This window comes from Mauremys mutica, chromosome 2, assembly GCF_020497125.1.
Source record: "Mauremys mutica isolate MM-2020 ecotype Southern chromosome 2, ASM2049712v1, whole genome shotgun sequence".
Lineage (NCBI taxonomy): Eukaryota > Metazoa > Chordata > Testudines > Geoemydidae > Mauremys > Mauremys mutica.
Genome location: NC_059073.1, coordinates 104,519,414 through 104,591,502, shown reverse-complemented (window position 1 = coordinate 104,591,502; position 72,089 = coordinate 104,519,414). Strand labels below are relative to the sequence as shown.

Genomic DNA, 72,089 nt, shown 5'->3' with positions numbered 1-72,089 from the left:
CCAATCACTTTTTTTTTAATGAATTTTCTGATTATCCAAAAAATTCAGACATAACCTAATAAGGTGAGTGTTTATGTCATTCCAGCAATTTTTTCTTAAACAAATAGGTCTATTGTGGCTTTTCCAAATTACCCCTATTAATTTACTTTACGGCAATTTTCCATGTCTTGTCCGCAACTCAGCAGCAATTATTTGAAGAACATCCCACGATTCAGGTAGGGTCTTACTTATAATATGGGATACAGGTATTATCAGTGAGATTAATGCATGCAGCAATTTACAAGCATTCCATAAAATCTAAACACTAAACACATTCTTATAAACTAAATACCTATTTTAACAATACTAACATACAGGTGAGTCACACTAATATCAGCTCTATATTTGTCAGTACTCAACTGAGGCATGGGGACCTTGGCTTGAGCTGGCACCCGGTCTGTCAGCATCCCAAAAACTACTCCGGCATAATGACTGACGTGTGTGTATGTGTGTATATATATATATATATATATATATATATAACATGGAATAAGGAAGTTGCAGCCTGCTGGCTGGAGATGGGATCCAGGCCTTTCCATCAAACCTGTAAGGCGATATACACAGATTTTGATGGAAAGGCCTGGATCCCACCTCCAGCTCAGCAGGCTGTAACTTCCTTATTTTCTGCCCAGATAAATTTACTTATTGGTGACTCCACCCACCTCGCTCCCTCCTGGCAGGATCACCAGTGGTTGCCAGGTGTCCAGTTTTCAACCAGAAAGTCCAGTTGACAAGGGAATCTGGCAGTGTCTGGTTACCCACAGTAACCCACCTCCGCCACCGTGGGCGGGAAGTGCAACAGCTGTGGGTGAAGCCTGGAGGAGCTGCTCTCTGCTCAGCTGCTCATAGAGAGAAGTGGCTGGCTGGCTCTCAGCCAGCTCCAGCTTCTCTGTCAAAGAGATTGGTTTGTGTGTGGTGGGAGGGGAAATCCCCATAGTGCCCTGATTTCCCGACCCCAGCCCCTTGCTTCAGGGACCAACTGCCCCCCGATTTGCCCATCCCAGCCCAGCTCTGCAGATGGCAGATGAGTGCCAGGTCAGGGGGAGTGAGCAACAAGGGGGGAGGAGCAAGTGGGGTGGGGCCTGAGGAAGAGGCAGGATCAGAGGTGGAGCCTCGAAGGAAGGGGCAGGGCAGAGGGTGGGGTAGGGTGTCCGGTTTTCAGCAATTATAAAGTTGGCAACCCTAATCACCGCAGGGTGGCTCAAGTTAATTGCCATATAATTGGAGGCTCCCAAGGAATAACAAAAACAAACACAATATATTCAGTAGAGTAACTGTATTAACAGGAAATAAATATGACACAACAGGGTAAAACAAACTCCTGGTCACTCATGCTCTCTGCGTGCTGATAATACCCATAAATTTCTCCAAAAATACCAATCACATGAACTGATGTAATAGGAATAAAACGTAGTGTCCTGTTGGTACATGTACTTCATGTGGGAACTTACTGACCAAGGAAAACAATATCTTCTAAAGTAGCAAGAAGCAGTTTGTCTGACTTGATGCAATACAGCCCAAAAGAGTCTCACTTGGGAGAAGATAGTAAGGGCCTCCACAGGTTTAATAGACAGTAGGTAATAAAATCCCCAAACCTTACCTCATGGTTTGAGGACACAGTCTGGGGAACAGGGGGTCTCCCAAGCAATTTCCCTGGCTATCTAACTAAATGATGGTGTACTCACAACTGTACAAATGATCCTCAGGTTCACATCTGAATCGGACTCTTCAGCAACTGCAGAGTGGCTGATAATTGCAGTTGGCAGCATCCCCTTCATACAGGGCTCAGGCTGCTTCTGTTCCCAATATTACCCCTCAGGATAAAGGGTTGCAGGGATTTTAATAACTATCCTAAAAAAACCTGACTCTTAGGCCTTGTCTACACTACAAGACTATTTTGAATCAACTTAGTTCGAATTTGTGGATTCGACCTTATGAAGTCGAATTTGTGTATCCATACTAAATACACTAATTCGAATTTCTGAGTCCACATTCATGGGGCCAGCGTCGACTTTGGAAGCGGTGCACTGTGGGAAGCTATCCCACAGTTCCCGCAGTCCCCGCTGCCCATTGGAATGCTGGGTAGAGCCCCCAGTGCCTGCTGGGGGGAGAAATGTGTCGAGGGTGGTTTTGGGTAAGTGTCGTCATTGAACCGTCAATCACAACCTCCCTCCCTCCCTCCTTGAAAGCGCCTGCGGGCAATCTGTTCGTGCACTTTTCTGGTCAGTGACAGCGCGGACGCCACAGCACTGCAAGCATGGAGCCCACTGCGATCATCGCCGTTTTCTCCTCCTCGCACTTTATCGTCCACCTCTTCCACAGTCAGCTGATGAGAAATTGGGCTACTTTTCAATGGTGCTGCAAGCACTGGGGGACCATAGGGGACGTTTTGCAAACATCAACGTCGGGTGGCCGGGCAAGGTTCATGATGCGTGTGTTTTCAGGAACTGTGGGCTGCTCAGACGCCTGCAGGAAGGTAGTTTCTTCCCGGACCACGAAATAACTGTTGTGGATGTGCAGATGCCTATAGTCATCCTCGGGGACCCAGCCTGCCCGCTAATGCACTTGCTCATGAAGCCCTATACAGGCGCCTGGGACAGCGACAAGGAACTCTTCAAATACCAGCGAGCAGCGAGCAGCGAGCAGCGTGACCTGTGACTGTTCAGTTTCTTTACGGAGAAGCTGAACCTGCCCCTGTTTCTTTACCCAGTTACTGTTGACTCTCCTCTTCGGTTACATACCCCGTTCACCCCGTTTCCCCCACTTCCAACACACGTGTAAAAATAAAATACATGTCCCATTGTTACTTAAGAAAGGTTTCTTTATTCATGACTTTGCGTTAAAGGGTTGAAACTGGGAGGCAGACTGTGCTGGGTAGGGTGTGCGGTGATGTAAAGACCGCCTCTAAACTCAAGGAATGACAGGCTCCTGCTCCTAGAGCGGTCCGCAGTGCCGGAATGCTTCTTTCAACGGAGCCTGCCATCCCTCTTTATGGAATTCTGTGTGCGGGCGGATATGTGACCTTGTGGTGGAGGAGGACGGATACAGATTCCTCTGCTGCGTGACTCAGCGGTCCAGGACAAGGACCGCTGTATAAGATCTGTAACCGCCCTCCCCCGCTGCAAAGTCACATCTCCCCCGCCCACACAGATCCTGGAAACCACCTCCCATACCGACCAGGGTGCCTACTGACTGCACCGTGTGTGTGACCCGCTGCTGATCCTGCCCCCGTGTCTGTACCCTGGGAAAGGTGACTGTCCTATGCAATTAACCACCCCCTTCCCCACGCCCCCCATTCAAACACAGTCTTCTTTGAAAAAACATAACGGAAACAGTAATTAACAGCAAAGCATTTTTATTAATTAAGTAGACAGTTAGGGGATGGGACTGGGATTGGGACTACTGTGAGTCTGGAAGTGAAGGACTTCGGCAAATGTAGGGTATGAGAGCTTTTGGGTACTTGAGCACTGTGCTGTGGTGCAGTGACAGTATTCACATCCCTGGCCGCCCCTCCTCCTGATTATTTTCGGTGAGGGGGGTATGGGACTTTGTGGCGGGGGAGTGCGGTTGCAGATACACTGCAGGGTGTCTCTGTCCTCCTGCGGTCCTGCAGAACATCCACAAGGTGCCTGAGCATGTCCGTTTGCTCCCTCACTAGTCCAAGCATTGTTTCAGTTGCCTGCTTGTCTTCCTCACGCCACCTCTCCTCCCGTTCGCTGTGTGAGCGCTGGCACAGAGAGACGGTCTCCCTCCACTGGCTCTGCTGGTCCGCCTCTGCTAGGTAGCAGCCCATATGTTCCTCGAACATCTTGTCCCTTGTCTTTTTCTTTCGCCGCCTAATCTTTGCAAGCCTCTGCGAGGGGGGTGCTGTGTCAGGTCTGGGGACAGTGGAAGCTGTGAGATGGGAAACAGGGAGTGAATTCCTTGCAAATATTCTTTTTTGCGAACAATTAACTGAGTCTAGGCTGTCTATGTGAATTCTGGGTTGAGACCCCTGTGCCTGCTAGGGCACAAATCATTTTCGTGGTGGATTCTGGGTAAATGTCGCCAGTCATTCCTTCCTCCGGGAAAGCAACAGCAGACAATCATTTTGAGCACGTTTTCCATGAATTGCCCTGGCATATGCCATAGTGTGGCAACCATGGAGCCTGTTTTGGATTTTGTGTATGTCACCGTATGTGTACTAGATGCCGCTAACAGAGGCGGGCCAGCAGCGCTGCACAGCAGCATGCTTTTGCTTTTGCATGACAGCAGCGATGGTTACCAGGCATACTGCACCGTCTACCATACCATGAATTGGTAAGAAGACGGTAATAAGATGGTCATGGTTACCTGTCCTTTTGCACTGCACCATTTGGTGCTGTCATAAGTGCCCCTGGCCGATCAGCCAGGGGCGCAAAAGCCAAAATTGGGAATGACTCCCTGAGTCAATCCCTCCTTTTTGGTATCTAAAAATAGAATCAGTCCTGCCTAGAATATGGGCAAGTGTACTAGAGAACCACTGTATCATAGAACCAGAGAGCACAGCTGCTCTGTGTCCAATCCTGCATAAATTATGAGCTGTATGCTATTCACAGGGGGTGCTCCTGCAATAACACCACCTGTTCATTCCGTTCTTACCCCAGCCTTCCTGGGCTACCATACCATTGTCCCCCCACTTGTGTGATGAAGTAATAAAGAATGCAGGAATAAGACACAGTGACTTGTTTGTGAGAAATGAGTGGAAGGAAGCCTCCAACTGCAATGATAGTCCAGGCAGGACATTAAAGAGTGTGGATGAAGGAGCCCATCATCCCTCTGCTAGTCCAGGGGCAATTGAATCTTTTATTTACAATGAAGGGTGGGGGCTGATGGAGCTCAGCCCCCTGTTGCAATGATGAGGACGGTTACCAGCCATATTGCACCATCTGCCATGAAAAATTAGGGACAGGCGCCCTTGATTGACCTTACTGATGCTAGTCGGCATGGTTACCAGCCCTTTTGCACTGCCCCATGTGCCAATAGGCTGACGATGACGACGGGTATCAATCGTATTGTACCGTCAGCCACCCATGGCGGGCGGGGGGGAGCAAGGATATTGGTGTTGAGTGCTGCAGCATCGCATCTATCTGCAGCATTCAGTAAAGATACGGTGACATGTAAACGAGTCAACAGAGGATTGATTTCCCTTTAACTTCTCGGGTTCGGGGGGGGGGGTGCGTAAATTGCAGAGCTGTGCCCTGAACCAACGCGGACACGGTGTTTTACCATAGAAGCATTTGGAGCTCATCCAAGAATGCAAATGATTTTCGGAGACAGCAAGAACTGTGGGATACCTTGCATCCTCATTCCCCCCTCCCTCCATGAGCGTCCATTTGATTCTTTGGCTTTCCGTTACGCTCGTCACGCAGCTGCGTGCTGAGTCTGTGTTATGCCATCTGTCCGTGGATTTATTAAAAATACTTTGGACCAGGTGCACCATAACAGTAATTCCACTACTTAGATGCATGAGTCTCCTAGCGAGATCACCGTGAGGACGGGCACTGAAGGAGATAGAGAGCGCATGCTGCGTGAAATATATCACGAACCACGGACCTATGCAGCCGTGCTCGGGGAGGCAATGCTCCCTGAATACCGCATGAAAGCCTCGCGCGGAAAAGGGTGCTATCACGGAGCACCCAATAAGGCAGCTCTCCCCAGGAACCTCCTGCTGATGCTTATCGATTAACGGAAGGAGAGCTTCGTGGAGATCTCCCAGGAGGATTTCTGTTCTATCACCATATATAGAGAGACCTCCTTCTCACACACTTCAGATTCCTGTTATATTAAGAATAAAAGTTAACATGGTTAAAGCACTTACCGACTGCTCCTTCCCCTGATTCAGGATCCGGGTTCATGGCCGGGGAGGGTTGGTAGGGGATCTCCGTGACGGTGATGAATAGATCCTGGCTGTCGGGGAAACCAGCGTTATAAGCGCTCTCGCCTGCCTCGTCCTCCACAAACACTTCCTCATCTTCCCCGTCCGTGAACATCGTCGAGGAACTGTCCGTCGACACTGTCCCATCATCAGAGTCCATGGTCACTGGTGGGGCAGTGGTGGCAGGCTCTGTAGCGTCCGTTTGCTGCTTTGATTTTTTGGTAGCCTTGTCTGGGGTCCTTGGTTTTCACGCAGCGATGCGTTGCATGACGGCTGTATCCTCTGTCTGGATCATGGCTTTGGAGACCTTCTCGTAGGTCTTTGCATTCTGTTTGTTGGAGCGCAGCTCCGAAAGCACAGACTCCTCGCCCCACACACCGATCAGATCCAAGAGTTCCCGGTCAGTCTATGCCGGGTCCCTCTTTCTATTCAGAGATTACATGAACTCCTCTGCTGGAGAGCTCTGCATTGCTGCCGGTGCTGCTGAGCTCGCCCCGATGTCCAACCACGAAATGAGATTCTAACTGTCCAGAAAGGAAAAGGAATTCAAATTTTCCCGGGTCGTTTCCTGTGTGGCTGCTCAGAGCATCGAAGCTCGGACTGCTGTCCAGAGCATTAACAGAGTGGTGCACTGTGGGATAGCTCCCGGAGCTACTAAGTTCGATTTGCATCCACACCTAGCCTAATTCGAGCTAGCCATGTCGAATTTAGCGTTACTCCACCTGTCGGGGTGGAGTACCAAATTCGAACTAAAGAGCCCTCTAGTTCGAATTAAATGGCTTCCTGGTGTGGACGGTTGAGCGGTTAGTTCGAATTAACGCTGCTAAATTCGAATTAAAGTCCTAGTGTAGACCAGGGCTTAGGCTATGTCTACACTGTCAACTGAATGACAAAACTTTTGTCTTTCAGAGCTGTTAAACCCTCCTCTCCCCCAAAAGACAAAAGCTTTGCCATGACAAGTGCCAGTGTGAACAGCGTGTTCTTGGCAGGAGTGCTCTCCGAGAAAATCTCAGCAGATTGGCAACCCTGAACTAGCAGCAAGAGTAGTACTTGCCTTGTCGTAAATGGCTTATCTAGGGAGCTGAAGGACTAACTCAGCCTGACTGGGTGGGGAGTTTTTACCAAGAAAACCAGGAGTCATAAGCTCACCAACAGCAAGTGCCACCCTTCCAGTGACTGGCTCCAGATTCTCCCAATGTAGTTTCTCTCCTCTCACAGTGCTCCTGCGGGCAAGCATCTCACTCAGGACCTTTCCTATTATGATGTTAACTCTACTTTTTGGCTTTTTCCTGTCAATGATTTGAATTCTAGCCGCTGCCACTTTTCTCTCAGACATGTTCCTCCTCTGAGAGGCAAGGCCCTGGTAGCCATCCAGGTGCACCTGCTATGACTCCCCTGAGCCAACTGGGGCCCCATCAACATGGTGTCTCTTCTCTCTCCTTCTCCGGTGCCCTGGGCCCCTCTGCCTCCCAGGAACAACATGCCTCTCCATGAGATGCTAACACAGAGACACCCAGCAACTAAAGTAAGCTCCAATCTGAACTGATAGGGGGAAATCCTGTAAATAGAAGAAAGAAAGGAAATAATTGACTAAAGCAAGCAAAAGGTCTATAAGGCAAACAAAAATTTGATTACTATTGATATTTTATCAAAGTGAGACCATGCTATTTCTGTATTTTTCACAGCTAAATGTGGGAACATTTATAGGCATCACACTGTACATCTGTCAACATCTCAAAATCCGTGTAGATCTGGGCTGTGCTTCACATGTGTTTTTCTTCCCACTGACCTCCCCTCTGGATTTTTCCCCCAAGAAACATTTAAAGGAGTTTTCTTTTCTAAAATCTGTGCTTGAAAAGTATTGATTGGTCTTACATCTGTGGATGCCTTCTCTTCCAAGAGTCAGACTCATGCTTTTTTGCACTGGCTGGTAATTTTGAAAGTACTGTGATTTACAATTGCTTTGACATTTATTCTGGAGGATTTGTGCTCCTGAATAAAAATTTGTAATTTATTTACCCCTAGTTATTTTTGAAGCTCAGAGAAAGTCAAAGCATGATCATTATGAGGGATTGGCATTGAGTGTTCAGTAATTATATTAAGAATCCCTGTGCTTATTTTACTGCTTCCATTACTGCTTCAGCACTTCAGGTATCCTGGCATTTCAAGTTAAAATGACCTTTAATTTAAAAAAACCCTAGTGACTTAATTATATGTATTTAATACATGTGTAATGAGCTTACATCTATTTATTCAATATATTTATAATGTATCTCTATTCCTTTATTTAATACATGTATAATGTTCCTGAATTATTAGTTAGCATCAGGAAACCATACGATATAATCAAGGCAAATGCTAGAATAAAAAATATTCATCTAACCAGCCCAAACAGAATATCACTTGGAACCAAAGGGAAGACCTTCAGGGAAAGCCACCCCAAAAAACAAAAAAGAAACCATTCCCAGATAACACATAAAATAATTAAGCAGTTAGGTTGGGAAAATGAGAACAAAGGAGGAGACTCAAAAAAGGGATCAAAATGGCATTTTTTCTAGGAGCCCATTGCAGCTTAAGCATGTGTTTAACATTAAGATAATAGTGGCACTAGTTACATGGTTAAAGTCAAGCATGTGCCAAAGTGCTTTACTTGACAGGCATGTAAAAACAGTCAAGATAGGCCACTCTTCAGCTATTCTGGGCTAGACTTTCACAACCAAAGAATCTGACTCCAGCCTGGACTAAGCTGATCCTGGGCAACCAGAGCTGTATGCTTAACAGTTCTGTGGTGACAAACTTTGGTACATAAGTTTGGTTTGGGTAGCTCTCTGCTCACTTCATCCATTTTAGGAAAAGGCAAAGAAAATAAAGATTCAAAGTTACTATTTCACAACTGTGCTCTTTCCTTATCCCTTGTTCTTAATTCCCATATACTTGAATAATGGTTTTCTGTGTCTTTTGGCTAATGAGTATTTGAGTGAGGAAGGAGAAGCCTTTTAGTTGAATGAGCTCTTCATAGAACTATAACTATTTCTTATTCTTTGAGCAGCTGTCACTATGTGTTGTGCACTTCAGGATGTGCATGTGCCCAGGACTGAAGATTTATCCCTAGCAATGTCTGTCTGGTTCACAGATTTGCCTCGCTCTCTTCATTTACTGCACCAAGGGCATCAAGGGGGTGCTGGACTGCTGCCATCTTAGTTTCTAGAAGGAAACCAGGCAGCAAGAAAGCAGTATGCTGCATATAGCGACAACACCTCTCAAAGAACTCAATTTACTACATGGGGAATAAATAATCATTTCTGCTCTTCTGGTTGTTTTTTGTACAACTTTCTACACATCTTGGTTACCTCCTAATCTTTCATTTCTGTTTGTTTGTTTGTTTGTTTGTTTTTAAAAAGTTAAAATTGTAAATGTTAACATGCTTATTATGCCTGTCTTTATTTCTCCAGCTCTGTTAATCATTGGTTTCTGTTACTCATGTATTGATTTTAGCATCGTAAAACAATGAATGAAATATCCCTTTGTATTTCAGATATCGCAATTAGTCACACTAGAGTAAACCGTTAACATTCTTGTCATTTAAAGCATTGTGGGAACACAACCGTAATTATCCATTATAATGCGAAGCTCCAGAGACATCATTACACTGTGTAGTATAACTTGTTCAGAGGAGAGTAGGGTTGCTTTTGAGAGATTTGGTGGGTGCACAGGCACTTTGACATTTATGAAGAGAACACTTTTGGTCCAGTACTACTTCATTTTAGGCTCCTTTGTGACAAAGGACACTGACCCTGCGAGGAGGAAGTGGTCTCATGGAAATGTTCTACATAGGGTGTATAGAGAAGATCCTGCTGCTGACTCTGGCTTTAGGGCTGGACCCCAGAGTTCCATAAGCGGGTAAGCTGGAACTACCCTTTCTTCTCAAGGTGTGATGGTTGTAGTTCTTTTCTTTGCCACACTTTCCTGGTTGTCACAATCTGGGAAATGTCCACCCATGACAACCATATTAATAGTCTTGGTTTCGGCAAGGCATGATGACAAACAATGGGAGTTATATAAACAGTACCCTTTCCTCCAGCTGGAGAAAAAAACCCAGAGGGAGCCAGATCGTTCTGATGATCTTTCCTGTGAGATGTGGACAAGTAAACAGACATTTGTTTATTTTATTTGTTGTTTTGTAATGGAACTATGAGATTGACACTTCTGAAGAGCATCTAAAACAATCTGAGACTGCGGGAAAATTTTGCTGTGACGTTATGATTTTGGCCTGTGCAAAGAGCCAAGCGAAATGTGAATTTGTAAGGGAAAGAAAATTACTAACATGGTCTTTGTATGGTGTGACAAAGATGCTGAATAATCCTGGTGCACGCTACTGAAAGACATTGTGAAAAGCAAGTTAAAGTCTTTCTTGGAGAATCAGTTACACGTAGCAAACATCTTCAGGATGACTGTACCAACAGTATGGTCTGTATTTAATTTAATGAATTTATCTTTCAAAAAAAACCAACAACTCTGCATCTATTAAAACTAAACCTTCAGTTAGGCAGGCAATTCAGTCCAGAAGTAACTCAGAAGTGAGGTCACTTTGTTGTACAAAGCACAATTGGATACCAGGCAACAAGGAGCGAAGATTAAAGAGTTCACCCACAGAAGAATAAATAATGAGGAACATGCAAAATCTCCGCTATTAGAAAAAAAACCACCCGCTCAAAGCGAGCATCTGGAATCAACTGTGACTAAGCTGGAAAATCAAGAAAGAAATGTATGTTATTGCTTCCTTTTCCTCATATTTCTTCCTGAAAATTAGACACATAAAATTTGTTGCCAGACTTTTTAGCTCCTGATCTGGAAGCTGGATGCTAAGGGCACTTGTACTTATGGAATGGGATTGGGTTGGATGGATTCCTTCCTTTTAGAAGAAGATTTAAGGACTCCAGAGTGGAAGAAAGACAATCCACTGCGGGGACTGAGAGGAAGAATTTGGAGAAAGAAGGCAGGGAAGACGAGGTCCTGGAACTTTGGTGGAACTGGGCCAATTTTTAGCCTTAACCCACACACCACCTTTCATCAAATTTTAAGGATGTACTAGTGGACAAATCTAACAAATCTTTAAAGTCAATGGGAGTTTTGTGTGAGTAAGGACTTTGGTCATAGTTACCTAAAAGAGAAGGGAGAGCATATACGGGTCCATAAAGAGGCAGAGAATGTAGAAATAATTACCTACGTTATTTGAAGAAATTAGTATCTTAACATTTCTTAAATGTACATACAAAGTTATTTGTTTTTTTTACAAATAAGAATTGGGACTGTGACCTTTTTTACTTGTTTTGCTGATTTTGTTTTTTAAAGGTTAGAAATACCATGAGTGTCATGAATGTTCTTTCCTGGTGTTGCTGAAGGATTCTTTGGAAGTCTCAGAGATGTGTAATGTGACTCTTATAATTGAATTGAAGGAATCAAGGGGTTAGCAAGCTTTTTCCCAAGTGTTCGTTGGCAATAAAGTTAAAAAGTTGAAAACATATACAAATAACAATCCAGAAGGCTTGATTCTCCATTGTCCTGCCTCTGGTGTAGTCATTTACAAAGCACGAGCAGTATCGCCTACCCCAAAATTATGAATCAGGATGCAAAAAATCATGACCTGGGCCAAGAAATCATGATTTAAATAAATATGGTCTTTTGTCTGTCTTCTGATTTTTGAACACTCTCTATCCACCCCAAATGTGTGACAATTAATCTTGCAGATTCTCCCAGACTTTTAGTGAATATGGTATTGACAACCTCAAGTGTTTTGAAATCACAAGCAATACACTCCCTCCCACCCCTCCAAAAATCAGGACATTTGGCTTATAAATCAATTATAAATAATAATTAATTAATTTAAAAATACCAGGTAAAAAAAAAGAAATCAAATATAATTTGATTTCTTTTTATTTACCTGGTATTTTTTTAACCTTTATGGTGCACTCAGATGGCATTTTGAAGCTCTCATCCACAATCATGAGGGTTAGAAACTTTAATTTTTTTAAAGAGAATGAGAGTTAAGGTTCTCACATGACTCCAGGAGCTAGGGCTTTAAGAAAAACATCAAATATCATGAGAATCATGATAAAATCATGAGAGTTGGAATCTGTGGAAATAAAATGCTATCATTCTCAACTGGTAGTGTTTTACCCCTACTTTTGAACTAGTGTAAATGACTGCAAAAGGTTCAAGGCAATGTAGAATCAGGTCCAGAGTTTTAAGCAACCTAACTAAATAGGCAGATCCTGTCAAATACTTAACTTTCAGTCTCTTGTATGGTCATAATTTCAACACTTGTCCAGTTAAAATTTTCCACATCAGGTGGCCTTGATTTTTTGTATGGTTTCTTTTCATATATGATTTTTTTCTTTTGTATGCTTACAATAATATACAGTACCCCAAGTATATCATTCCAGATGCAGTAGAGATACGTGAGACAAGATATAAATGTGCAAAGGAATAGAAACTTGGAATAGTGACATGAAAAAGGCTTTTTCTGTAGTAGTTGAAAGTACATATTTAAATTAGTATTTTAGATAAATATTATAGACATTAGCAACCCAAAACTATGACCCACGCAGCAAAAAATTAAACCATAAGTATAGCAACATAGTGGCTTAATAAAGCTCTAGCCTGCTAATATTCTGGTGTATTTGTCACCTAAACTGATAAAACTTGGGTCATCTATATCCCTTGCATATTAGTCTTAATTAACTTTTATTACTTCCTATGTCCCTGTTAGAACCAGAAGAAAAGCAGTTGCAGAATGATTAGGCAAATGCTTTCCTTAGTAACATGCCCCTGGGCTGATCTAATGGGTATTTTTTATCTAGTCTGGTATATTTCACAAAAACAGTGTTCTCTTTCTACAGAGCGCTTGGCATTTACAGAGGACACAACAAATATTTACTGTCTTTTACTATATATCATAGTCTTTTACTGTATCTGTATAAATTGCTAGGATGAGAGATCCTTTCTGCCATCATGCATCCATTTTTATAAAATTTGTTTCTTCTAAGCCCCTGACAATTAATATTTAGACATTTCATATGCAGGGCCGGTGCAAGGATGTTTCGCGCCCTAGGCAAAACTTCCACCTTGTGCCCACCCCACACCCCCGCCTTGAGGTGCCCCCCCGCCCCCGTGGCAGCTATCCCCCTCCGCCCTGAGGCACCCCCCCGCCCCAGCTCAACCCTGCTCCGCGCACGAGCACCCCAAGCACGCCGTCGCTGCTTCACTTCTCCCACCTCCCAGGCTTGCGGCACCAATCAGCTTAGGCACCGCAAGCCTGGGAGGCGGGAGAAGTGAAGCAGCCACAGCATGCTCGGGGAGGAGGCAGGGCAGGGGTGAGCTGGAGTGGGGAGTTCCCCTGCATGCTGCCCCCCCATTACTTGCTGCAGGCGGCCCTCCCCGCGCTCCCCTGCCCCAGCTCCCTCCGCCTAAATGCTGGTGGCGACCGGGGTGGCCGAAGATCCAGCCACCGTGGTCGCTGCCGAAGAAAATGGCACCCCCCCCAAATCCCAGCATCCTAGGTGACCGCCTAGGTCACCTAAATGGTTGCACCGGCCCTGTTCAGATGGAAAAATATAAAGTGCCTAACTCTATTTAAAACAGCTGAGCAATTCATAGCAGTTATCCACTCTGTCACCACAATGCAGGACATCATATGCGATGATGATAGAGCCTCACCTCGATGTCGACGTACGAGGATTCAGCAAACATTATTCAAGGTTGCATTGTTGAATTACCTGCATTGTGACTGGATTATAGTGGGACAGGTGTGTGCAGTTCCAGTCCCACTCTCAGCTATGCAAGTTATGTGCCATGCTGGTGCAGAAATTGCAACAAGTAACTTCATTCAATTTATAGCTCCTTTAAATTAAATGCAATCAGTTCAATTTTCTAAGGGCCCATCTATATGATCATTTACTTGGCAGCAAGCTGGGGTGTGAATCTAACTATCCATGTGGCTCCTGCTGGTATGCAGTAACAGTTCACTACGGTGCTTTTAGCTACTTCTGTTTCAAGGCAGGAGCGTTAGGATATTTCATCCACGTGAACAAATTATAGGAGCCATGCTATGCATGTGAACAGATATAACAGTTTGGCATCTTTTTGTTCTACAGTAATGATGATTTTTTAAGTAAGAGTCCAAGCCTATACAACAGTGGGTGCATGCTGTAATGTCTTTGTGCATACAGTTAAGCTGTGTCAAGACGTAGGGGTATGTAACAGCCTCACTTCAGAATTAGAGCTGGCGGAGGATGACAATTCTGTTTCACTACAACTTTTAAAGTTCCAAAATTTGTATTTGTTTCACACTGAAACAAAACCAAAACCTTTCAAACTTTGTCATGAAGCAAATTTGGATCAAAACATCCATTTTCAGATCAGAAAGGTCAGGCTTTCAATGTAGGTCTCTCTCTCGCTCTCTCTCTCTCTCTGACTAGAGCGTGCACCCTAGACCTCAGAAAACTTTCTGTCAAAAACTTTGCCAAAGCAATATGTCTCCAGGAAACGCGCTGACCAGCTCTAACAGTTCCTTTCTTTGTTCAGTTTTAGAATCTCAGCCTTAACATTAATGTTAGACTTTTTTGTGGATTTAATTAGTTTCATCAGCTGTCATAGTTAGGACCACAGAAGAAAAATCAGAAAGACAAGAAAAACACCCAAAGGGAACAGAGAACAGCAGAAGATTCCACTGAGTTCATGAAGGATCTGGTTTTGTCATTTTAATTAAAATGAGAAGTTCTCAGATGCTACAGTTATGAATGGTATATATCAATTTATCATCACCTCAGTGCAGTCTTTTCTGTGTGATAATGCTTTAAGGTACTCTCTGAGGAAGATTTTATTTGAAAATTAGCCTTTTTTTTTCAGATGACAAACTGACACAGGAGCAAGGTATTAAGATTTTCCTGATCATAACATTGCAAGATTTCATCTTTAAAACTTTTCAGTTACAACCTAAAACCCTTAGTTAGGGGGAAGCAGTGATTAGAAGCTTACAGTAATGTTATCCATTTAAAGCAAAATGCCAGATCTTGATGATGGAAATAAAATACATCAGACCTCAAGATTACTTATTTCTGATTTGATAACAAGAAAATGAATTTGAATATTTATTGCCAAGCAGTCATCTCTTATTTTAGAGTAAATGTAATTAGGGATATATGAGCACTTGAATGATTGCATTTTTTTAAATGGAAAGATTAAAAGTATTCTGCGCAAATGAAGATACATCATGTTTTAGATTTAAAAGGCAAGGGATCTGGTTAGCACTTTGTTTAACAGAATGCAAATTTCACATGAACACACCAACCGATCAAGAAATATCCTCAACCTTTTTGAGCCATAGAATGCCAAGAAGACCATGGATATTGTCTCCACACCAAGTGGACTTTTCAGGAGAAAAGCCAGCCTTCCGTGCAGTGCACAAAGCCCCTCTCATCCAGGCATGATGGGAAGATGAGGTGCTTCATACCCACTCTGCTTTGGAAGTCCTTATGATGAACATATACTTCTTCTGCCTCCTGAAGCTGCACAACCTACCGCCCTGGGGGATGCACACAAGTTTGAAGAATTGTAAAGATTACCTTTGAATAATCTATAAAACAAAGGGGGTGTGTGAGAGAGAGAGAGAGAGAACACACTTTTCCTATATCTCAATCACTGGGGGTGGGGAGGATCACCATTGTAGAAAGGGTCTCCTTGATCACTGAAGAATATCAACCCTTGATTAGTGTTTAATTTGTGGGGAATCCTGAAGTGGGAAAGGAAAATCTTCATTCTTCAGCTAACTGGGACTCTCTTCCTCCCTGTATAAGCTTTCTGACGAATATATTTGCCAGAGTCATTTTCAGACTATGGATTACCTTTTACAATTCTTTTCTGACCAACTGAATGTCAACTAGGAAAGTATCCTACCTCCATGGGAGGATGTTATGGAACTCACTAACCATGTTCAGTGCATTCCATAATGTCATCCCCTTGAATCAAATTTCCATATATGGCAATTGATCCAGCCTTCAAAAGGGCAACCTTAAACTGTCACATAAAAAGGTTAATGGTGACTAGATACTCAACACAAGTAATATTAACAACTGTGGGAAGGAATGTAAATCAAGATAGGTAAAGATCTGGTTAAACAATATCAAGTCAGCAGGGCTTGATGAAATTCACCCCTAGGGTACTTAAGACTCTACCTGAAACAATCTTGCAACCATTAGTAATGATCTTTCAAAGAGTTATCAATGGTTTGTTGTCAAACTGGGAGGGCGTGTCTAGTGTGGCACCACAGGGGTCAGTCCTGGATCCAATACTATTCAAGATTTTCAGAAATGACTTGGATAATGGACTGGAGAGTATGCTTATAAAATTTGCAGATGGCACCAACTGGGAGGAATTGCAAGCAGTTAGGAGGAGAGAATTAGAATTCAAAATGACCTTGACAAATTGAAGAATTTGTCTGAATTCAACAAGATGAAATTCAGTAATGACAAGTGAAAAATACTTCACTTAGAAAGGAAAAATCGAATGAAAAACTACAAAATGGAGGAAAACTGTCCAGGTGATAGTACTGCTGAAAAGAATGTGGGGATTATTGTGGATAACAAATTGAATACAAGTCAACAATGTGATGTAGCTGTGAAAAGCTAATATCATTCTGGGGTGTCATATGTAAAACACAGGAGGTAACTGTCCTGCTGTACTCAGCACTGGTAAGGCCTCAGTTCTGGGCATCACACTTTAGGAGAAAAATGTGGACAAATTGGAAAGAGTCCAGAGGAGAGCAACAAAAATGAAAAAGGGTTTACAAAACCTGACTGATGAGGAAAGGTTAAAAAAAAAACTGGGCATGTTTAGTCTTGAGAAAAGAAGACTGAGAAGTGACATCTGATAAGTCTTCAAATATGTTAAGGGCTGTTGTAAAGAGGATGGTGATCAATTGGTCTCCATGTCCACTGAAGGTAGGACGAGCAGTAATGGGCTTAATTTGCAGCAAGTGAGATTTAGGTTAGATATTAGGAAAAACTTTCTAACTATAAGGGGATTAAGCTCTGAAATATGCAGATTTTGGAATCCCCATCATTGGCAGTTTTTAAAAACAGGTTGGACAAACACCTGTGAGGAATCACGTAGTTTACTTGGTCCTGCACAATGCAAGGGGCTAGACATGATGATTTCTTGAAGTCTCTTCCAGCCCTACATTTCAATGATTCTACGATAATGCCAAAATTGGCAATACATAGCAGCTAATGAGGGAGACATAGCCCCTCAAAATAGGTAGCTGTCTATCAGGAAGAGGTCTTTGGCCCTTTCAACTAAATAGCTAAAGGAGCTGACAGTTTCTGTGGGCTAGCTGCCAAAGATTCTTATTTCTGATGGATAGGACTTGACGGTATCTTGTAACTGTGGAACATTTCATTACACAATAAGAGAATGTACTAGGTAGATAACAAGATACCACAAATAGGGCCAAAAGTGGGTCAAAGAACAAGTTGCTACAAGTTTCCATACCACAATACAAATTGTTCGATTATTATAGAAATGAGCCATTTTTTAAGGAAAACATTCAGTAACTCAGTGACAGCAGAGAAAACATTAATGCTGTCATTAATCATAGATTTATTTATTGATTCAGAAACACAAGTGATTTACATCTTGGAGATATACAGCTATTTAAAATTTTATTCCAAAATAGGCTCGGTATGTTCCTCCCTTGGTACAATGTATTATTTTCATAAGAATTAGGTACTGTTATGTCTTCAGTTGACACTGTCCCTTTTTAGATTTTTGTTGTGCTAAGTGATTGATAAAGTGCAAACAAGTTAAATTTACAGTACTTGGGAACAGTGTCAAAAATTCACCCTACTTTTCCTGTATAAACACAAGAGTTATATGGGAAAAGACCAAAGAAAACTGCTGAAGAATATCAGTTACAAAAGAATGAGCCTTCAAACAGCATACTATTGCTCCATTTATGATATGAACCAAAATATAATTCACAAGGTGAAAGCAAAGGACCGGATCCCAAACTAGGGTAAACCAGTGTAGTTCCATTCACTTCAATGGAGTGACACCATTTTACACCACCTGAGGCTGGCCCAGTAAGTTGGAAAGCTAAAGGATCAAAGTTTTATAAAAGATAATTAAAGCTTGCTTCATGATATATTTTAAAACTTATGTTTCTGTTTGAGGGAGGAATATGCCAATTTTACCCTTTATTTTTCCTCACCCTTGATTGCAGGTCTGTAATGGAGGGGCCTATTTGACCAAGAAATGGGGACTGGCAGCTAAGGAAAGTGTTTAGCAGAAGGTTGTGCACTCCAGAAAAGAGATCTAGGCCCCACAAAGGGAGAAAGGCACTTGTAGCAGCAATCGTTTCTTTGTAAGGGGTAAACAAAAGAAGACAGCTCTGGAGTGGGGAAAAGAGCTGTAAACCAGGATAGCAAGGTTAAGGATCCAGGAAACAGTCATAGGGGAAAGTAAGGAGACAGGTAAAGAGCTGGAAAGCAGGGCTGAGAGAAGGAGCTAGGCCCAGGAAGAGAGGAAGAAGCCAAGCCAGGAGCAGGAATGGAACTGGGAGTCCAGGCATGGGGATTAGGATGTAGAATCAAACCTCAGCAGCTCAATCCAACTATCGCTGAAGTCCATGGAAGTTGAATTAGGGATGAATCAACTAAGCAATATTATATGTGGTGGAAAAACTCTTTCCTCAGTCACAGTGCCTGGAATGGCTCGCAGCTGAGAGTGCCAAACTCAGGTCAGACTGTCAGAAATCAGGGCAGACACTCCAGACTGGTGGTATATTCTATCTTCGTTTTCACCAAGCTAGTAATGAAAGTGTACTCCTGGATCACTATATTAGTTTTACCATGGAGCCACAGACAGTCCTCTTTAAACTCTCCAGCCCCTACTTTACCACCGGGACAGACTGGGCTTTGGTTATTAAAACCAAAGTTACCCCCATATTATATTATTTCTGGCCCCAAAGGGCCAGTCACTTACTCCAGGTCAAAATATGCTCCAGATCTCACCAAAGTCAATGTTGTAGCCAATCCTTTAGTAAACTAAAACTACAGATTTATTAATTAGGAAAAAGTAATGAGAGTTATAGCAAGGTTAAAGCGGATAAAACACATTACAGGGAAATTAATTTATAGGTTCAAAATAAAAGCAGTGAAGTAGTAATCTACCAGTCTCATAAAGCCTTTTCATAAATTCTTTCAGGATTTTCCCAAAGTGGATTTGGGGAACTCTGTCTTGTATCTGGAAAGCCCCCTGAGAGCACCCAAAGAGATCAGAGACAGCAGGATCCTTCCCAATGTCCAGTATATTTATAGTTGAAAACAGCCTGCCAAGTGTCTTTAGCACAGGTATGTGTTCATAGGTTTCCCTTTGTTGATCACACAACACTCCATGCTTTGAAGTCACTGTTCCTCCCTGCTGAGTAACTTTAGACAAATGGGTGTAGATAAACAATGTGATAGCCAAAAACATGCAGTTTTCATGCAGTTTTCCACATCAAGTGAATTCATAGCAAAACACTAACACACTTTATTCTTCCAGGATTAATTAAGTATACAGACAGCAATCACAGGTAAGTGGCAGCGCTTTAACATGGCTGTGTAGTTGCAGATTTGATTGATGGGTTTCTCATAGATACCAGAGGCAGGAGTCATGGGCTTTGCCCAGGGGCATAGGCTTAACGCAGGAACTACAGGGTTTGAAGCCCTGAGACGGCATGCCCGGAGGCCCTGCAGGGCGTGTGTTGGAGGGGGAGCCCCCCCCACAACCCGCTAAGTAGCAAGACTACAATTAACAACTAACTAAAAACTATCATCTAACAATGGGTAACTATATACAGAGATTAGCAGAAGAGCTAGGGATTAGTGGGACACTTCCAAGCAAGAGACCACTGTTCTAACAACTGTCACTGGCGGTAAGAAGGAACTGAAGGGGGGTCGGGCCGGCAGGGTCGTAGATAGAGCTCCATACCAGCGCCACTCCAGGGGGCTCCACAGCTGGCCTGACAGGTAGTTGTGAGGGACGCGACGCATGCACACACCTAACTGGAATTGATATGAGCAAGCACTAGAAGAAGAACTCGGTGTGACAACATCTTCCTTTGTTCTGTTCTAACAAGTGAATACAATAACATTAGCAACCAACAGGTTCATAGACAAGTGAATACAATAACATTCGTATTTCTTCTGATCTAGAGTTATTTACCATAGGGCATGAATAATAGCAAATAAACAACAGGATATAGCCAAATTTAACAATCCACTTGCATTTTACGAGTGGATTAGTTTGCACAGTTCAATGCCTCTTGACATTCCTCTGAGGTTCACAGACAGGTGAACTGCCTATTGCTTTTAATCTAAACTGGTTTGCCTGCGTCACACCTGCTTTTCACTGGTGATTGGGTATGTCCTGAAATTCAACAATTGATTATTCCCATATTTGTCTACATTTACTAACCTGTTATCTTACATCCCTGGTTCTCATATGTGGTCATTAAGCATTTCCTGTACATCTGAAGGCCCACAGCTCTGGCAGCAATGCACTTTATAGCAGAGGACCCTTACCCTATGCCCTCTTGTCTGAGAATTTGACGCAGGGAAGTTTCCAGACACACTTCCTTCAACTACCTTCTCTTAGGGATCTTTCCACCTCTCCAGGACATCCTGCATGAAATTCTCAAGCATTCTAAGACCGAAGTAATACCAGATTTATTAGGAATAGAGGGGAAAAATCACATTAATGCTAAAGAAATGGTTTGTATATCATATGGTGTCTAAAATTCTTCAAAAAACAATCCACTTAGTATTATCTATGCTGTTACAGTGAGTAAGGTATATTGTACATTTCCTGAGCATATCTGTCCTAGATGGTCAGGTGACAGGGGCCACATAACATAGGTCATCTCCTCAGCTTCCCTGTTATTTCCTTTTCCTTTGGACCTTTGGGTAGTTGGCCAGACAACTTCTCATCTCACAACAGATACCGTCTCCATTCTTCCCTGCTCCCTGACATCCAATTCCTCTGTAACCTTTTCTGAAGGTGTGACAGTGTTCATTATCACATCAGCATTTTGCATCTATGGGGATGTAAAATAGTCTTTGTCCTTGTACAATAGCTGTTTTCCTCTTTCCCCCTCCCTGCCAGATTGCCACCTTAATCTAGTTATGGATTTATTTCCCAGGTTCTTCTCTCAAAAACAAGGCCCCTTTGATCTTGCCTACAATTTAGTCCACCTAAGTATCCATTAGATACTAGGTGATTAGATTCTGGTTTGCATGTCAATTGTCCCTGGATGGAGGTGCTAAGCAGAATCCATATCACTGTCTGCCTTTGAAAAAATAGGGCATAGATTTTCTTATAAATCTCTTACCTTTGAAATATTGATAGCTTCATACTGATTTGCCATAGTTAAACATTCCTCTTTAAAAATCTATGCCTTGAAGGCTTCCTGTGAATTTTACACTGTGTAAAAAGACTCTAGTTCAGGGGTCGGCAACCTCTGGCACACGGCTCACCAGGGTAAGCACCCTGGCGGGCCGGGCCAGTTTGTTTACCTGCTGCATCGGCAGGTTCCACCGATCACAGCTCCCACTGGCCGCGGTTCGCCGTCCCAAGCCAATGGGGACGGTGGGAAGCGGCACGGGCTGAGGGATGTGCTAGCCGTGGCTTTCCAAGGGTCAGCAGGGACAGGCATCAGATCTGGGACTTCAATACATGAGCTTCTACTGCCTGAGCTGAAAGACACATATCTTTTAGCCAAGGCTGAATAACGTTCATCAATCTCTAGCTGGCCTAGCCATCTCCAAAGTGGGACAGAATGCCACACCAAGCAAGTAGGGGTTACATCTAGATAAGTATCAAAAATGTATAAAGTATTTATTGCTTGTCCACACGCATGTTGAACTGTGTGCAACACAGTACAGGCGTCATTCTCCTCTCGCACTGATATAAAACAAAAGTTATTCTATTGAAATGAGTGAAGTTACCCGTGTGTAAAAGTTAGACCATAATCAAACCTTACATGTCCTGAGTTACCCAGGTGCAGCTCCTATTAAAGAGGGACCATCTGAGTATCTTCAAACCAGGAACAACTGTGGATTCCAACATTCAGAGACGAATTGCCCTCTCAGGACTTATCTGTAATAGGATCCCTTTTTATACTGATGTAAAACATGTCTACAACAGAAGTTTGCACCTGTGTAGCTACAGAAGTGCAAAACATCTCTGGTAGAATAGTGATAATATATACCACTTATATAGTGCTTTTCATCTGTGGATCTTACAAAATAGGTCAGTATAATTACCTCTATTTTACAGATGTGGAAACTGAGGCACAGAGAGGCGAAGTGACTTGTTAAGGTCACCCAACAGGCCAGCAGGAGAGACAGGAATTGAAAGACAAGTTCTCAGTTACAAAGGGGCAGCTCCCCTTGACTTCTCAGTACTTCTCTTTCAAACTGTAAAATGCTGAAAGGAATAACTTGCATTTACTTGTTAGAGAGGCAGTTAGTATATCTGTAATTGTTTCGTTCTAACTGTGCAGCCAGATTTCAATCACTGGGCCAGAATCAGCCCAATGTCCCAGGCAGGTGCAAAGTACAGTTACATGAACCAGCCTGGCCAACTGTGTCCTTAGGGATAATTAAAATGCACCCCCAGGCTGCACCGAAGGGAAGGTAAACAAGAATAGATGTTAAGCTTTTGAAAAGGGAATAAATATGTAAAGGAAATAGTACTGTACTGACTGTACTAATTGCTATATTAAGCCTCTGAACATGACTCACATGAACTAGGGGTGAAATTCTGGCCCCATTGAAGTAAGTGGCAAAATTCCCATTGACCTCAATGTGGCAGGATTTTGCACTAGATGTTTCCAGGAATCATATTGAACCAATATTGCCAATCCCAAAGATTCAAAAATCAAGAGATCGACTTAAAAATCATGATATTTGAAAAACTACATTTAGGTTCTTTTTTTATTTGTCTCTGTGTTTTGGGCCTTTAGGGCACACTTGGGTCATGTCTGCAAGATTTCCTCTGCAAACATATTAATATAGAATTACTTACTTTTTAAATGAAAGCTGAGGCTCTCACATGCCCCATGGATCCAAGAACTGGATCTTTAAGAAAAGCAACAAATATAATGAAACTCAAAATAAAAGCACTAGAGTTGGCAACACTATGAGCTGAATGTGGATTCAATTTATAAAAGTACGGATGCCATGTCTCCTAACAACCCTCAAGAGTTTATTCATCATTACAGAGAGCAGGTGATATTTCCACAGTATTCATGTATTCATGGAAGGATGGATTCATTTAAATAACTGATTTTAATCATGATTTAAATCAGCAACTTTTTTACATTTGTACTTTTTTGGTTATTTTCCTAAAGAAAGCACAATTTTCATGTAATAGTCATGCAGATTAGCATGTTTGTTGGCAACTGTTCCGTAAGAACATAAGAACGGCCATACTGTGTCAGATCAAGGGTTCATCTAGCCCAGTATCCTTTCTTCTGACAGTGGCCAGTGCCAGATGCTTCAGAGGGAATAACACAACAGGGCAATTATTGAGTGATCCATCCCCTTTCAGTCCCAGCTTCTGGCAATCAGAGGTTTAGGGACACCCAGAGCATGGGGTTGCATCTCTGACCATTTTGGCTAATAACCATTGATGCACCTATCCTCCATGAACTTATCTAATTCTTGTGTGAATCCAGTTACACTTTTGCCCTTCACAACATCTCCTGGCAAAAATTTCCACAGATTGACTGTGCATTTTGTGTAAAAGTACTTCCTATGTTTATTTTAATTGCGATGCCCATTAATTTTATTGAGCGACCCCGGGTTCCAGTGTTATGTGAAGGGGTAAATAACACTTACCTTTTCACTTTCTCCACACCATTCGTGATTTTATAGACCTATATCATAAACCTCCTTAGTCTTTTCTGAGCTGAACAGTCCCAGTCTTTATAATCTCTCCTCGTATGGAGGCTGTTCCATACCCATTATCACTGTTTGTTGCCCTTCTCTGTACGTTTTCCAATTCGTATATATCTTTTTAGAGACAGAGCAACCAGCACTGCACACAGTATTCAAGATGTGGGCATACCATGGATTTATATAGTGGCACTATGATATTTTCTCTTGCTATCTATCTATCTCCTAATGTTTCGAAACATTCTGATAGCTTTCTTGACTGCCACTGAAAACTGAGTTGATGTTTTCAGAGAACTACCTACCATGACTCCAATATCTTTCTTGAGTGGCAACAGCTAATTTAGACCCCATCATTTTGTATGTGTAGTTTTGGATTATTTTTTTCAAAGTGCATTACTTTGTACTTATAACATTGAATTTCATCTGCCAAACCATTCACCTAGTTTAGTGGGATCCCTTTGTAAAGCATCACAGTCCGCTTTCAACTTAACTGTCTTGAGTAATTTTGTGTCACCTACAAATTTTTCCACCTCATTGTTTGCCCCCCACTTTCCAGATCATTTATGGATATAAGAACATAAGTGATCCTTCTCTGAACCTTTTCTAATGCCAGTATATCTTTTTTGAGATGAGGAGATCACATCTGTATGCAGTATTCAGGATGTGGGCATACCATGGATTTATATAAGGGCAATAAGATATTCTCCGTCTTATTCTCTATCCCTTTTTTAATGATTCCTAATATCCTGTTTGCTTTTTTGACTGCCGCTGCACACTGCATTTGTTTAACAACACATGCCCCAGTACAGATTCTTGAGGGAACCCACTATCTATGTATTTCCACTGTGAAAACTGGCCTTTATTCCTACCCTTTGCTTCCTATCTTTTAACCATTTATTGATTAATGAAAGTACCTTTCCTCTTATCCTCTGCCTGTTTACTTTCCTTAAGAGCCTTTGGCATGGGACCTTGTCAATGGCTTTCTGAGAGTCCAAGCACATTATATCAGTTGGGAGGTATTGCCAATACCATGGAGGACCAGAATATCATACAAGAAGATCTGGATGACCTTGTAAACTGGAGTAATAGAAATGGGATGAAATAGTGCCAAGTGCAAGGTCATACATTTAGGGATTAACAAGAATGTTGCTATAAACTGGGGATTTATCAGTTGGAAGTGACAGAGGAAGAGAAAGACCTGGGTGTACTGGTTGATCACATGATGACTATTAGCCATCAATGTGATATGACCATGAAGAAGGCTAGTGCAGTCCTAGGATGCATCAGGCAAGGTATTTCCAGTAGAGAAAGGGACGTGTTAGTACCATTATACAAGGCCTGGGGAGACCTCATCTGGAATACTGTGTGCAGTTCTGGTCTCCCATATTTAAGAAAGATTAATTCAAACTGGAACAAGTGCAGAGAAGGGCTACTAGGATGATCAGAGGAATGGAAAAACTACCTTATGAGAGGAGACTCAAAGAGTCTAGTCTAACCAAAAGAATGCTGAGGGGAGATATGATTGCTCTCTATAAATACATCAGAGGGCTAAATACCAGGGAGGCAGAGGAGTTATTTAAGTTAAGCACCCATGTGGACACAAGAACAAATGGATATAAACCGGCCATCAACAAGTTTAGACTTGAAAATAGGTGAAGGTTTCTAACCATCAGTGGAGTGAAGTTCTGGAACAGCCTTCCAAGGGGAGCAGTGGGAGCAGAAAACATAACTGGCTTCAAAACTGAGTTTGATAAGTTTATGGAGGGGATGGTATGATAGGACTGCCTACAATGGTGTGTGGCCCATCAGCAACTACCAATAGCAAAAATCCTCAGTGGCCTGAGATGGGACACTAGATGGGGAGGGCTCTGACTTACTACAGAGAATTCTTTCTTAGGTATCTGCCTGGCAGGTCTTGCCCACATGCTCAGAGTTTAACTGATTGCCATATTTGGCGTTGTGAAGGAAAAATTCCCTCGGGGCAGATTGGCAGAGACCTTGGGGGGTTTTCACCTTTCTCTGCAGCATGGGACCCGGGTCACTTGCAGATTCAAACTAGTGTAAATGGTGAATTCTCTGTAACTTGAAGTCTTTAAACCATGATTTGAGGACTTCAGTAACTCAGCCAGAAGTTAGGTATCTATTTCAGGGGTGAGTGGGTGAGGTTCTGTGGCCTGCAATGTGCAGGAGGTCAGACCAGATGATCTCAATGGTCCCTTCTGACCTTAAAGTCTATGAGTCTACCTCCATGTATTTAAATAAGATGAACTGTACTGAGCCCTAAGAAAACACCTTTACTATCAACATAGTCATTGAGACTATGTAAAGACTTTAACTAAAAAGACTCCAGTCAGTCACTATTTGCTGATGCAAGCAAATTTTATTTTGAAGTAGCCTGAAAGGATAGTAAAAGGTCACAGTATGACTAAAGTGAAAAGTAGAGCATACTATTATTGAAATAAACTGGAAGCAGAAAGTGTGTTTATTTAAATGTCAGTAACCTGATATCTTTTCTCATTCATTTCTCATTTTGAGTTTTCTCTTAAGAATATTTCAAAGAATTTGCCATCCAAAACATGTCTTTGTCACATCTTTCTGACTCAACCACTAAGCCCCTGACATAATTATTGCAAAATATTCATCTAGCTCTAGTACACTCATAAATAACCTTGATTGCATTCACTGAAGAACATAAAATTAACTACTCAAGTATGAAATGATGCTTGTGCTGCCACACCATTCCAATCTGTCTTTCCTGCAGTATTCTAGCCTGTGCAAGCACCACCAAAGATTTAGGAAGGTGATAAACTCTTTGGGGAAAGGACCACCTTTTTATTCTGTGTTTGTGCAACACCTAGCACAACAGAGTCCTGGTCCATGACTAAGGCTCTTAGACATGACTGCAGTATAGATAATAATAATTAATAAATAATAAAAGAAAGAAAGTCACATTGTTTAGAATGTGCCTTGAATTAAACCCTACCAAAATTGTCTAATTTTAGAGTTCCAATCTCTTTTAAAAAATAAAATAAAATAACCCCTTAGACCCTAAATATTTTTGTGGTCAGTCTCACTTGCTGAAATGGAGTGTCTGAGCACTGTACCAAATTATAGAAACCTAACAAGTAATCCAGTCACAGGTTCTTTGCTTGGTTCTGTCCAGCACAGTTGAAGGGGATTTTGTTTGTTTGGCTTGTTAGTTTTGATTATTTGCATTTGTTTTTACAAATCCTAGGAACAGTGTTCCTTCAGGATCTGCACACAGCAGGTCATGTTCTCTGATAGATATCCCCCAGGGATATCTGTGTGGAAAGGAAGCTAGTCATTTCCATTGCACCATCCCTCCTACCCCTAGATGTACAGAGAAACCAAAAGGGTCAGGGATTCATGTCTGGAGGAGAAACAGATGGGACGATGCTATATTCACAATACCCACAGCAAATAGCAGAGAATCCACAAAAAAGTAACGCAGCCTTGGCTGGAGAGTCTTTATCAGAATAGCTGCAATGGAGCCACACCACCAGAAAGCTGAAATGGGTAAAGGACCTTTACACAGGTGACCCTGTGTCTCTGGGAAAGCCATGGAATTAGAGAACAACTGCAGCTTCTGTGTATCCACCATGTCGGCTTGAGAGGGAACTACCAGAGCAGGGGTAGGCAACCTATGGCACAGGTGCCAAAGACGGCACGCGAGCTGATTTTCAGTGGCACTCACACTGCCCGGGTCCTGGCCACCAGTCTGGGGGGCTCTGCATTTTAATTTAATTTTAAATGAAGCTTCTTAAACATTTTAAAAACCTTATTTACTTTCATACAACAGTAGTTTAGTTATATATTATAGAGTTATAGAAAGAGACCTTCTAAAAACGTTAAAATGTATTACTGGCACACGAAACCTTAAATTAGAGTGAATAAATGAAGACTCGGCACAGCACTTCTGAAAGGTTGCTGACCCCTGTACCAGAGTATAATAATACAGCTTTAAGGTCACAAATTTATCAGTCATTGTGGCAAAGTCCTCATTTGTCAGGACATGACAAAGGTGCCTGCCCAGCTACAGGTTTGGAAGAAGGTTTTTCGTTTGTTTTTCAGCTGGGTATCTAGTGTCTTTGACAATTCCAGCAGGGCACATTTCTATTGCACTCAGCTTGCAGTGAAAAATTGATAGAACATAAATTCATGTGAAGTGTCAACTACTGTGACGTATCTGTGGCAGACAACAGTTTTCTCTTCGTACTTACAGTGGCTATTCACAAATCCTAGCTCTGGGCCTAGCTGCAGTTCTAAAGGATATATTTATGCAACTGAATTTTTAAGGAGGGAATGTATTATGTAGCCCTATCATATATTCACACTTTGTTTCAACCATACATTTTTGTTGCTGATCAGTAAGGCTAAAACAAGACAATATAGAGTATGTTTGGGATTTTCAAAAGCACTTGGTATTTTCACTGAAGTCAGTGGGAGTTTTACCATTGACATAAATAGGAGCAAAGTTAGACCAAAACCGAACATTTCTAAAAATATTATTCTGTACCAAAAGAAGAAAGAGGAAATTCTACATGGAAACCCTTCTGAACACAAGTCCAAGAAAGGACAACCTTTCAGATAGTAGCAGTTTGCCATTTGCTTATAACAATTTAACAGAACTTAACTGCCATGTTAATCCAATCACAGAGCTCTTAGATGCCAAATCTGGTACTATAATTAACTATTCACTAAAAACCTTGTTAGATGCAGTGAGGGCTAGGCATGACCAGGTACAATATACAGATGCATACCAACTACATAATGTTTTAGACACCAACTATAATCAGCTTGTTCCCAGTTTAATAGAACAGAATGTAACAGAGCTCTTAATGAAAATCACATAATTTGACCAACTGTCCAGTGAAACAATCCAGACCTTCATAGGGCCAAAGTGATCCTCACAAATGAGTGAAATTCTGTTATATCCTTGGGGGCAGCAACTTTAGAAAGAAATCACTGGAGACACAGAGAGCTGTAAACCTTGGAGCAGCCATTTATTGCTACCACAGAACTAACCAACAGCCAGCCAAACAGGCTGGGCTATCCCCTAATAATCCGACTCAGTTGCCATAGCAACACAAGTTTCTATTACTATGACAACCAAATACACAACAAATTCCAATTTCTCTTTCTCTGGAAGTTTGATCTCTGCAATTTTACTGGTATCTTTTATATCAGTTTGGAATTGTTCTACTTCTCTTCCTTCAGTAACTTCCAGTGTTCACTTTTCTTTTATTCAGTGTCCAGATTAATAGATCTGATAAGAAAAATAGCATCCTTATCACTTATTTCATTGCCAAGAATATTGTAATTGAGAAGGAAGGGTTTTTTTAGGCAAATTAAATAGTTTTCCCTAAAGATAAACTATTGCATCTGGTCATTTAAAGTCAGGTCAAAGATAAATGAAGACAAATGCAAAGATTATTTGTTGGTCTTAGGAAATAAAAGCAGACGCTGATTAATAGCGAGCATATATTATGAAATAATAGCAATGTCCTCACTATGACAAAAATGTGTCAATTTTCAGACAAATATATAAAAGCAGACTTTTAATCTCCATTGGAAAAAAAGTTAGCAGAACAAATTTAGAACACATAATACAGTGTAAAACTATTTGGAGGGATTTTCTTCATCTTGGGGAAATACATGCTTGTACTATAGCACCTGCTTTTGCATGTCGGAATGGAAATTGTCAGTATATTTATATAGAAAAAATGGTAGCAGTGGCAGAGAGCTTATGTCAATGTTGTACAGAGGTCAATCAGAAAAGACTTGGCTGTTGTATTACAGTACAGGCAGACTTCCCAGTGGAAGCTCCTCAAAGCATCAGGCCAGATTCTCAGTTATAAATCAGTATAGCTCCAGTAAAGTCATTGGAACTATTCAATTTCACACCAGCTGAAGATCTGGTTTACTGGGCCTCAGGCACTCTACCCAATGCACTGTGTGTGCAACATGCAGTCACTGCATTGGGACAGCTCACATAAGTAAACTTACAGACCTGCTTAAGTGTTTGTAGGATTGGGGGGTTATGTATGTTAGTGTAATGAAGGGAAGATGTGAGAAACTTCGGAAGGTACCTGACAAGGCTAGACAATTTGACAATGCTGTAGCAGAAGAAGTTCAGTGTGGACAATGGCAAAGTAATGCACGTTAAAGGAATAAATGTGAACTGCATTGGTGAGTTCTAAATTAATTAAAAACATTCAAGAAAGAGGCCTAGACAAATTTTGAAAACCTCTGCTCAGAGCAAGGGAGTGGCCAAAAATGCTATATTAAGAAAAGAATTGAGAATAATTCTGAAAATTATATTGCTATTATATAAATCAGTGATAAACTCTCAATTGAATATTGTGTTCGGTTTTGGCAACCTCATTTTAGCAAAGTTATAGCAGAAATGGACTTTTCAGTGGAAAACAACAAAAATGACTAAAGGCATGGAAAGATTAAAAAGATTAATTTAGAGATGAGATAAATAAGAGAACTCAAGAGTGAAGTATTATAAGTAGCAAACATAGTTATTTCCATAACGTAAGAACAAGGAGGCACATAAATTAAAAAGCAATAAATTTAAAATTGATGAAGTGAAATAGTACTTTACATGATACATTATTAACCTATAAAACTCATTACCGCAAGTTATTTCGATAAAGACCTTAGTAAGTTTTTAAAAAAGAATGACATATTTATATGAAATCAGAACATCATCATGGAAATATATTAGAGACTAGGGATAGTTGAAAATTTCCATCAAAATTATTTTTCAGTGGAATATTGGGTATTTGATAAAGCACATTTTTTCACAAGAAGTTTCTGCTTTCCACACACAAAAAAAGATATTTTTGTCCAAAAAGCAGAATATTTCAATTTGGAAATACTTCCATGGCACATCAAGGGAGTTGTGGATCAGGTGCCTCATGGAAACTGTAGTTTGGCAAGGGTCTTTCATGATGCACCACAATGGCTCAGCAAGAGGTGAGAGCATGTGCATCGTGGGAAATGTAGCCAGCCAGGCAGCCCAGCCCATGAAGGAGGAATGCAGTATGAGGTACCTGAACTACAGTTCCCATGAGGCCCCAAGGCAGCAGTTCCAAATCACAAATTTTGGATTTAGGCTGACAATGGTTGGGTTTTGATTTTTTCATTATTATTATTTTTCACCAAAAAGTTGAAATTTTCTGCAGATGACAAAAAGAATTGTTTTCTGACTATAAGAGGCATCAGTGACTATTCTTCAGGACATAAACCAATTACTAACTGTCTGAGGTTACAAAGAACTTACCCATAAGCATGATATTGCATTGATCATTATGAGGGCATTACATTACATATGGCCATTGTCACATATGAAACACCAAAACAGAAGGACAGTTGGCCATATTTGGCATAGTAATGTATTTGTTGCAGAAATTTATCATTTTGAGACCGGTGGGTAGGCCAAGAGGAGGAAGTGATGGGTGGGAGGAAGCCAGCGGGCTGGCAGGGTCTCAGGACACAGTGCAAGCAGAACAGACTGGGGCCCCTTCTGAGCATGGGCCTGGCTCCATGGCGGCACCACTGTCACCATTGTAAACCAAATACTGCCCAGATGTGGCCAGAAGGAGTCCCTCCAGTGGTGAATAGAGCACCCTGGGACATTGTCAAATTATTAATAATGCCGTAAAGAGTTTATAAGTGGGCAAAGTAAGCAATCTTAATCAAATCATATGAAATCAAATACAATATTTAAGTTAGTTATGTAAGCAGAGTCTGAATGAGCTCTCATAGAATCATAGAATCATAGAATATCAGGGATGGAAGGGACCTCAGGAGATCATCTAGTCCAACCCCCTGCTCAAAGCAGGACCAATCCCCAACTAAATCATCCCAGCCAGATCTTTGTCAAGCCTGACCTTAAAAACCTCTAAGGAAGGAGATTCCACCACCTCCCTAGGTAACCCATTCCAGTGCTTCACCACCCTCCTAGTGAAAAAGTGTTTCATAATATCCAACCTAAACCTCCCACACTGCAACTTGAGACCATTACTCCTTGTTCTGTCATCTGATACCACTGAGAACAGTCTAGATCCATCCTCTTTGGAACCCACTTTCAGGTAGTTGAAAGCAGCTATCAAATCCCCCCTCATTCTTCTCTTCTGCAGACTAAACAATCCCAGTTCCCTCAGCATCTCCTCATAAGTCATGCGCTTCAGCCCCCTAATATTTTTTATTCCTTCCACTGGACTCTTTCCAATTTTTCCACATCCTTCTTGTAGTGTGGAGCCCAAAACTGGACACAGTACTCCAGATGAGGCCTCACCAATGTCGAATAGAGGGGAATGATCACATCCCTCGATCTGCTGGAATGCTCATACTTATACAGCCCAAAATGCTGTTAGCCTTCTTGGCAACAAGGGCACACTGTTGACTCATATCCAGCTTCTCATCCACTGTAAGAGATTCTTCTTTTAGGCACATCCCAGATATATACACTGCACTATCCTTTCAGGAAAAATTGAGGATGATTCACTATGCTCCCCTTCTCAGTGCTCAGCCATTTCTCCTGGTAGGAATAGAGATGGTGGGATCAAGGCCCTGACTCATGCCATCATTGTTGAGGTGGCTTAACAGGAAGGTCCCTGTACTCCCCTGAATATAGAGATTGCAGTTAGGTCTATCCTTGGAAAGTGCAAGGGTGACAAGTCAGCACACACATACCCTGAGCACCAGCACATGAGCCAGATACAATCTAGCCCTATACTTGTTGCTCATTTTGAAACTCATTCGTTGGAAGGGTGTGATGGCTGAGGAAGTTGAAGTGTTTAGAGGAGACCTGGAAATTCTTATCTAGGACCCCTAAATATTGGCATTATTGTGAAAAACTGAAGAGAAAAAAAGTAATACCTTGGCAATTCTGGTCCTTATCCAGGTTAAAACTCCTGAGATTACAATGAGTGTTGCCAGCCTTAGCAAAAATAGGGCTGTATGATAGGTACTATAGTAGCCTTTGAAAATGATTGCAACCTGGGAAAAGGGCTGTTGTCATTTTAACAAAGGTATCCAAATCTCTGACTTTATAAACTGGCAGGAGCTAACTGACATCTCAGTGGAGGCAGAACACTCATTTTCTGAGAGTTAGGAAGGCCTCATGTCACTCAGAAGTCAGGCCCCCAATTGGCTAACAAGTGGTTTTGTAAAGGGTTTGCTATTCAGGTCTCAGCCAGAAGTGTGGGGGCTGTAACTCAGGCCCTCTGTGATGTAAGGCACAGGATCAATATTAAATGGGAAACTCTTCAGTGCTTCAACAGTAGCATGCAAGACCCACAGGAAGGAGAGGAAAGGAAAGAGACTAATTCAGCCCTGAAGTCAATGAGGCCCAGATCGTCAAAGATACTAAATACCTTTGAGGATCTGGACCTGAGGCTTTCATTTAAAAATAGAGCGGGGATTCTCTAAGATAATTTCCCTTTATTTGAGCATTGTTTGTTTGATTTTAGTGTAGAAATATACGGAGCTTTTCTCCATCCATAGTGGCATATATTTAAATGACCTTATAATTTGATATATGATTTTTTTCAGAACAGTGGCTGCAAGACAAGGGGAAGGGAAGGGAAGGGAGATGAAAGGGGGGTGATAAGGAGAAAAAGATTTCATGTACCACAGATAACCACACCACAGTCTGCTATTATTTCTACCATGGCAGATCCATTCTCTTTCACTGAATTTATGTCAAGGCCAAAACCTCAAACCATATTAGTTATGTCTGAAACTTTATTGTCATATTTCAGATGATGTCCTCCAGTCTTCTTATAGGGGATTGTGCTGCATAATCTTAGTGTTAGATTTTTCCACAGACAGATCAGAGCATAATCATTCATTTTAAACAAATGTGACGTAAATATCAGCTGCAATAATTCATTCAGAATTCTAGATTTCTAAACTCCTCTAAATCTCCTTCTTTGCCCTCCACCCCCAGAGAATGATGCTGCTGAGCCCTTTTGGTATGTCCATGATTTTGGGTCATAATTTTAGCAATAGCTGGTTAGTTATTCTACTGGTGGTTTAATGTTAATTTAGGTCTAGATTATGCCTTTTTCCCTCTGGTGGTGCAGAAGTGGGAGAAGGGCAAGAAACCTCTTTGCTCTACAGAGCTAGCGACACTCCTTGAGTTTGGAGAGGAGGTAGCACGCAGAGACATGTTTCTATTGAGTTTGGTACAGGAAGATACAAAGAGAGAAATCCATGAAAACTTAATGGATCAAGTTCCAAAGTCCTACCTTGGTCCTCATCCAGGCAAATTCCCTATTGACTCCCCAAAGGGAATGTTGCATGAATAAGGACTGCAGATTTGAGTCATACTTTATAAAGCTGGAGAAGCTGCTGTTCAGCAATCACCTTTTTCTCTCTTCTTTTGTCTCCTCTGGTATCAGTGATGATAAAATGATTTTTATCTACCACATCAGTCCAAGTTATTGGAACATCACTCAGCCTACTGCAGGCAGTGTAGTTTGGTTTGTACAGTCTCCTTTTTTACTCTTGTTTAATTCAGATGGAAACAAAAGACCATTGACACCAGAAAATTGAGGAATTGATTGTTTCATTACTGTGCTTATCTGAAAAGTCAGAACAAAATAGAATGTCAGCTGAGGGAGGGGAAGATATTCCTTGTATTTTTCCTATGTTGCGTGTGTATGTCAAAGAATCACAGACTGCAAAGTCTGTGGCACAAAAAAATGGTTCTCATGATCCTGATACCAATTGGATCACTTATTTATCATGGTCCAGAGAATTCTTTTGCATCTGTCTTGTAGCACAAAGGAAACAAAGCCCCTAGATTGACCCAGCTGGAGATGCTGGTGGGGTGAAGGAGTTCACAGCAAGCATAGAGCTGGCATAGCCAGTTCTTATACCCGGCTCCCCATCCAACAGACCACATGAATTATATTGGGGCAGGGAGGCAGGCATGTAAAAGCATGCTGGGGTTGGGATGGGGCATGGCCAGAGTGTGCCATGCTCTAGCAACCCCCAATTGGCAGACCGTTCTTTGGTGGGGGGGCATTGTCAGCTGGTACTATTTAGGGGCAGATTGGCCCAGAGACTCAGGAAACCATAACCACACACCTGCACTGAACAAATTTCAAAGCCGGAGAGAATCTGGACCCATGTGTTTAAAATGGAACTACAAGACGTCAGGGAATCAGACAAATTCTGCACTGACTTACACCTCCTGTATGGATTTGTAGGTTCATGCAAAAATTCATCCACCATATTTAAATGTAATGCTAGATCAGGGTAGGCAACCTATGGCATGCATGCCAAAGGCGGCACGCGAGCTGATTTTCAGTGGCGCTCATACTGCCCAAGTCCTGGCCACCACTCTGGGGGGCTCTGCATTTTAATTTAATTTTAAATGAAGCTTCTAAAACATTTTTAAAACCTTATTTATTTTACTTACAACAATAGTTTAGTTATGTATTATAGACTTATAGAAAGAGACCTTCTAAAAACATTAAAATGTATTACTGGCACATGAAACCTTAAATCAGAGTGAATAAATGAAGACTCGGCACACCTCTTCTGAAAGGCTGCCAACCCCTGTGCTAGATGATATATGTCAATATGACATTGTTTGGTGAACTCTGGTGTATGCTTAAACTAAATTAACACATGACTCATTTTGCAATAATTTCAGTGTTGCTATTATCTCAGTGCTCAAACAGTATGCATAATCCTACTAAAGGTTCTACATAATTTTATAACAGCTTTAAAAACTATCAGATTTTCCTTATTGAGCAAAGTGCCATTACCTCAAGGTTTTTCAGATATACACGATGATATCAGTGCTCGTAATCGTCATGAAAACTGTGAAATACCTTGTGTAACTACTGCAGAGTGATCAAGCCAAGGGTAATAGTGGTAAAAAAGTAATGAAGTGAAACAGGGAAAAGGGGATAACATCATTTTATTTCTGTCATTAACAAGAATCATTTATGTACCAGGATTTTTAATTCTTTCTTCACTGTGCTTTTTGAGATGTATTTCACTTGCATACATAGCTAGACTAGTGGATACATGTAAAAGGAGATCATTTTTAAATTAAACAATTTTAGGGATCTATTTTTTTCTTTTGATATCTGTATAGTTCCTATAACATTAATTCCATTAATAGATTTTGAGGCTAGAAGGGACCATTATGATAATAAAATCTGCCATGCTGCATAACACAGGCCACAGAACTTCACTCAGTGATTACTTCCATCCAGCACAATAACTTGTGGTTGAACTAGAGCATATCTTTTTGAAAGCTATCCAAACTAAATTAAAAGACTCCAAGGTGATGGAGGATCTAACACATTAGCTGGTAAACTATTCTAAAGGTTAATTGCCATCACTGTTTAAAAAAATTGAATTTTATAGCTTTGCTTCCAGCCATTGAATCTTGTTATGTCTTTGCTAGATTAAGAGCCCTGCAGCATCAGATATCTTCTCCCCTGGTGAGTATTAGACTATGATTGAGTCACCTCTTAACTTTCTCTCCAGGAAATTAAATAGATTGACCACCTTAGACCTCTCATTGTAAGATATATTTTCTAGATCTTGAATAGTTCTTGTAGTCCTCTTATGAACACTCTATATCAACATCATTTTCAAGTGTGAACATCAAACCTGGTTACAACATTTCTGTAGCAATCCCACTACTACCATGTACAGAGTAACATCATCTATCTACTTTCTTCTATTCAGTATTCCAAGAATTCCCTTAAGCCCTTTAGTCACAGCATCACACTTGTTTGATTACACTGGGTACTGAGAAAACCAATATAAATTACCTATCCTTATTACTATTTACCAGTTCACCAATCATTGGTCAGATATATCAGTTTGCCATTCTTATATCTATTTAAATGCTGATCAAGAGACACAGAGATAATTTAAAGCCAGACTCTGCCCTCAGTTGGACATGAATCCCAATGGCTTACAGCCAAGCACATCCATATCCAAAGGCACAGGAAAGATCAGATGTAAGGGTACATGTACAACCAAGAGCAGAGTGTGACCATTAAGCAAACATTTTTTTAAAAAATAGAGACGTAGAATCATAGAAGATTAGGGTTGGAAGAGACCTCAGGAAGTCATCTAGTCCTACCCCCTGCTCAAAGCAGGACCAACCCCAACTAAATCATCCCAGCCAGGGGTTTGTCTATGACCAAAGTCTATGTTCAAAAAATGTGACTGGCAATGTGCACCTATATTTGTGCACACATCAAGTAAATTCACATGCAAGTGGCTACCTAAGCACTTATGGTGTGTGTAAATTTTCCCCATTTAAAAGCACAATCACAATTATCCATGTTGTCACTTGTGCATATGCATTATTTTGCATGCAGATACTGGGCTTTCATTTGGAAAGAAGACCCAAAGGGCTTTATTCTGATCTCTTTCTGGTTTTACACTGGTATAATGCCTTTTATTGCAACAAAGTTACCCTTGATTTATGCTAACAGCTGGTCTACTACTCCTGGAGAATTCTGCGCCACTGCACATGTGCAGATTTTTTTGTCTGCAGAAAATTGATTCTGCCGGAGGCGCTGCAGTTATACCTTTTGCCCACCAGGGCAGCAGGTTCATGGGCCAAAGCAGTATCCCGCCTGCGGGGCCAAGTGAGGAGACACAGGATATAGGAGGGATGGACAGAGCTGGGCACACGGGGCTACTGGGGGCGGTCACATAGACCTGGGTTCAGAAGGGCTAGTGAGGAGCTAGACTAGGGCAGGGACACACATGCAAGTGAGGTTACAGCATTGAGCTGGGGCTGAATGGGAGTAGGGGTGGCAGAGCGGGGGTACAGAGACTAGGGAAGAGGGGTGTTTGAATGGGGTGCAGAGACACATTGGGATGGAGGAAGCGGGGTGGCTGAGTGGGGGTTCAGGGACACACAGGGACAGGAGGGAGGGGGTGCAGTGACACATAGGGCTCCAGGGACATATGAGAATGGGGAGAGGGATGCAGGGCCTCATGGTGACAGGGGGAGGAGGATGGTTGAGCGGGGGTGCAGGGGCAGACGTGCCTGACTAGGGGAGACTAGGGGTCAGCCAGGCGTTGCATGGGGGAGGCTCCCCAACTCCCTAACAATCCCTCCACACACACCCCAAAAAAACCATTCCATGCTTCTCTCACCCACATCCAACAACCCTCCAGATTCACTCACAGGCTCCTTCCTAGCAATTACTTCCCTCTCCCTCAGCTCTTCCATTGCCCCTGACTTCCCTAAGCCTTTGCATGGCTTCTGAGGGATACGGGAAATTCATTTCTGTATTGTAGTTTAAATGAATTATTACTCAAAGTTCTGTATTAATATGCCTAGTAAGGAATCTACTTATCAAAAAACATTTTCTGAATCTTTTTTGTTGTCTGTATTGTTATACACATATTTGCTGACTGGTATTTTGAAATAAATTACCAAAATAGTTGAAACTGGCATTGTGTTATTGTGTTATTTTGACAAACAAAATATGCAGAATTTTAAAATATTGTATGCATAATTTTTAATTTGGGCACAGAATTCTCCCAGGAGTAGTCTACACACAAACCTGCACCAATTAAATTTAATGAGTTACCTCATAAGACAATTACCAACCTTAGTCATTATTATTCCAAAATAAGAGGCGCCACACATAGACTTGCACTGAAATAACTAAATAAGCTATGATTCACACATTTGGTTATTGTGGTACAACTATGTTTGTAAACTAGTGCTAATGTAAGTGACACCAGAATCTGGCCCTCGGGGTGTAATTCATGAGTAATGCACAAACCTGTGGGGCTCAATTCTAACCTTACAGCAGTTTTCTATTGGTATTGCTCCCTTGACTTCAGTAGCTCTTCTCTATTTACACCAGTCTAGGGGAAAGGAAACCTGCTGCATTTAAAATATTTAAATTTCAAAGGCTTTTAAAAATTCACTAAAATGGCACAACGAAACTTCAATAAAGGCATTTGCATTCTGATATGAGGTTGTTTAACTGTGGGACTCCATCTGATAATTGGTGTAGCACTGAAGGTTAATCCCCCGTAATTCCCTGAAAGATTACCTTTGGGTTGTTAGATTGTTATACAAACACACTAAAACTGTTTTAATATTTCAGTACGTATTACAATTATGTGCAGAAACATAAATTGTACAGATGTATTTAAAATTAAGGCAGAATACAGATATAATTTAGAACAGCTGTGTGGTACTTTAAATCAACTATACACTGACACAAATACAGATTAAATTTTCTGCTCTTTCACAATTTATGTATGTAATTAATACACAATACTAAAACAAATATTCTAAGCTAGATGTTCTTTGCTCTTATCTGAAAATGTATAACTATTGTTAGGCACAATATAAATAGACCAAAGTGTGCAGCAGCCATGAATATAATGCAGTCTAAAATATTAACATTCATAGCATTATCACTGTACATAGATTTTCTCCACTGTCCACACAATTTATGCATTCAAAACAAAATTTCTTTATTGTAACATTTTAAAATACAATACACCTGGTGCTTATCTCTTGGAGATAGTAATGTTCTTTTTCAAAAATGAGTGCCATAAGCTTCAAAAGTTAGGAAAGACATGCACAAGTTCAAAATGTCTGACTATCAAAATTTGCAGGACCATGAGTTTTAACACTTAATTCAAATGTTTTATTTTGACAAAAAAGTAAGCTGTTTTATTAAGCTAATTTATAGCATGAAAACCACTTTTAATTGTTGAAAATAACTCCTCTACCAACACCACAATATATTCCATAATAACAAACCTATCTTAAGAGAATGTTGAGATGGCACAGTTAAGCACTCAAAAGTCAGGAAATAGCAATATTAAGGGTGAATCCCACACCAGGTTGACTCTGTCCTCTTTTGCATATGCATTCCAATGCAGTTGCTGTTTACCTTATCACATTATTTCTCAAATAACCATTATAATTTTCCATTTTTTCTCCTCCTTGAGATAAATGGATACAGCATTTTCTCATATTTCTTTCTTGAATATTTATACTATTTTCACTGTCAATGGGCCAGTATGTTTGTATTGACTTAGACTTTTAATTGACTTAGACTTTTAAGTATGTATTTTAATAATTTATCAGCAGCCATGTATTATCCATTTTCTTAACCAGGACTGCATTCCTCAGGTGCAATTCAGGAGATGAGGCAATTGCCTATGAAGCTAACGTAGCTGAATCTGTAGGTAGCATTGATATGCCAGCAAGATTTTATTATAATGTAGTGCAGTTGCATTTATTGTGTAGTATGATTTTATAAGATACAAACTAACCACAACTGCTACTCTGAAACCTGTCATTTTATAAGATTCGTTTACTTTCTGATTTTCAGATAAATGATTTATGGATTGTTTGGCATATACATAGTAGTGCACAGTTTTACAAGATGCTACAGATGTGTACCTAACATGTAGAACAATTTATGATGCGTTGTATTACTTTAAAGAGTATGTGATCATGTAAATAAATCCTGGTTTAATAATGCATACACAAAAATTTGCAGAGCTAAAGTTGAATGAGAAACCTTAAAAAAATCCAAGTTCTCTTAGTGCAGTGTTTTCTAATGAAATTTCAGATTATTTTTTTAAAAGAAAAAGAGAAAAAAGAAATTCCATAATGTGAAAATATTTGGCTAGTAATCATCAGCAGCCTTCCTTCCATGTGAGATCTGGAAGAGCGAGCCTCTTTCTAGAGGACTTTGGAATTCTGCAGAAGGGAGCCACTCTGACGTGAGGAGGAAAAGGTGCACAGCTTTTACCTCGCTATATGCCATTTTGCCTCAACCTCTTTCTCACTGAAAAAATATAGGCCCACAAAGTGGACTTTCCTCTCCTTCCATCCAGTCCATAGAGACAAATATGGAAATCACGATCTTGTCCTTATTCAATTTTAAAGCAGACTTGGCTAATTCCTAGTACTAAAACAATGTATCATATTAAAATTATGTTTTGAATATTTTAAATGTGCATTTTAATTCTAAACTTTTTTAGAGATAGTCAGTGTGAAACAGCCTAAACAGGAACCATTTGTTGACAAAATACACATGACTCACATGAGTAAGTACTACTCATCTAAAGTAAGATTGGCAGAATCTAGCCCAATCCAATGCCCACTGAAGTCCGTGGGTGTCCTTCCTTTGACTTTAAATTCAGGTCTCTGGTTGTGCATGTGCAACTCCCCAAGACCTGCAGCCAAACAGGATCTGTAGGGTACAACTTCCCAAAATACAAGCACACATTAACACTGCTTTTAAAGCATTAATGTTATCCATCCCAGGTGAAAGCACTTAGGGCCTCAATTTGGCCTAGGCTTGCCAGGCGTCTGGTTTACGACTGGAACACCCAGTTGAAAAAGGACCCTGGTGGCTCCAGTCAGCACTGCTGACCAAGCCATTAAAAGTCAGGTTGGCAGCGCAGCGGGGGCCCGGGACTAAGACAGACTCCCCACTTGCCCTTGCTCCGCGAGGCTGCCAGAAGCGGTTGTTAGGTCCCTGCAGCCCCTAGACACATGGGCGGCCAGGGAGGTGGCATGCGCTGCCCCTGCCCCACGGGCCAGCTTCATAGCTCCCATTGGCTGGGAATCATGACCAATGGGAGCTGCGGGGGTGGTGCCTGTGGGTACGAGGGCAGCGCATGGAGCCTCCCTGGCTGATCATGTGTCTAGGGACTGGGAGTTGCGGTAAGTGCCACCAGGACCCACACCCTGAACCCTCTCCCACACCCCAGCCCAGAGTCCATTCCCCTACCCAAACTCCTTCCTGGAGCCCTCACCCGCCTTTGCCCCAACCCCCTGCCCCATGCCAGAGCACTCTTTCAGAACCACTGCTCAAAATAACTGTATATCTTTATAGAAATGCTGCAAGATCTCTCCATTCTATTCTCTATGGGTTCTTATACCACCCCTCTTCACCATAGTATGTAAGCCCCTTCCTGTAGTACATGACTAATACCGATCACATGATGTTTGTTCCCTCTCTCATACTCTTCCCAGAGAAAGAATTATGTTTGCAGTGGAGTCTTGTGGTAGGTTTTTAAAACATATATATTTCATTTATGTATATATGTTGCTGTGTATACCATGTTAGAGAAGGCAGGTCAGCGATGTATGCCATGCAGTAGGTGGTGAGATTTCTGGTTGCCCCTAGTTCCTGTGGAAATTCAGTCCACAGTCTTAGACTAGCCCCTGAAAGAGCTGTGTCCCAAACTACATTTAGCATTTTCTATTTTAGTAACATAAGAACAGCCATATTGGGTCAGACCAAAGGTCCATCTAGCCCAATATCCTGTCTTCTGACAGTGGCCAATACCAGGTGCCCCAGAGCAAATAAACAGAACAGGAATCATCCATTCCTTGTCGCCCATTCCCAGCTTCTGGCAAACAGAGGCTAGGGACACCATCCCTGCCTATCCTGGCTAATAGCCATGGATGGACCTATCCTCTATGAATTTACCTAGTCCTTTTTAAACCTGCTACCTATTAATTAATTTGACTCTGATAATGTACTTTGCATGTGGGAAAATAGCTCTATGCCATTTCATGTGTACTCAGAGATATGTAAGAGAGTAAGCCATTCACATACAGGAGGAAAAAGTGAATAAATAAACAATAGTTCTATATACGCAGTACTATTTTCTGGAAAGATGTTTTCTCTACTGTGTCTAAGTGCATGAATTGGTGTGTAAATGCGGACATTTTTGTGTGAATTAAGCCATAGTAAATTTCTCTCTAGCTTGGAATTTCACTTAATATATATATACACACACACACACACACAGACATGAAATAAACCCTTCCCACTTTGACTACATCAACCTATGTTATGCCACAGTTATGTGAGTGCCTTAAGCAAAATTTTATAAAGGTGTAACCATTGTTTTGTATATGCAGCCAGGCTAGGCACACAAAGTACAACCTCAGTACCTCAATAACATGGTGTAAATTATACAGTTATATAGTTAGTTTAGCATTTCTTCTCTAAGTAATTACTTCAGCATATGAAAATTATTTCTGCTCAATATTTGCTTAAAAAACAAACAAAACCATTGTCAGAACCAACCTGAAGAGATGACTGAAGTTTTAATTATCTTTGAAATCTAACCATTTCTCTTGAAATCATAGTACTGCACCATTAATTACCTTTCTTTGAGGTGAGAGATAATTTCTCCCACACACACACACACAATTTATAGAATAAAGTTTGACTTTATAGAACTGGATTAGGAATTGTACAATTGCATTCTACGTTAACATATTTGTGTTATAGGCACAATTCAAATATGCTGTATGTCAATATTTATAAATAGCAAGTTATTAGCTTTCCTACTAAAATAATGAGAGCTAGTACTGACATACCATTACCCACTTTTTCTGGAACATCTTTCAAAGGACAGATCTTCATTTGAACCATGCTAGACAAAGATGTCTAATATTAAGAATGGCCACAGTTATCTCGTAATTGTAAGGAAACTGAAATTTTTAATTCTACCAATTATCGAGCTGAAGCTGAAGCTGCAGCTCTTTTTAGAAGCTCACTGTGCTTTTTCTAGACGTCTAGTCCACACATATGAAAACCAACATGACAGGATTTTTTTTTTTATTGTTGCTCACACATGAGTACAATTGGTAGACGGTGCTGTATCTATCCGACTTTTACTTTCTTTAACATCATTCAGAGGTGATTCGTTACCTATCTGGCATTTGAAGACTTGTTTGTAGGCCTTCCTAAAATTTTCAGAGAGGAATGCGTATATAATAGGATTTACAGAAGAATTGCTGTAAGCCAGGCAGTGCGCTGTTACTCTGAAGAGAAATGAAGCTTGAGTCAGTGGGAAAACTCCAAATTCAGCCCAGAGGTGGATCACATGATGTGGCAGCCAAGATATTCCAAAAACCACCACCACCACCAGCACAGTCTGGGCTGTCTAAGGCAGGAAAAGAGAAACATGGATGATTTATTAACACTTGAGCAAACAGTTTCAAACAACGTCTTCAAAACCATTATTTAGGGATACAAAAATATTAGGAAAAAACACATTTTTAAGTATTTGCAAACTATTTCAGTGTATCAGCCATATGTATTTTATTTCATATAATTGGATTAGGTCAAGAAGAACATAGGCCCTCAAACTTCACTTGATAAACATGAAGTTTCCATTGCACGGACTGTGTGAATTCAAATGGCAGGGAGCAGTATGTAAAGATTACGGCTCTGATTAACTACTTTGTTAGTTCAATTTTATGTCAGTGGAACTCCACTGAGTTGCAATGGAGTTCCACTGACACAAAACTGGTGTAATGCAGTTGTGATGCAAGCCCTTGGGAAATGCCATCACTTTAAATTTAATAGGCTATGTTTTCTGTGAAAGATTTAGGGCCAGATTTTCAAAAGACCTCCACCTAAATTCAGTTGCAACATTTTCAAAAGTGCTCAGCATCCAGCTGGCCACTTAATTTAAGTGCCTAAATGGGGACCAGAGGTCTTTTGCAAATCTGTCCATTAGCCATATAAATCCCATTAATGTTAGTGTATATCATGGGAATACACCCTGGTGCCCAGCAATGAAAAATGACCACAATATATGTATTAAACCTGAATTGGGAGGAAGGGGCTAATATATGCTTTTGATAACCTGGAAACCCAAGCTCACCAACAAAAACAGAATTTTAGACAAAACTAATGAATTGAGCAGAACAGACTAGACCCACTACTGCTACCTGACTTCATTGTCCTTATTTTCATAAGGAGATGCCATCCATCTCCAATGATAGACTCTGTCAATGGGGAGTATTAGGATATAAATAGAGAAACGTTAGGCTTCTAGGACAATGGAATGCAACCGTGTCTTGGAAAAATCATTGTCGGGGCTTTCTTTAAGTTTCAGTTACTTCTTTAGGAAAATACTTATTGTTTTGCAATTGTTTGACAAATTAACACCTATTACGTTTCCAGCTATTACTTCTTTCAATTAGTTCATTGCTGAGAGACATAAGCTCCATCTTAACTACCAAATTTGTCATTCACTGTTATTACATAAATAAGGTCCTGTCACTTTTACACCATGATTTGATCTTGCCTGTGTAGTCAAACCATGTTACAGAGCTATCTTATATCCCTGGGCATAGAGCCTAGTCCCATCTACTCAAGCAACACTAAACTATGTTATAACACGGAGACATGAAACGGTACACATCAGTGTACATGAGGCCTAGATATTTTGCTAGATTCTTGAATTTGGGTTCTATTTACCTGTAATGACTGGTGCAGCCACTTACTCTGAACAATAGATTTTTATCTCAGGCTGGTAAGAAATCAATCTCATCTCCTTAAGAGAAGGTTGGACTGCTCATGAAAATCATTTCCATTTCAATGACAATGGATAAAAATTTTCTGCATCGGAGATTGTGCTAATTAGTCCTCACTCGAGAGCAATGTTAGCATTAGATTTAATTCCCTTTAGCTGCAAACAGCATTTGGCTGGTATAGGAAATGTATCCAGCTCTGCCTCTAAGTAGCTTCCCTGAGCAGCAGTAGAACTTCAGTGCCATTCAGTCACCTTCACTCTTAACCTCACTAACACAATCATCCACACCTAGATTCTTATTTCAATGGGCCCAATCCATCAAATAATATCCATTGCCTTTGGAGATACAAAAGCTCCAGGAAACCATTCAGTAGATTCCACATCAGGGTCACCTAATCAACAGAGCAGCTGTTCTGCTAAAGATGAACCTTCCCCTGCCAAAAGGAAAACTCTTTCACATCCACAAGTGATGATGGAGTAGCTGGGGGAAATAAGAAGAAATGTAAGATCGTCAATGATCTGAAACTCAAAAAAGAGTCCTATAAAAAGTGGAAACAAGGTCAAATTATGAAGGATGACTATTAAAAAACAACACAAGCATGTAGGGACAAACTGAGAAAATGAGATTATCTAACTAGAGACATGAAGGGTAACAAGAAAACATTCTACAAATACATTAGAAGCAAGAGGAAGACCAAGGACAGGGAAGGCCCATTACTCAATGAGGGGGGAAAGACAATAATAGAAAATGTGGAAATGGCAAAAGTGGTAAATGCCTTTTTTTGTTTTAGTTTTCACCAAAAAGGTTAGTAGCAATCAGACATCTGACATAGTGAATGCCTGTGAAAATGAGGTAGATTCTATTGCTAAAATAGGGAGAAACAAGTTAAAATTTACTTATACAAGTAGAATACTCAAGGAGCTGACATAGGAGATATCTGATTCATTGGCGATTATCTTTGAAAACTCAAGGAAGACAGGAGAGATTCCAGAGGACTTGAAGAGGGAAAATATAATGCCAATCTATAAAAAAGGGGAATAAGGACATCCTAGGGAATTACAGACCAGTAATATAATACAGCAAATTATCAAGAAATCAATCTGTAAACACCTAGAAAATAATAAGGTGTAAGTAACAGCCAACATGAATTTGTCAAGGCCAAATCACATATAAGCAACCTAATCACTTTCTTTGACAGGGTAACAAGCCTTGTGGATAGGGAGAAGCAGTTGCTGTGGTATATCTTGTCTTTAGTAAGGCTTTTGATAATGTCTCACATGACACCTCATAAACCAACTAGGGAAATACAGCCTAGAAGGAGCTACTATAAAGTGGGTGCATAATTGGTTCCCAGAGGGTAGTTATAAATGAGTCACAGCCAGCGTGGAAGGGACTAGCGAGTGGAGTCCTGCAGGGATAGGTCTTGGGTCCAGTTCTGTTCAATATCTTCTCAAATGATTTAGAGAATGGCATAGAGAGTACACTTATAAAGTTTTCAGATTATACCAAGATGGGAGGGGTTGCAAATACTTTAGAGAATAGGATTAAAACTCAAAGTGATCAAGACAAACTGAAAAACTGGTCTGAAGTAAACAGAATGACATTCAATAAGGACAGATGCGAAGTACTCCATTTAGGAAGGAACAATCAATTGCACACATACAAAATGGGAAATGACTGCCTAGGAAGGAGTACTGTAGAAAGGGATCTGGGGTTTACAGTGGATCACAAGGTACATGAGAGTCAATAGTGTAACACTGTTGCAAAAAAAGCAAATCCCAGTAGGAGTGTTGTAAGCAAAACACGAGAAGTAATTTTTCCACTCTACTTCATGCTGATAAGACCTCAACTGGAGTACTGTATCCAATTCTGGACACCAGACTTCAGGAAAGATGTGGACAAACTGGAGAAAGTCCAGAGGAAAGCAAACAAAATGATTAAAGGTCTAGAAAATATGACCTACGAAGGAAGATTGAAAAAATTGGGTTTGTTAGTCTGGAGAAGAGAAGATTGATGGGGAACATAAGTTTTCCTAAAAGGTTATTACAAAGAGGAGGGTGAAAAATTGTTCTCTTTAACCTCTGAGTAAAGGATAAGAAGCAATGGGCTTAAATTGTAATAAGGGATGTTTAGATGAACATTAGGAAAAACTTCCTGTCAGGGTAGTTAAGCACTGGAACAAATTGTTTAGGAAGGTTGTAGAATCTCCATCACTGGAAGTTTTTAAGAACAGACTATGGTCTAGTTCTGTGGTTTTCAACCTTTTTTCATTTGTGGATGTCTAAAAAATGTTTAATGGTAGACCCCTTTTGAAACCTTAGACATAGTCTACTGACCTCCCCAGAGGTCTGTAGACCACATGTTGAAAACTACTGTTCTATGGTAATGACAACCTTTCACAGATCCCTTAGACCTAGTCTGCAGACTCCCAGGGGTCCACAGACCACAGGTTGAAAACCACTAGTATAATTATTGCTTAGTCCTGCCTTGAGTGCAGGGAATTGGACTAGATGACCTACTGAGGTCCCTTCCAGTCCTACACTTCTATGATTCTATTTAGTGATCTTCCCACCAGTCATACTCCACAGCACTCTATCCTAGACTTGTCTTACCCCTGCAGCACACTCTCCCATTGTGCCCTAAATGAGTTCCTTCAAGCCTAAAGCCAGATCCATCTCTTGTGTAACTACACTGGCTACAGTGGGATTATGTTACGGATAAATTTAGCAACTAGCCTGAAATAACCCATGTGTTTGATTCTAGAGTAGGTAGTGAACAGGATTCAGGCAACCAATAGTCTCTGGGACAGATCCTCAGCTGGTGTAAATTGTTGTAGTGCAAGGGTTCTCATACTTCATTGCACCATGACCCCCTTCTGACAACAAAAATTACTACACAACCCCAAGAGGGAGGACCAAAGTCTGAGCCCACCCAAGCACTGCTGCTTGGGTGGAGGGGCCAAAGCCCAAGGTCTTCAGCCCCAGGCAGGGGACCTGTAACCTGAGCCCCGCTGCCCAGGGCTCAAGCTCTCGGGCTTCAGTTTCAGCCCCAGGCGGTGAGGCTCAGGCTTCGGCCCTGGGCTCCAGCAAGTCTAAGCCAGCCCTGGCGACCCCTTTAAAATTGGATTGTGACCCACTTTGGGGTCCCGACCCACACTTTGAGAACCGCTGTCATAGAGTATGTCACTGTATCTGACAATTTTCACAGCTGAGGACCAGTCCCTCTGTTTAAAAAATAAAATATGTTTGTGAAAGGGAGTGGACACCAAGAGGACACCTCTCCCAAGTCTGTTTCTAGGGGCAGTAGTAGGGGATAGGAAGGGCAAGACAGAGCAAGGAAATTTTTGCAAAATTTTGAAATATTTGCAAATAATGAGCCAGGTCCTCAGCTGGTGCAAATCAATAAAACTCTACTGATATCAATAAAAGTGTGCTAATTTACACCAGCACAGAATCTGCCCAATAAAAGATCTGTCTTAATAAAGGATTACAAATAGGACCCTTCAATTTAGGAAAAATTCCCACTGGGAACTGAAATATTGCGTTTATCACACATACATTTTCAAGAGGAAACAAAAAGGAAAATAAACCTACAGATTTTTTTTCAGAAATTTCTGTTTTTCCTGCAGCTATGACATAAAGAAAACACAGTGCCCTACCCCTTTCATTATGTTAACATTTTGATCCAAAGCAGAATAATATGGATGATTGTATACCTGCCCAATTTACTAAGAGAAATTTGTCTCTGTCCTTATTTACACCCAAGTAACCCCTCCCCCCCCCGATTTTAGTTGGATGGCATAGAATTTAGGGCAGATTTTGTCCCTGTGTCTCTTAAATCTATCATGCTTAAGATACATGGTACCTGCGGGATGCAGAAGTGTGCATAATGGTTTGACAATCCTCGCACATCTGTTTTATTCCATTATCCCTCTCAAGCCTAATTCCAAAGCTTACCTTTACAGCATTATTGGTATAATCTGCAACCAAGGAAACGCTACCAGGCTGCTCTTGTTTATTTAATGGGATGACTCTTAACATTACACATATATAAATAAAACTACCTGAAATATAATTTCAGGAAATACGCTAATTCTAATATATTAATGCTAATGTTAATCAGGCAAAACTCCCATTGGTTTGAATAAGGTGAGAAACATAGGATTAGGCCCTAAATGCAGAATGAAAATGAGCAAGAGTTCTTGTTATTTAGAAGAAAATAATTTAAAATAGCGTTACTGAAAAAATATATACTACAGGTCTGTCGCAACTTATGTGCGTGATTTCAGCTTTACGCTGAAGGGCCGGAGTCCGGGGTGTGTGGCCTCAAATGGAAGAGGCGTGGCCTCAAGATTTAAAGGTCCTGGGGCACCAGCTGTGGCTGGGAGTCCCAGGGCCTTTAAATCACCCAGGGGGCTCCCAGCTGCAGAGGTGGCTGGTAGCCCCTGGGGTGAACTAAAGGGCCCGAGGCTCCAGAAACCGTGGAGCTCCAGGCCCTTTAAATGCCAGCCCCAGCCCAGCTGCCAAAGCTGCGGGCCAGCATTTAAAGGGCTCCTCCGGGCTCCCTGCAGCACTGGGAAGCCCGGCAGAGCCCTTTAAATCCCGCCTGCAGCTCCGGCGGTGGGGCTGGAGCCAGCATTTAAAGGGTTCCACCAGGCTCCCCGTGGCGGCGGGAAGCCTGGCGGAGCCCTTTAAATCCCACCCACAGCTCCGGCGGCCGGGGCCGGGGCAGCATTTAAAGGGCTCCTCTGGGCTCCCCACACTGGCGGGAGCCCAGAGGAGCCCTTTAAATGCCGCCCCGACCCAGCCGCCAGGGCTGCGGGCGGGATTTAAAGGGCTTGGGGATATAATTTTCAGTATACACGGTTTTCGCTTTACGCGATAACCGCAGAACGGAACCCCCACGTATGATAAGACTTGCCTGTATGTAAAATTGTATTGCCAACCACAAGCATTCAAAACTCATGAGATTGATTTAAAACAATTATAATTTTTCAAACAGTGATATTTTGGTTAATTTTGTTTGCCTTCTGGTTTTTTAGCCCTTAAGGTACATAAGGGTACACTTTTTCATTTTTAAATTAAAGCTCAGATTTTCATATAACCACATGACTCCGAGCTGAATCTTTAAAAACACCAAAAGTCACAAGATGTGCAATAAAAATCACAAAAGTTGGTGACTTTCTGAACCTTTAATAGTTATATCATAGGTTCCAATTCCACAAAGTACTTCAGTACCTTGCTGAATCAGAGATTTAATATCTAATCCATTGAACACTATGCCTCTAAAAAAAAATCTTGACTAGTGTTTCTATCAGAAATTAGGGATTGTATAAATACTGTCTAAATTAGGGCCTGATTCAGCAATCCAGTCTGCACGGGCAATGCCCTGCATGCAAATGGATCTCCATTTACTTCAGTGAGACTCTGCTTGGGCATATGATTTTATCTATCAGCTCAGACTTCACTAGAGTGACCAGGTGTCTGGTTTTCAACCGGAACACCTGGTCAAAAAGGGATTCTGGCAGCTCCGATCAGCACCGCTGACCAGGCCATTTACTGTCCACATGGCTTCCGGGAAGCAGCCAGCATGTCCACCCTCTGGCTCCTATGCGTATGGGCAGTCAGGTGGCTCTGCACACCACCCCCACCTCAAGCGCCACACCCACAACTCCAACTGGCAAGGAATTGTGGCCAATGAGAGCTGTGCGGGTGGTTGGTCTGCGGATAAGGCAGCACGCAGAGCTGCCTGGCTGGGCCTCCAAGTAGGAGCCGGAGAAGGGACATGCTGCTGCTTCCAGGAGCTGCTTGAGGTAAGCACCACTCAGAGCCTGCACCCCTGGGCCTCTCCCAGGCCCCCTTCCACCTTCCAAACCCCACAGCCCCAGCCCGGAGCACCCTCCTTCACCCCAAAACCCTCATTCCCAGCCCCACCCCAGAGCCCGCACCCCCAGCCAGAGCCCTCACTCCCGCCCACATGCCCCAACCCCCTGCCCCAACCCTGATTCCCCTCCCACCCTCCAAACCTCTCAGTCCCAGGGCCACCCAGAGGATTCAGGAGGTCTGGGGGAGCTGCAGTGCTTGTACTCACCCGGCTGCGGTCCAGGTCTTCTGCAGCATTTCGGCAGCAGGGGGCCCTTCAGTCACTCCACGTCTTTGCCAGCACTGAAAGGCCCCCTGCCGCTGAAATGCCGCCGAAGACCCAGAGCGACTGAAGCCCCCCCCCCCCCCGCCACTGAAATGCCGCCGAAGACCCGGACCGCTGCCAGTCCAGGGCTTGCGGGTCATTTCAGCGGCAGGGCGCCCTTCAGTCGCTCCGCATTTTCAGCAGCACTGAAGGACCCCCCGCCGCCAAAATTCCACTGAAGACCCAGACCGCCACCAGGCCAGGTCTCACAGGGCCCCTGCGGGGCTCGAGGCCTAGGGCAAATTGCCCCACTTCTCCCCCACCCACCCCCAGGCAGCCCTGCTCAGTCTCAGCCCGGAGTACTCTCCTACACCCCAAATGCCTCATCCTCAGCCCCACCCCGGAGTCTGCATCCCTAGCCAGAGCCCTCACACACACACCTGCACCCCAACCCCCTGCTCCAGCCCTGATCCCCCTCCTGCCCTCCAAACCTCTCAGTCCCAGCCCAGAGTACCTTCCTGCACCCCCAACCCCACCCCAGAGTCTGCACCCACCAGCCAGAGCCCTCACCCCACACACACCCCAACCCCCTGTGCCAGCCCAGAGCCCCCTCCAACACCCTGAACCCCTCATTTCAGGCCTCAGCCCGGAACCCGCACCCCCCAGTGCAGAGCTCATACCTCCTCCCACATCCCAACCCCCTGCCTCATCCCAGAGCCCCCTCCCATACTCTGACCCCTTGGCTCCACCCCCTAGCCCAGAGCCCCCTCCTGCACTTTGAACGCCTTATTTCTGGCCCCACCCCAGAGGGGTGAGGCAGAGGCAAGACAAGGGTGTTCAGTTTTGTGCAAGTAGAAAGTTTGTAACCCTAGACTGCATAGCTGTACCCTAAAGATTTATTTGTCTCCATTGTTCATAAATATAGAAGACAAGCAAGAAACTCCTGGTTTCAAGTCAGCTCAAAATTAGAACTCTATATGCCTCCTGGTGCCAAGTCTGCTCAAAATTAGAACTCTATATGCTGTATTACCAGATAAATTCATTATAATTCAGACCCTTCTATACAGTCCTAAAGAACAATATTAGCTTTGTGATTTAAAGATCTTTTCCAAACCCTATTTGCAGCCTTAGTAGTGGATGTTTAATTTAAGCCCTGAACAGCAGAGAATAAAAACAGTTTTCATGGATGGCAATGTTTTAAAAGAGGATCAGGAAGTACAATAAACCTTATTTAGAAGGTTTATCTTAAAAACCAGAAATTCTTTGTATTACATCAAAAATTACATTAGCAGAAAAAATTCACAAGAAAGGGACAACATACAGGAGAACTGAAAAGTACTTTTATACTAGAAATACATCTGAGTCACAGGGACTGGCTCTGGTTTTCACATCCTCAAAAGTTCAAGGTATAAAGATCTAGAATAGTGGCTTAGCCCATTGTACAGACTAGAGGCCAAATGCAAAATTCAAATCTGGTTTGAGGTTTGGATTTTAAACCCTCAGTGTTCAGGTGTATTTAGATTCAAGTCCATCTCTATGCTACACCTTTGGTAACAATCAACATTACATTGAGAAGTTAGCATGCTTGGTAAGGAAAGCAATCTACCTTCTTCTTGGATGCTTCTGACTTCTTTGACATGTTTCTCAGCTTTTTATGCAGATGATTTAGGACCTGAAAAAGATAAATGCAAGGTGCAAATTAAACTGCTTTTAAAATGAAAGGACATATTTTTCAAAAGTATGCTGTCTAATATTGCTTGCAAATGTTGATGTATCCAGTCTACACATTTCAAAAGTGTATGCTGTAATATCTAATCTGCACCTGTTGGAATCAACAAATATGAAGCACATAAGTTATTTAATTCTAATATAAAAAACAGATGCATCACATAACAAAATATGCATGGCAGTGAACCCAATCTGCCAATAAACATAAACCTGTTCTACAGTAATTTGTAAATGGCAATCATTTTGCTTCCATAAGAATGTCTATGTTTGTGAATTTAGGATGACCTTCTCTGCACATAAAATAAAAGAAATGTATATTTTGAACCATAGCTTTCTTTAGTCTTCTGCATAATTTGCATTCATCAGCTGGATATTTGGTTAATATTATCACCCCTTGGAGCTGTCTGATTTTGAAGAAGGAACCTAAAAATGTTTTTTAATTAATTTATACAAAAACATGTCACAAGTCAAATATGACCTTTATGCAAGACTTGCCATGACTTGTCATGTAACTGTAGTAGGTCAGTTTTTTATTCTGGCAACATTGAAGAGCAGCTTTGAAATTGTAACAGAACCTTGATAGTCTGCACACAAGATTTTTGGGTAGTGTAGCAGGAACATATTTTGGCTGCAACCATCATTCACTCTGAAATTAAGAGTATTTGTAGGCCGGGATCTGAAGAAAAATAAATTGCCATGCAAATGTTTATGGAGAAGTAGACTGTATAATACAAAAAAAGAAACATTCAATAAAATGGAAAGGTGGCAAATTCAAATGCGCAATTAGACTATGTAACTCATTGCCACTGAATGTCATGAAGACCAAGAATTTAGCAAAATCAAAGGAGGGATTGGATATTTATATGGATAACAAGACTATCCTGAGTCATAACAGTGCATACTTTTACAGACTTTTAGAAGGGATAGAAAACCACATGCTTCAGGGTTTATAAACCAATCTCATTTTAGAGGTTAGAAAGAGACTTCCCTGGGGCAGATTATCCTATATCTACCTATCATGATGTCTTTTGCCCCTTACTCTGTACCATCTGGTTCTGGTCACTTTCAGAGACAGGATATTAGATAAGATGGATCACAGATCTGATCCACTATTAATCATACATTCTGAAAAATGTATCTAATGAGTTAAAAAGAAAAAGGATATAGTTCTGAATGACGATGGTCACTTGTGGGGGAAGAGGAAAGATGTTCCACTTTTAAAAGACTGCCTGAGACCTGAACAAAAATCAATTAAACACAATTTTTATGTAAATCCAAGGCTAAAAGTATTATAACGGTTAAATATTTTAGAAGTATATTACATACCAACAACTCAATCCTGCATTATTATTTGTTTTGTACATCTCAATCTCCATTCTTCTGCATCTTCCTGACATGACTCAGACTGTCAGTAAACAAGCTTGGACCCACAAAGAGGATGAGAGGGACACAGATTGGCCTTTACTGAGTGTGGCCTTGGCTGAACCCCACACCTCTCCATCTCAATGGTAAGGAGACCAGAGGGCAAGAACAGCCCTTTTCCCAGACTTCCATGAGAAGAACTTCTCATGGAAGTCTGGGGCAATGATCTTGCTTCTCCTGACTCCTGCTTCCCTCCTCCCACCTGGGCAAAGGGAGGGAAGAGAAAATCCTGGCTGCTTCTGCCAGAGTAATATACAGAATAAGCAGTTTCTAGCAAGTTATGAGTAGGAGCTGGATGAGGGGATAAGAGCAGTGAGTGGTGTATATATGGCTGACTTTGGAAGACAGTAAGAGCAAGTGAGAGAGAAGTGAAAACCATTCTTACAGCATATTCTAAATATGGGCTTGGTGGGATCTATTATGCTGTTTTCCAGATGCCAGTCGGGATTGGACCCCAATTAGTTTTTAAGACATCTACTTCTGTGTTTGTATCTGCTGGTACCACTGCAGGACTTTTAGGGGAAAAACCTGTAACATGCAGAATGCATCCAAGTGAATCTGGTACCAAGATTTAATACTCCATCTGTGCTCAGAAAGCTAGCTGAAGTGAAGGGTCACTTTTTATTTTTTTAAGCAGACTGAAGAAGATAGCTGACTCACACAACTAAATCCCCACTCACTTAGCTGAAAATGTACTCCATACTCTTTTCTAACAAGAATTTATATGTCAAAAGACTTCAAATCTGGAAAAACAATTCTTGATGTTAAACTTTTAAAGCTCCCAGTTTCCATGTACCTGTTTTTTTCAGATCATATTTTGCTCTCAGGAAAGAATAAAGGGGAATAAATTCTCCTGATTAAGCCGTGGTTTTGCAGGTCTTTTATGACCATGGCGGTAGAAGAGTCTTAAAGCCATCACTGACTGTTTTACCAAAAAAAAGTGCATAATATAAATTGCTGGAATGTAACCCATGTATATGTCTCCTTTATGCTGGAACAGGCTCTTCCCTTTTTCTCTCTCTCTTCCCCCCTCTCCTCCTGAAATCATATTGGAGGAGAGAGAGAGAGTGAAGAGAGCGAGAGAGAGAGAGCGCATGGTTTAAGTGACCCTGCTGCTTTTGGCATATATATTTCCATCAAACAACATACAAGCATAAACACTGCACAGTTTTAAAGCATATTTGATATCTTGCTACTTACAGCCATTTCATTGGTTACACTTTCATTATTAGTAGCTCCTGGAAAGATCCATTTAAAATAATGCCCCCGAGTAGATTACACAAGGTAATAATGACCTGTATGTTGATATATGTAAACATTGCATTCTGAACCACGATTTGTCATATAAATCTTATTTACATTCAAATGTCATTGTCAGCAGTGCCATAGTTATGATAATGGGACCAACTCCAATTACTACAGCAGAGCCTTTCACTCCATTCTACTTAGTATTGTATCACTACTACTATTATAGATTTTATTTGTTTTTATTTTTATTGGTGGGTCTGGGTTCTACCTCTTCCATTAACATCTTCCTGCTGAAACTTGGGATACAAGATTTCAGTCCACAGTTCAGAATGTTCAGGATATTAGTACATAATGGAGCCAGGTTTCTCTTAGTATTTCTAAAGGCAAAAGTAAAAAATAGGGCAGTTATTAATATTCAAAATGGATAAATGGACAATAATCATTTAGGGCCATATCCTGCCAGATGAGTAGCCCCATCAAAGCCAATGACCAAGATTTTCAAAAGTGACTAATACTGTAGTTACCTCAGTTTCTGGGTGCCATGATTTTTGGGTGCCCAACATGAAAGAGGCCTGGTTTTCAGAGGATAGCTTTAAGCTTTTTCAACTTGGGCACCCAAAAACTAAGTCACCCAAAATCAATAGTCACTTTTGACTTCCTTGGTAAATGGGAACTGAAGATGCTCAGGACCTCCCAAAATGAGCTTTGGCACTTTGCAGGCTTGAGCCATTGGGCCTTAATTGGCACTTTTTAATGGTTAATCCTATAGTAACCTCATAATAGTACGTACAATAAGATGATATGTAAATAATAAAAGAAATATGTAATCTCATGACAAATCACTTTTACTGAAGAGCCATTTCAAGCTATCCATCAAATAATATGCACTTAACTTAATACTCGCTACTGAACTATTAAATAGTTAATCACTGCTTATACATCTCATTACATGTGAATGCCAGCTCTGGTTTTCTCTGCGCTTGCAGGAGGACAGATTTTAGAAATACTCATCATGTTTCAGTATTTCTGTAATTTGTAATGATGCTGTTGTCTCTCAGCAAGAGCTGTCCTTTTGCTAGTACTTCCCAGTAGGATGTGAATTCTCTGATAATGTAATTTAAGAGAGAGGGAATACAGCTAGCCTGCCATTTAAATACATACAAAATGAAGGAAATTACAATTTGCATTGAAAAACAAGAACTTGCCTTACAACAGTCCTGAAAATGCCAGATATTCAAATAGAGAACTGCATTCCCTTTGTCTTAAACTATATTATGAGAAGACTGAAGCTTCCTTATCATTATTATTTCACACATCCTCAGCTAGCGTAATTCAGTGTAGCTCCATATAAACTGATGTAGCTTCATTGATTTCTACCAGCTGAGGATCTGACCTAGTAATATGCTCTATAACTAAATGTTGCCATTGATGTACCTGTTATATTACACAGTAACTTTCCTTTCACACTGTGTGTACTGGGGAGCCAAGATATTCTGGTTGTGTTTATTCCAATAGAATTCTATGGTAACTTGCTGAATGGAGCTTCATGACGACTCCTTTGCTGGACATATACTATCGCATCAATGGAATTGACAAATTTAAGGCTGAAACTCTGTAGTTGATTTATTGCCATTCCAATCTTAACCTACCCCACCCCCTGCTCACCCGGATGTGCCAAAATACCGCAGGTGGAGTTTTGTCAATGACTTATATGATAGTAGGAGTGAGCCCTTATGTTGCAGACAGATTCCAAGTGCCTCCTGCAAAGGGCTGAGTTTACTCAGTTCTCACTGTCACAAATGAGTGTTGACTTCAGCGGGAGCAGGATTAGGCCTGTCATCTCAGAGCTCTTCAATTCCTAACCAAAACAAGGGTGAAGTAAGGACAGCTTGGTAGTGAATTAAGAATGAGGTTTCAGCTGTAACTTTGAATTGCCTTGATTTCCTGGCTGTGACAACATTTTAATGTTAATTAAACATACATTTAATTAGTGTAATTATCCCCTATTTCAGGCTATTTTAACTTGACTGTAAAAGATTTGCTCTGGGCATAAACTTGACATTCAGGGACTCAGATTTGAAGATTTTTTTAAAATCACATTATTTATATTAATATTTATAGTAAATAGTTATTTTTAATCAAAATGGTGTGTTTATATTAACTTTAATATTACAATAAAGTCTGTTAACAAAACAAACCCTTTTAATTTTGTTTTTAAATTCCACAAGTAAAATTTTATAATTTTAAAAAACATTCACACTTGTTTAACTTACAAAACTTCTTTCGTGTAAAAGACAAGGGTTTAGAGGCTGTTACTCAATATTGTGAATGAGGCTCTTTTGGCTATAAAATTATTAACTAAAAATAATGTTTAAAAAGGCATCTTCTGAGCATGTCCATTAATACTTTCTCCATACCTGTTAATATCTTTATTTAAATATGGAGATGATCAAATTTACGGTATTGGTTACTTCCCCCTCAGTCCACTCCTATTATAGACAATGAGAAATCCACCCACCACACAGAGAAGAGAGAATGAAACCTTTAAGGGCTGATACTAATTTTAATTTTTTGCCTTTTTGCCAGTTTGACACCTCTGTCATTTTAAATGTTGTTTTTGCCTTGTAATTTAGAAACGTTGTTCTTTGAATACAATCATATTTCAAAGTTTTTTAAAATGCATGTTTTCCCTCTATCAGCCCTTTTTTCCACATCACAATTAATGAATTTATACACAAACTATATAAATTATACACTACAACCCCCTCAAAAACATGTTTGCTTTGGGGGAACTGATCCCTCAGCAAGAGAGCAGACTTTACTCACATGAGCAGAACTATTAACTTCAATGCAATTTACTGTAGTGAGTAAGAACTAAGGAAGCGAGTAAAGGTTTGCAAGATCTCAGTAAAAGAACTGTCCAGTCAGACTGTATTCAACCTGTTCAGGATTCTGGATAACAGCAATCTAAATTGATGCTTCCTTCAAAGCTGCAGAAAACACTGGTACAGAAAATTGATCATTGCCTGAGCGGAGACGAGGGGAGAGTAAGTGTGTCACAGTTAAGCCCCTTTCATCAGAAACTTGCTTATCATCAAGTGATTGCTTTCTGGCAGTAAAAGGCGTGATCCTAAAGTCAGCGGCAAAGCTCCCATTAACTTCAGCTGATGCAGGATGAGGATCCCTAACGAGCGGGCAGCGTGCCTATTGCTCTTAGTGTCTTTTAACTGGACGTTAAGAAATAAGTGGTAGAACAGGCATCGTACAGATCAGGACCCCAGTAATAATGTGGCTGGGTTTTGTTTAAGTGCAGTATGTTTTAAATCATTGCAATTTGATTTTTTTATATGTTAACAACTTTGCATACTGTTGCACTTTGCCCAGTTCGGAGCTCATCACCCAGCACTACGGGAAAACACAGAAAGTGTTTACCGCAGCTGAAATGGAGATTTTAAAAAGAAGTTTTTTTCTAAAAAAATGAAACCTAGCAGAGAATACGCCCACAACCGCCTATACTATACCTCCTCCCCCATTTACTGCCGCACCCTCGGACCCACACAGGTGTGACGTTCCCCGAAGCACCTTACAAGTGGACATTCCTACCCTATACATCCACACTCGATTCTACCCCCACCCACTTCCACTCACCGAAACTTCAACCCCTCCCATGTCCTTACCTCTGTACCCTCTTCCCATGCACGCATCCCAAAACTAACCCTCATACCCTAGCGCCCTGCTACCGCACCCACACATAAACCATGTAGCCCACCCATCTACCCGCACTTTTGCAAATACTAACACCCTATACCCCGCCTTATCCTCTAGCTATGCCTCTACCCCTTCCTCTACACACTCATCGTTGTACCGTTACGTCTATAGCTACACCCACCCCTGTAACTATACCCCGTACACACATACACACTTGATACCGGCATCCCATCCCTGTAACCACCCCATACACACACCCCCTATAGCTACACCCTACAGCTAAACCCCACCCCTGTAACTGGACCCCAAACTCTCACACACCCCCTATGGCTACACCCCACCTCTGTAACGGTACCCCCAAACACTCACTAGCCCTCTACCTACGCCCTTGTAACTACCACCCCTACACCCCTATAGCTATACCCCTTGTAGCTGCACCCCGTACACCCATCTCCTGCACCCCCGACATCCCCCCCTCGCACCCACCTTGGCGTAGCAGAAGGAGATGAGCAGCAGCGGCAGCAGGTAGCCGAAGACGAAGGTGCAGACCACGTAGACCTTCTTGTGCTGGGGGTTGGGCCACTGCTCCCAGCAGAAGGTCTGGTTGCCGGCGTCCCGGTGGAAGAGGCGCTGGTGGTGCGCGACGGGCGAGGCCATGGCGATGGAGAGCGCCCAGATGAGCCCCACGCCCAGCAGCGCGTTGCGGGAGACCCGCAGGACCGAGGCGCGGCGGGAGTGCACGATGGCCACGTAGCGGTCCACCGACATGGCGGAGAGGGTGAAGATGCTGACCAGCATGGAGACGGTGAAGAAGTAGTGGATGAACTTGCAGATGACGGCGCCCAGCACCCAGGTGGGCAGCACGTAGACCGTGGACTGGAAGGGGATGCAGAAGAGCAGGTAGGCCAGGTCGGCGATGCTGAGGTTGAGGATGAAGATGTTGGTGGTGCTGCGGGGCTTGCCCGGCTTGCTCCGGGCCAGCACCGTGATCACCAGCGAGTTGCCCAGCACCCCTAAGGCGAAGATCACGCCGAAGACGATCAGGGTGAGGAAGTTCTCGATGCCGATGCCGAAGAGGGGCTTGGGGTCCTGCTCCTCCTCCGAGAGCCCCGAGAGGTTGAAGTCCCCCCAGGGGGGCCCTCCGCTCTGGTTCAGGAAGAGGATCGCAATCGCCTCGGGCTCCATGGCTGCTGCGGCTGCCCCCCAGCAACAGCTGGGACGGGCGGAGGAGAACAAACAGCGCCCTTGTCCTGCACCCGGGGCCCGCACCTCGCCCCCAGAGACGCACCGAGGGAGCCCCAAGCGCCCAGCAGAAGAAGGGGGTGGAGGGGAGTTTGCCGCCGCGCTCACGGAGCTGCGAAACTTTCTGGTGCCTGGCGGGTGGGTGGCATCTCGCCTCTGCTGCTCACCGGCGCAGCGCCTAGTGCGTGGTGGGGGCTCCCGGGCTGCACCCGCCTCAGGGATTTGCGGAGAGGGGTTGACAGGGGAGCTACTGTGGGATCCGCGTGGAAAAATGCGCCCACAGCGGCGCTGCCCAGCTCCGTCTCCTTCGCAGTTCCGCCACGGCTGCGGGGTTTGGGTCCCCCCCGCGCTGTGCCACCAAAGGGCAGAGCCGGAGAGCGGCGCTGGGCGAGCGTGCGGGGACCTCGGCTCTCCCTGAGAGCGCAGCAGCCTCCCTCGGCCCTTCCCGCTCCAGCCAGCGCCTCCCCGGCTGCCTCCCGCGCGCTCTCCAGCCACCTGGCTCCGGCCGGGCGCTGCCAGCGAGCTGCCTCTTCCGAAGGGAACTTGCCGCCCCGCCGGGCTGCACCTGTACGCGGCCCCCAGCTCGCCACAGCAGCCTGGCGAAATGCGCAGGCAACAGGCTGCCTATCAGCAACCCCCGTGCCAATCCAGAGCCAGGAGAACTCACCCTCCTCCACCCTCACACCTCCCCTCAGCCCTCCCCCGCTTCCTGTTCCAGCCCAGGCACTGTGGGGCTCATCTTTTCCTATCAAAGGCAAGCAGGGTTAATACTGCTGCATCGCACGCAGCCCGCGTCCCTTCCCAGCTCTGGAAGGCTGGTTGGGGACTTACCTTTCGCTGGATTGTGTGTGGGTGTTTTAATTGGAACCACAACCAACTTCTCCAAACAGACGGCCAGCTCCTGCTGCCACACACATGGGGACTGTAGTCAATAAATACACAGCACTGTACATCTAGACACAAAAACACGCCATGATCCCTGCCCTGGTTTAGGTTTTGCCCTTATCAGCCGACGCACAATTTCAAAAGTTAAACAGGTGTATGAAGATGTGTGACTGATGCTGCCTGAGGTCCCCGACATCTGAGATGCCTCAGCGTCGTTCTTTCCTGGAGGATGCTCAGCCCCTCACGATGATGGGGTTCATCAAGCCCAATCTTGTAATCCTTATTATGGACCTTCTTCAGGAAAGCACCAAAGTTTAAATCCATACCTGTTCATGACAGCAAAGAAGCACATGCTCAAGTCTTGCCCGAAAGAGAGATACGTTATGAAATAGGGACCTGCTTGAGTAGTCCCACTGAAATCAGGTGCAGGATCAAAACTTTCGCTCTGATCCTGAAAACACGTGCATGCAAATAACTGTGCATAAATATTGTCCCATTGACATTAAAAGCACTACTAATTTGTGCCACTATGTGTAGGTGTTTGCAGGACTGCAGCCTTGGCCCCCAGTTCCTGGCAACATCTTTCTTCAGGAAGGGTAAAGAAGCGTATCCTTACATTCCAGTGAAGTCAGTGTGTTAGTTAAAACTAAATGCATGTTTAACCGCTTTCTTGAACCAGGATGGATTTAACCCCATGATAACTGTTTTCCTGAACTGGGGCCTTAGCTTGCTGCAAGCCTAAATCTGGACTAAATATATTTTAAATGGCGTTAATTTCATTTCTATGTTCACAATTTTTATTAAAGTTTTGTAATACAGATACATTCACAAAAATAAAACAGGTATAGGTTGTTGTTAATAATACAATGTAATGCTTTTACTATTTAAATAATTTTACAAACTTCACACCATCCCCATTTTATAGATAAGAAAGTGAGGCTCAGAAAGTTGAAGTGAACTTTTCAGAGAGGAGGTTATCAAAACAGAAGTTATATAAACATATTTTCTAAACAATTGGATGGAACTGAAAAAGAAGCTCATATAAATCCCCCCCTCCCACACACACACACACACATTCTTCAAATGTGAGTTTTAACAGGGTTTCTTGATAGTTCTTAAACATCTCTTGTTTTCAGATTATAAATTTAGGTGCCATGCCTGACTGTATTGTTATTTTACCTCCTGTTTCTCTTTTTAAAACTCTTTTGGTCTAGAACAGAGAATGAATACTGAGAAGGTAGGAGGATATAAAGGTAAGAGAAAATAAGATTAAAGAGGAAACTGGATGTTCTTAGAAGAAAGAATAAGATCTGTATCCTTCATTCTTAATTTTTTTAGATATATGGTTGACATTTTTTTCTTTTTTACATAGCCTCATTTACATATTATTATTGCCCAAGAGCTCAAAGCTACTTCACAGCAATTTTAGTGCCTGAACCAGAGGGATAAATTGAACTATTCTGATGTGATTTTTGGATGCAATGAGTTCTTGCTTGCTTTGCAACCCAGAATTTGAAAGATTTTTTTCTCTGTTTGCCTTCTCTGCTTATATTGATATAGATCGTCAGCTAGTGAAGCTCAGCCAAGCTTCATTGACTTCAGTAGAACTAGACTGACATAAACCTGCTGAGTATCTGGTCTGTTATGTACAAAAACAAAATAAATAGTGAAAGAGCAAGATCTAGCTGGTAGAAATTTAAGAGAACGATTTAATTATATTAAAGCTGTTTGCTTTTCTGTAGCTATTGTAACTTAAAAACAACAGAAACAGATTGTTTGTTAGTAATTTTTTAACTAAAGCTTCCTATAGCATGTTTGTTTGATTTTAGTATATAATTTATCATCATATTCACATGTTTTTAAATGACATCAAAACACAGTAGCATACATTTCTGCATCTGTAATAGACTCAAGAGCAGACATTTCTAAATGTGTCCATTACATATCAATTACTTTGGAAATATTAGAAATTGTGGGATCCAAAATTAATGTTATAGGTCCCAATATAGATTTTCTTAACATTGTTTATGTATATATTTTTCAGTTTGAATCCCTTCATATGCTGGGATGCAAGAAGTATTTTTGATTAGCACTAATGTTTTGCACTTAAATCATATCTTGCAACCAGTTACCATTCTCTAAAATATTATGAATTAAATACTGGCTCCATTGAAGTCAATGGCAACATTCCTGTTGATTTCACCCTATATGTCTGAAAATGTAATTCATTTGAGCTTCTTCTTTTTTGGCTTGTTACTCTTAATAGGTGTTACATTTTTAGTAATATAGCCTGGATTATAGATACAGACCAAATAATACAATATTGCTTAACAGACAGAAATAACCAGGAAGAATAGATCCAGGAACAAATTTGGTTTTATGAGAAGACAACCTGGACATTGCATTTGTGGTATTGGATAGAAGTGTTGGCACTAACACAGTTTCCTAGGTGATGTATAGCCAGATTTGCAACTCAGACACTGCTTTTCACATGTACATGCATAGTATTTGTCAGCCTGCAAAACAGTACCAAAAATGTCTACCAGATAATATAATTATGTTATATTTTTGCTATCTTGATTAGTAGTGCATTAGTAGACTAGAATTGCACTACTAAATTTCCATTTAAAAACCCAGTGCTGCAAAATACTTGTCACTTACAGGATCAGGTTCTTAAATCAGGAAGGAAAAGTAAATATAATCAACCTGTAATTTTCAGATGATTAGAATCATTTTGTTCCCCCAAATTTGATAAAGCTCATGATCCTTGTGAAGGATTGTGTACATACCAAGTTTGGCATTTTAGTTCACATTTTTGTATTATAGTTGCCCAAGTGCAATAAATAACTGAACAATTTCATACAACGCAAAACATTTTTCATATGCACAATAAGCTGTTTTGTTTACTTCCTTCAAAGACTCCAGAAAGATTCACCTTTGTGCACAGAAAAAGCATGCCAAAATTTAGCCCCTAAATAAAGTTTCCAAGAATTCCATAAAAATAATTATATTATTTAATATATTTTATTAATGATCTGGAAAAGCAGGAGAACAATGAGGTGGCAAAATTCAGGCTCTGATCCAAAAAAAAACACTTAAAGCACATACTAAAGTTCATCCCTTAAGGACTTGAGGACATCTCTTAAGCACATACCTAGGAACTTTCTTGAATAGGGATGCTTTTCTGAATCAGGAATTTAAAGAAGATACCAAATGTTTCAGGTGAGCCAAAACTAGCTGTCTATGAAGAAATTCAGAGAGAACAAAGTTAGGTGAATGTATAAGATCATGACAATGAAATTCACAGAATTTGTGGCCAGGCTCCACAGCCTGTTCTGTGAAATTAAATAAATGTGTGCCCCTCAACAGAATGATCAGGAAGAAATCTGAGATGAAAACTTTAAAGAGATTTCCTTCCCTTTCATACACTCACTCAGGTTTTCTCATAAGAGACTCTGATGGGTGCACCATTACTCTTTTATACAAGGCCTATAATGAAACACGTCAGATACTTCAGTCAAAATCTAGTTTATGAAAGAGGCTGAATTCAATTATGGTTTAAAGTTAATTACCCAACAAATTAATTTTTAAATACCCATGTATTCCATTTTAGAGGTGATTTAGTATTATATAATAAAAGTATAATATTGTATAGTCTAAAATACTTTTTCCCATTGCAATACATTTATAATTAGCAATAATTCTTCTGCTTAGAACAAGGCAACCATAAATATACATATGTGTGTGTTTATACACACCTCACATACTTTTTTCCGTATATACGATTTTTATCCAAGCATCTCAGTCTTTTTAGAGACAAATTTATTAAACATGGCAATAAACATGAGGTAGTTAAGTATCATTTTTACCGTTATACTGAATGAAGAATAAAATGGGTTAATGGTGGATGGTAGAGTCCCTCAAAGATAGCATTTCAGCAAAATCTGCCCTCTCATGTATAATTTCATTACAATAGCAAGGATGAAACCAGATTTAGGGCTCAATCCTGTAAAGTGAACTCTTGCTCCAGTCCAGCAACAACTTAAGAACATGCTTAACTGTAAGCATGTGAATAGTCCAATTGATTTCCCATACCATTAAGGGATTAACCCTTTATTTAGGGTGACCAGACAGCAAGTGTGAAAAATTGGGACAGGGGGTGGGAGGTAATAGGAGCCTATATAAGAAAAAGACCCAAAAATCGGACTGTCCCTATAAAATCGGGACATCTGGTCACTCTACCTTTATTCATTATACCTGTCTTAGTAAATGGCAGTTTTTATTATTACAGAAGCATTCCCTAGGTTGTTGAATTTTTGTTTATGGAGGTTGAAAAGATTAACCTTGTTTCTTTTAATTTTGTGATACAAGATAGTACATAACAATTAAAGCATCTATGGTTAATTATTTTTACTTAGTTAACTTCCTGAAGTAGAAACCCCTATTTATCATTCAGAAGCTAAATCAAAAATTTTTAATCCATTTTTAACTCACATGCTGGAAGATTATTAGCATGGGAAAATCCACATATTTGAAGATGTGAACTACCCTACTGCTGATATTCTTAGGAAGAATATAACGCTGTGATCATAGATGTCAGTGCAATAAAGTTTCATTTTAATTCCATGATTGAGTGATATTGCTAATAAACTGTCTGAGTTTATTGCTAGTTTTACTGACATTTAGAAAAGAAATAAACATCCATCCCTATTCCCATGAGAGACATTACCATTTTGCCACAGATTAAATGCCTAACTCTTTAGTCTGATTTCTAAATACCAACTGTAAAATAGAAGATGAACATAGCTTGAATGCAGAGGACGTAGCTTTACTGTTAAACATGTTCATTATGGTAGTGTGTAAGGGCCCGGCAAGAATGGAGCCTTATTGTATTAGTCACTGTACAGACAGAGTCATAGACAGTCCCTGCCCCAAGGACCTTACAGTCTAAATAGACAAGACAGGGATGTGGGGGAGAGGTAGAACACACAAGCAGAGAGAACAATGGGATGGTAGGAAATGGCATGATAGTGCCACAATTTGAGGGGGAGCAAGGGGGAGTAACTTAAGAAGGAATAAGCTAAATAGAAAGGGAAGGGAAGAAGAAGTGAGGAGTGGGACAGGCAGGGGAGAAGAGGGTAATACCAGCAGGGGGAAGAGATTGTGAGAGGGGAAAAGGAGGAGGAGGGGGAGGGTTGGAGCAAGCAGCCAATCAGCACAGGGCAGAGAAAGTCCAGTCAAAACTGTAGAAAGTTCTCTGAATGTCAAGAGGTCCCTGCTTTGGCTGCTTCTGTCCCTACCAGCTGGAATCTCTGTCTGGCTCCTCTCCGCATTTTTCCTCTAAAGGCACATAGCAGGAGAGAGGTGAGGTACCACATGGGTCCTAGCATTCCCAAAGCATATGTGTGGTCTCTCCTGTACAAGTCTGGGTGCTGTGGGGGAGGTGTCCCTGTCTGGGCCTCATTTTGCCCTGTAGCAGGGTGGTTATCCGATCCTGCCCTTTGGGGCTTAAAACAGTCCAGGAGAGGGCTGTGGCTGGGGCAAGAAGCCTAGGCCGATTGGGGGAAAGTAGGGTCAGCTGGGCCATGCCCCATGAGGCCCAGCTGGACCCTGTATAAAAAGGCTGTGAGCCAGGAGCCCAAACAGTCTCTCTCTGGCTGCAGGGAGCTAGAGACAGGGTACCTGAGTGGAGCAGGGCTGGGGAAAGGCTGAGGAGCTGGAAAGCCCCAGGCTGCAGCCTAGCAGAAGGCCAAGGGGTACTGGGGGTTGCAGGGGGCATCCCAGGGGTAGGCCAAGGCAGCAGGTCCAAACCCAACCTTGCCGGTGATGAGTAGGCTGATACTGCAGTCTGCCCCAGGGTGTGGGGCTAGATGATGACTGGCAGTAGCCTAAGACTGAGGTGAGGTGGGGATAGTGGGTGGGGGTTCCCCAGGGAGGGGAGACCCTAAGACTGAGGGGTTACTGCCAGGGGGCAGCGCCCCAGACAACAGGGCACTGGGTCTGGGAGGGACATGGGGGCCAGTGGCAGGTGAATCACTGGCCTGCAGAGGGCGCTCCAGGCTGGAAATCGAGCTAATTCCCAAGGATGACCAGCAGGAGGAGCCACATGGGTGAGTCCGAGCAGCTACATGCCCCTTCCCCTGCTTTCTCTGCTTCTGCTTGTACCAGTTGAAGTCATTGGCTTGCTCATCTCTGCAGGGTTGTTGCTTTTTTTTCAAGTTATGGTTTACAGTGCTGTAGTTTCTCTTGTTCTGGGCACTCTGGGCTAAGTACCTCCCAATGAATTATATGAAAATAATTTGTTGTTTTTCAAAAGAATATTTTAATATGCAAAATTGAATGTTCATTGCCTGAACATTTACACAGATGTTTTATAGCACACAGCATTTATTCATTACAAAAGTTGTGTGAATAAAATACCTTTTCTAGTAATATATTTTAATGTTTGGTAGGTGTTTTAAAATATTAGGTTTTTTTATATTTGATACTAGCCTATCAAATTAAACTACAGTATGCTTTGCAGAGTTGCACCCAACAGACTTTTTCCTGGATGAAGAAACCTAACTGTGTTTCATTCCACATCCCAACCTGGCTCCCCTCTAAAAAAGAGAGAAAAAAGAGAGGACAGCGCAACTTAAACCCTCAGAGGTGTGCAAGCTGCAGAAGGCCATGAGACACTGAATGATCCAGCTATAGAGTCAGAGGACTAGGCCACCTCCTAGAATCCTAATAAAAAGCTACACACCAGGGAGTGAGAGGTGTGGGAGGAGGCAGAGAGAAAGGAGAGCTCATGTGAAGTGAGCTCCCTCTCTTCTATCCCCTTTTTATGCTTCTAGGGGAAAACAGAAATCTGAGCAAGAAATAATGCATGAGGGAACTTGGAAAAATCCCAGCTACTATATTTAGGAGTAAAATAATCTGGAACAAGGATATTCAGTGGAAAGGAAAAACCTGGAAAGCAGAAATGCCACTGAAAGAGATAGCAAACTAGACATAAAGTGTCTGGGTGATATGGTAGCAAAAACCATCACTAACACTTTTAACAACAACAAATGCCATTTGGGGTTCCATATGACAAGACATCACAACTCAAAGAGTGGGGTAATTATCTCTTTTCATATGGCTGCTATTATGGTTGCTCCTGGAATACTGATGTCAGTATACCCAACACCCCTTCTCAACTAAGATAAAATAAATAAAAAACCTGTAGTGAACAAAAAAAATCAACCAACAACACATACACAAAAAACCGAGCATAGTTGAGTTTTTACCATGAAAACAAATAAAGCCCAAAACTCCATGAAGTCTGATAGAGATTCTGCTATTAGTGTTAATTTTACATGGCAGACACTTGGATAATACAGTGGTAGGGCAGCAGTATAAAACCTTAAGATAGATGGGTATGGCCTTAACAAATTCATGGCCATAAAAAATGTCACAGACTGAAATATGGCCTTTTTTGTGTTTTTACCTTATACTATACAGATTTCACGGGGGAGACCAGTGTTTCTCAATTGGGCATCCTAACCCAAAAGGGAGTTGCAGGGGTGTCTCAAGGTTATTTTAGGGGGGTCGTAGTATTGCCACCCTTACTTCTGTGCTGCCTTAAGAGCTGGGGGGCCAGAGAGTGGCTGCTGTTGGCTGGGCGCCCAACTCTGAAGGCCGTGCCCCACCAGCAGCAGTGCAGAAGTAAGGGTGGCAATACCATACCAACACCCTTACTTCTGCACTGCTGCCTTCAGAGCTGGGTGGCTGGAGAGTGGTGACTGCTGACTAGAGTGACCAAATAGCAAGTGTGAAAAATCAGGATGGGGTGAGTAATAGGTTCCTATATAAGAAAAAGCCCTGAATATCAGGACTGTCCCTATAAAATTGGGACATCTAGTCACCCTACTGCTGAGTGAGGGCCCAGCTCTTCAGGCAGCAGCACAGAAGTAAGGGTGCAATACCATACCATGCCATCCTTACTTCTGCGCTGCTGCTGGTGACAGCTCTGCCTTCAGAGCAGGGATCCAGGCCAGAGATCCACTGCTCTCCAGCTGCCCAGCTCTGAAGGCCAGCAGCAGCGCAGAAGGGTAGCAATACCACAACTCCCCACCACACACACACAAAAACCTTGCAGCCTCCCTACAACTCCTTTTTGGGTCAGGACCTTTACAATTACAACAACTGTGAAATTTTAGCTTTAAGTAGCTGAAATCATGTAAGTTCTTATTTTTAAAATTCTACGTCCATGAAATTGACCAAAATGGACCGTGAATTTGATAGGGCCCTATTGATAAGATACAGGACTGTCGCATCTTAGGAGGGGGTTCCGTTCCACGGTTATCGCATAAAGTGAAAACCGCGTATAGTGAAAACCGCGTATAGTCAAAACCCCAAGCCCTTTAAATCCCACCCGCAGCTCCGGCAGCGGGGCCGGGGGGGAGGGCATTTAAAGGGCCAGTGGAGCCCATTAAATGCCCCCCCAGTCCCGCCGCCAGAGCTGCGGGCGGGATTTAAAGGGCTCCGTCAGGCTTCCCGCTGCGGTGGGGAGCCCGGTGGAGCCCTTTAAATGCCACCCCGGCCCAGCTGCCAAAGCTGCAGGCAGGATTTAAAGGGCTCAGCCAGGCTTCCCGCTGCGGTGGGAAGCCCGGTGGAGCCCTTTAAATGCCCCCCTTTCCCGCCGCGGGAGCTGCGGGTGGGATTTAAAGGGCTCCACCAGGCTTCCCGCCTTGGTGGGGAGCCTGGAGGAGCCCTTTAAATCCTGCCTGCAGCTTTGGCAGCCAGGCTGGGGCTGGCATTTAAAGGGCCCGAAGCTCCACAGTGGCTGGAGCCTCGGGCCCTTTAGTTCGCCCCAGGGGCTACCAGCCACCTCTGCAGCTGGGAGCCCCCTGGGACTTCCAACCAGAGCTGGTGCCCGAGGACCTTTAAATCTTGAGGCCACGCCCCCTCCCGGACTCCAGGCCTTTCAGCGTAAAGCTGAAATCGCGCATGTTAAATGCGCGTAAGTTGCGAGAGACCTGTATTATGTTCACTTCTGGATACCAACTTACCATTAGAATTATTTTATTTTTATTTGTTAACCTCCAGCAGAGCCCATAATGCTATGAAAAACACAGAAGACATGGTTCTTGTTCCATCTAGCTTACAATCTAAATAGACTAAAAAATGAGTCTGAGTTACAAAGTGCTGTAGTTGAGTAGAGGATGGCTTTATCTCAGAGCTTAATATGGCACCCAAAAGAATTGTATCATCATTATGCTTTTGAATTTGCTAATACTCAAGGAAAGTACAGCTTTAAAAATGTAGGCGAAGATAAAACTGACAAAAACACAAGAGAAGTACATAGTCACTACCTGTAAGCTTACTTGAAGTAAAAGTTCAGAGGGGGCTCAGCCTTTGATGTAGGATGCTAGCAGCTGTCAACATCTCAGCAGATCCATTTGCCACCCCAGCCATTTTTATTTTACAATAAACCTGGGCATTTTTAAAAATTTTCAGTCAATTAGATGTGTGGGGGGGTTATTATTATATTTCTGAGATTGTCAGCAATTTAAGTTTGATTTTGCTCTGAGTTTTCTGTAGCTTAACAACTTCCTGATTTATTGACTATGATTTGCTGAATATTGACTTAAGCTCATTTGTATGGTATTTAATTTGCTCTGGGGTAAGGCTTGGTTTTAAGTCCAGCTGACTATACTGGTTCCATTGTTTCTTTGGTCTCAGTGAGCTTATTGAGGTTTTATCCCTTACAGTTTATTTAGAATTTACTGTAAAATTTTAATTTGTTGTAAAGATAGCTGAGATTTTTTTCCTCTGGGACAGTCACTGGATATCTCCAAAGTTTCAATCTAATGTCATAAAATAGACAGATTTGTTGGTGGTATTTCTAATCTCTGCCTCCAACTCAGAAAACCATAGGTCCACAGAAAAACAAAAGGATCAATTCAGTATTCCAGGTGTCTCATTTGCATAGTGAGGAAGGAGATTTGGCCACAGCTAGTCAGACTTTCTGGTGCTAGCACACGCAGGTGTAAAACCGCAGGTCCCAGTGGCGCAAGGAACCTTGAGCTGGTGGCAAGATTCATCCATAAGAAGGTTGGAAGTTCCTATCAGACACTATAAAGAAGCTCTGGAAGTGGAGCAGCTGTAGGATGGTGCTGAATCAGTACAGTCACCAGCTGTCCTAGCCATGACTTCATCTGAGCCAGCACTGACCAATATTTAGATTGTGTTGCCCCTTTACCCCAGCACAAGAGCAACTGTGACTGCTTTGTGTTACAACAACCTCCTATGGCAGATACAGTACTTTACTCTAGGGCAAACTAGTGTGGACTCAAAACAGAATCTAGCTCACCATTTAATGATCTCTTTAAAAGTAATCACACATCACCAAAGACTATTTCTGATGTTGCAATCAGTTACAAATTTGGAAAGAAAACTGATT

General features: G+C 41.9%; 1 protein-coding gene across 1 annotated transcript; it reads right to left on the bottom strand.

Annotated features, from left to right (window-relative positions):
• Positions 1 to 42,355: 42,355 nt before the first annotated feature.
• GALR1 (galanin receptor 1) lies at positions 42,356 to 61,426 on the bottom strand. The gene is made up of 3 exons (XM_045005904.1): positions 60,020 to 61,426; positions 53,034 to 53,099; positions 42,356 to 43,920 (listed from the first exon to the last, which is right to left on the bottom strand). The coding sequence occupies exons 1-3, from the start codon at positions 60,716 to 60,718 to the stop codon at positions 43,603 to 43,605; spliced, it is 1,083 nt and encodes a 360-aa protein (XP_044861839.1). The 5' UTR covers positions 60,719 to 61,426; the 3' UTR covers positions 42,356 to 43,602.
• Between the last annotated feature and the right edge of the window lie 10,663 nt (positions 61,427 to 72,089).

What these genes read in the sequence shown, in the direction of transcription:
- GALR1 (XM_045005904.1), bottom strand. Translation starts at nt 60,718, where the DNA reads ATGGAGCCCGAGGCGATTGCGATCCTCTTCCTGAACCAGAGCGGAGGG. An exon ending in TCTCCTTCTGCTACGCCAAG is followed by an intron (nt 53,100 to 60,019) that starts GTGGGTGCGAGG and finishes TATCTTTTTCAG; the next exon opens with GTCCTAAATCATCTGCATAA. An exon ending in CAGAAGCATCCAAGAAGAAG is followed by an intron (nt 43,921 to 53,033) that starts GTAGATTGCTTT and finishes TTCCTGCCTTAG; the next exon opens with ACAGCCCAGACTGTGCTGGT.